We start from the raw sequence: 70,315 nt of genomic DNA, 5'->3' as shown, positions 1-70,315 counted from the left end.
GACCTGTTGCTCTTCAGATTCATTTGATCAAGCTATGTGCATTCCCATTTATGAAGGACAGGGCTACTTCATGTTCTGAGTAATACACTACACGACTGGTAGTCAATAGGAGGGGAGAACGGTAGCTAATGTCCATCAACCCCATAACATGGCATGTCGGCAAGTCAATTCACATTAGCTATGCTTACCAGGACAAGTCTCCCCTACCACTATGTTGTGTGGTTTAGTCATAAAACCTTATCCTGTAACTCTTACCGCTTATAGACCTAGCTTACAGAAAACTGAAAATCAGAAGGTGAACAAGGGATAATATTGTAAGGATGAAATGAAGGATGTAATGAAGGATGAAACATAAATAAAACACGACAGCCTTTTGTTAAAATGCAGTGTTGGATATATATGTTTTGGTCATACAAACTGATGAACTGGAGACAGTATTTGGTTCCAACATTGTGCTTAGCACATGGGCTTCTATCAAGATACATTCTTGAAAGGCACTTATAGGCAAATACTGTAACGGTATGTAAAACTTGATAAAGACTAGAGTTGTGTGAAAGCTAAATGCATACATAGCTGATAAAGAAACTTAAGGCTATCAACTCATTTAGCTGATCAAGAAACTTAAAGCTATGAACTAATTTATACACACAAAAATTAAAACCAAGAACATTTAGCAACTCCATTGCATGAAACAGAAGATATTGGGAGAGAACACTCACTTCTGTTGCAGAACAGCAACATTTACATATTTTATAATGCAAGTATATAAATGGCACATATTGATATATCATTAAATACAACTTAAGAATTACTGACAAATTACCCTTGGCTGTAGCCTAAGCAGCCACATATAGATGAGATGGTAATTATTATCTTCTTCATGTCAAGTACAAGTCTGAGGAATAAATAACACTTTAAGGGGCGATTTCCAAGCCCTAGATTAAGTCTACTACTGGACTAAATTGCATTTTCAATGGAGACTTTGAATTGAAGATGCTTTTTAGTCTAGGAATAGGCTTAATCTAGGTAAGGGATACCGGTCCATACTACCATTATACTGTACATACATCCATACTATTTTGCTAGAAATTCTGTCCAAGCACTAGACAGCCCTCAGGTAAGAACTTTCTGAAAGCTTAACTTGTTTAACTAGCTAATAGTCTCTCAGGCTGAACAGAAATATGGCATTCATTAAACGGAATTATTATTATGCTTACAGGTAGAAGCAGAAATGTATTTAGGTCATTATGAAGTACTTTTTTGACAGTAATTTCTCCACAAATATCTAGACCTTGTGTTGTGCCTGTAGTGATTAGACCTTTAGAATTGTCATGTTTGATTATGTAGGTTTTACCAGGTGCATTTTGGGCATCTCAAAATGCAGAGATCATCACAAAAAGCAGTGTAAACATTAAACATATTCTTGGAGATCCCGATGCAAAGAATGCCTGGATATCCTACATATAATTTCTCATATAGTAAAGTGCACTTCTTCATACGTGTCTATCAAATAACTTCCCATTCAAACAGTTGCAGAAACCAATCAATGAATCAACATCCTTAAAAAAGTCATTAAAATAAATATTGATATACATTTTAAAGCACTCTTTTCCCTCTTAGTTTTTGCTATGAAAAAAGCCTTGACTGCCACCTACTGGCACAAGGAGATGGATAGTTTCATCAGAGGCTTATGATAAGGACATGACCAAAAAGTCAACTTTCAAGTAATAAGATTTGCTCTGATGGTGTTTCCAATTTCAAGAGTCCCCAGGATAAAAATCCATCTTCTTTGATGGTCTCAGGAACTTTAGATAATAAAAACATCTTACATTAACCTTTACTTCTATCTTAAAATATGGCCTAATGTCTGGCCTGAGAAATAGAAATAACCCTTCCTGAAAGTTTCTAATCCTATGAGAGGGGGAGCAGCAACTGGAGGGAGTCATAGATCACTGGTCGCTTTTTAAAAAACCTTTAGTCATCACTCATGATCTGGATTTCTACCTTCACCTTGCCTGCAAGGTCTCTCTACCTCAGCAACCAGGGGCCAGCCTCCTGTCAATGAGGGTTAGCCAGCTAACAGGGCTTGTATGTTGATGACAAACCATGATCTCTTAGCCTACGGCCACACCTCAGAACATGTTCGCTCTTCTCTGTCAAGAGGACAGCTTGGGTTGGATTCGAGGTAGAGGTGGTCTTTTAGGGGAGCAGAATGCACAGAACAGACGGAGGCTCCGGAGAATCTCTCCTATTATTTCTGAACTGGGTCCTGTCCTAGGGCATAACCCGCAAGATGTGCACGGACAACATCAAATCGACATTGTTTAACCCCTGCGGGCCATAGCCCTCATAGCTCTGACCTTGAGTATTCGGACCGCTATAGTCTACAGTACATGTCCCCTTTGGGAGTGAGAGCAATCACACTTCTCTTTTCCCAATTCATTAGGCAGCTACATTGTTCAGTTCACTCGCTGATAAAAAAAAAATCCTTCCCAATCAGTCTTTCAGGTTCCATTCAATTTGTCCAGGCTGGTCCTCCTAGTCCCTTTCCCACTCATTGAGAGACTTAAAACAGCCTCTATGTAGATTCACAGAAAGAGGTTCACTTTGGCCGGAACTGACTTGCAGCCTTTGCTGGAGAAGTGTTGGCCTCCCTCAGGCATGTAGACCACAGCTCCCCCTACTGCCTCCACCACGTCGGTGCGTTGGCACTCGCCTCGTTGGCACAGCTCTCTGCGGGCACAGCGCTCCACATGACGCCTGCTCAGAGGCAGGAAGGGCACCAAGCTGGTCATGAGCTTCTCCTGGATGATACTGGAGTTGAAGAACCCACCTAGGAGAACAGGGTCAGTTAGGGTTGTTGTGGTGACCATTGTTGTGGTGACACGAGTGACACAAGTTTTGTAATAGCAAGAAAACAAAGCGGAGGCTAATATCACAATATCAGTAGGAGTAGGTTTATAAGGTTATTTTCCTCTGATTGATGAGGAAAAAGTCCACAAGCGCCTTCTAATACCACGATAGAGCCAAATAACTGTGCTATATACTGTATAATCATGAAAAAGATATTGTGCTGACTCTCAGGTAGATTCTTACTTCCAGTGTTGTTGAACACAGCCTGTGAGAGGGCGTCTTCCAGGTCCCTCAGCCGGATCTCCTCTCGCTCCCGACCAGCCTGACGGACCTCCAGGGCCATTTTGTTAATGACCTTCTCCCCAGTGGTGCTGGAACCAAAGACAAAGTGAAGAGTATCGTATTACAAACAAGCATGTTGAGATGGCTCACACGCTACGGCTATGGGTACGAGTACACACACACACACACACACACACACACACACACACACACACACACACACACACACACACACAGCTTTGAAGTCCATTTCAGAACCCCACGATGCTGATCGTAAGTCATTACCTCATAGCAGGGGCTATGTGATACAAATGATTTATACAACCTCCATGATATAGGCCTAACCCAAGCATTTGCAGAACAACATCCACAGCAATCACACAGAATGACCCTCTCACTGCACTAAATGAGCACTAGACCAAGCAACAGTCATTCTGAAGGACAACTACAATACAGACTCTATAGAGGATCGGTTGAATAGCACAATACCACTCAAGCTTTCATATAAGTACACCATTCTCAGGCCGGTCAGCCGCTACCTGATGAAGACATAGATGGCCTTGCGGTAGTTTGTGCGGAACACCACGTGGGAGGGGCCCAGGAAGGGCATCAGGATGTCGACGACCCCAGGGGGCATCTGCTCCATCTCGTCAAAGATGAATATGGAGCGGGCACAGGCCGTCAGATTCCCCTCCACCCAGCGCTTCAAGTCCATCTGAGAGAGAGAGAGAGAGAAAAAGAGAAGGGGGGGGGGGAATCAAACATTACTTACTTTTTACCATTTACCACTGAACATGTTATTCCACATGGGGGTGGGCTAGCTAAGATGTACACCAACGGTTTTGGTTAAGAGTAATGTGACCTGCTATGCTTAGTGCCAAGCTGATGTTGGGGATTAAAACAGATGTTATGTCTCATAGAAGGCACCGCTACGTGGGGGTGTGTGAATACATATGACCTGAGGTGGGAGAGATACAATACCCTGTACTGGTTCACACGGTCTGGCAAGGGGAAGTGTAGAGTGGGCACAAACTGGTGGACGTAGGGGCTGCCCATGGCCGTGCCATACAGGTGTCTCCCCAACATGGAGCTGACCAGAGTCTTGCCTGTTCCCGACGACCCATGGAAGGACAACACTAGGGGCCGGTCAGGACTTTCCTTCAGGAGGAAGTTTGCCACTTGCTCTGATACAATGTCCTGAGCCAGATGCTGTCCATAGAGATTCTTGTACAGATCCCATTCCAAACCTGGCAGAATAGTAATTTATGTGATATTGGATGTGATATATGCAGATCTCCTGTAACTGCAGTTTCAGTATAACAACGAGTATGGTAAGAGTTAAAAGAACAGTAAAATCAAAGACTTAACATGCATGAAACTGTTTTGCTAGCACGTTTAGCGTTCGCTAGCTAACCATGCATTGTTAAGATGTAGCCACTGTAGCAAACGAATCAGAGAGAATTACAAGGAAAGTGGTAATTTATAGTCATTAGTGTATCTGGTATAATTTCATTTATTCACTCAGATGCGAGATTGTTGAAATACAGTAGTCAGGCTTAGCCCAGCCCCTGCCTAGCACGGCTATCAATAGCACAAGCTGAAATAGCTGTACCTTGGTCCGTCCTGTTTTCTTACCTCGTATATTCGGTTTATAATCGCATTCGCAGCTGTCAGATATTGTGCAGTAAATACTTTGAAAAACACACTCGCCGGGGAGAGACCATAGTAAAATCAACGCAGACAGGACTGGCAGCATCTTGCTGGTTAGCTAATATATGGCTAATATGGAAGGAAGCTTAGGTACACGTCTAAGGGTATAACTGTGTAGTTTTTATATTTCAAACCTCGGTTCACCAAACAGGCGACATGCGTTAAAGGAACTGCAACTCCCAGAATGCATCTGAATATTAAAACTCGCAAGATGCGCTGAGAGCTCAGAGATCAGAGAACGGAGTTCAATATAGTTCATGACAGCATGACACGTTTGAAGAGAATAACAAAGTCCCAACAACACGAGAATAGAATGAAATAACAACTGAAATATCTTCTTAAATTATGCTTTTTATGTCGTTATAGCAGATCAATATGCAATGTAGTATGTATGCCATAGACCTTAAAGAGCCCAATCTGCACTGTATAGGACACATACAGTACATTCACTGAGCACTTTATTCGGAACACTATACTAATACAGGGTAGGGCCTCCGTTTGCTCTCAAAACAGCCTCAATTCTTTGTGGCATTGATTCCACAAGATGTCGGAAACATTCCTTTGAGATTCTGGTCCATGATGACATGATTACATCACATGATTCCTGCAGATTTTTCAGGTGCACTTTCAAGAATCTCCCGTTCTACCACATCCCAAAGGTGTTCTATTGGATTCAGATCCGGTGACTGGGAAGGCCACTGAAGAACACTGAAGTCATTGTCATGTTCATGAAACCAGTTTGAGACGACTTTTGCTTTGTGACATGGTGTGTCATCATGCTGGAAGTAGCCATTAGAAGATGGGTAAATTGTGGCCATGAAGGGATGCACATGGTCAGCAACAATATTCAAATAGGCTGTGGCATTCAAGTGATGATTGATTGGTATTAACGGGCCCAAAGTGTGCCAAGAAAACATTCCCCACACCATTACACCACCTCCACCATGAGAAGGTGTACAGGTGTTCCTAATAAAGTGTTCAGTGAGTGTATAATGGACTGTACAGAACTATTTTTCAAAGATTTCAATACATCTCTGGTACCACTCTATTCTGGAGCACTTCTAGAATATGGATCAGGTGAGTTTGAGTCTAAAGCGATGTCATTGCAAATGTTGCTGGCTATTTACTGGCACCATAGAGTTGTGCCCAATCTGCACTGTGTAGGACACAATGACATCGCTTTAGATTAAAACTCACCTGATATGCATTCTAGAATCCCAATAAGTGTTTTATTAGGCCTTGTGGGAGGGTCAGGAGCTCCATCCCAGAGCATACTCCCATCCTTCTTTGCATCTCTGGAGTCATCTCCAATATCCTGGCAACCTGAGGACCCAATGGTATACACGTGGGGGGGAACAACCTTTTTGTCTGTGTTTTTGTGCTTGTGTGTGTGTGTGTGTGTGTGTGTGTGTGTGTGTGTGTGTGTGTCTCCATACTGTGAAATTGGCTTCCTGGATGGAGATGAGGTTCTTGTGGTCCGTCCATAGCACAAAGGGATGAGGCACCCCCTCCAGCCAATGTCTCCATTCTTCAAGGGCCCACTTGATCATCAAGAGCTCCCACTTGGAGAGGAAAAGGCATGGGTGGAGTTTCTCGTCCCTCTCGGTCTGCTGGGAAAGGATCGCCCCCGACCTGACATAAGAAGCGTCCACCTCCACCACAAATTGACGAACAGGATCAGGCTGGATGAGGATAGGCCTTGACGTGAAGCGGCTCTTGAGTTCCTTGAATGCCCTTTCGGCCTCCGGAGTCCAGTGGAAGCAGGTCTGTGCGCACTGGGTCAGAGCTGTGAGAGGCGCCGCCACCGACCCAAAATTGCGTATAAAGCGCCTGTTGAAATTGGTGAACCCAATGATTTCCAGTTGGAACTGCTTGAGAGAGGAGGGACGGGGCCAGTTGGAGACTTCCTTGACCAGGTCCATTTGGATGCCTGTGGTGGAGATGATGTGGCCCAGGAACTCAGGACATGTGGAACTCACAGTCATCTCTGTTTTCCACTCACCCCCCTCCTGGATCCTCACCAGATTGTAGGCATTGCGGAGGTCCAGGTTGGTGAAGAACTGAGCCTCCTGACTTAACTCCAAGGCAGAGGACATCAGAGGCAGGGGGTAGCGGTTCTTGACGGTGATCTTGTCCAGCTCTGGGCAGGTAGAACGAAAATGGCAGAGGTTTCCGCAGTAGTGGCAGAAACCTTCGCACCTGCACCTGTCATGTGCTTGGGGGCTCAGATGGGCGCGGCACAGGTGCATGGGCTCCTTAGGACTAGGCGAAGAAGGCTTGAGATGATCGGGAAACTGGAAGACTATTGAGGTGACGTGGTCTCATTTGCTCATGCATGTGGTTGTCAACCCTGATAGCCATCATAATTAGCGATTCGAGGTCCCCTCCTAGATCCCGAGCAGCTAGCTCGTCCTTAATAGTGGCGGACAGTCCATGACGAAAAGCAGTGATCTCCGCCATGAGGGTCCAGAACTCAATGGCGAAGTCAGCCACAGACCTGAGCCCCTGGCGTAAGCTGAAGAGTCGACTCGCTGCCTCTCGTCTGCTGACTGAGTGATCAAAGACACTCCACAGCTTAGAGGTGAAAGCAGAGGGAGCTGCAGGATGGTGACTGTTGTTGCCACACCGCTGTTGCCCATGCCAAGGCTTTCCCTGAGAGCAGGGAGATGATGTAGGCGACCGTAGCTCAGTCGGTGTGAAATGAGGAGGGCTGCAGCTCAAATGCCAAGGAGCACTGGGTAAGGAACCCCTTGCACCTGCCTGGATAGCTGTCATACTGTTCGGGAACTGGGATCCTTGGTTCGCAGAGCTGATTCACTGGGGGGTCTCCACCGACGATTGACCTGTTAGGTGCTGAGGCTTGGGCAGCGGCCGCTCCGGGATTGGGGATGTGGGGTTGCTGGACAGAGTGGGTAAGTGCCCGGACTGCTTCTTCCATTTGGGTGAGTTGTTCCTACTAGAGAATCTAGTCAAACGAGACTTGGAGAACCACTAGAGAACTAACCCTTTGACAGTAGTCAAGCTATGACACTGGGTTACAGAAAACACACAACCGAAATAGAAATGTCCTAATTAAACAATAGGATGCACCTGTGTGCCAATCAGTCCATGAAGCGGTGGTCCTCTGTGGCTCAGTTGGTAAGGCATGGGACTAACAACGCTTAGGTTGTGGGTTTGATTCCTGCTGGGACCATATATACGGAAATGTATGCACTCATTGCAATGTCAGTCGCCTTGGATAAAAGCGTCAGCTAAGTCTCTGCTGCCCCCTAGTGTCCAGATGGAACCGTGACACATCTGTGATTATTCTCAATAAGCTTAATTCAAAAAATACAGAGATGTGGACAATTGTAGCATGACCTGTCACTGTATTCAATCCACAATATTTCCAGTACATAGTCGGCAGTCATTGGCTGAGTGCATTCTTCACTCTTCCAAAGATTTGACTGAGACCTTGGAATAGTCCAACACTGTCATAGGCAGCATGCTGTTTTCACCTTTCCCCTGTTTACCTACCAGGACCTTGTTTACAGGGTGTAATACACTGCGTATTGTAGGTTACACAATAGTTCACCCTTTAACCTAAGGTGCGTTGGATACAGGGCTTAACTACAAACAACATTATGGTGGGTTTAAGTAACATTTTGAGTCACAGATCAAGGGCATGTCATCCAAGTTGAACAAACAGTGAGAAAAAACATTTAGTTATTGACTTCCATCAGAACTAAGCTTCTAAGCTCACTAAGCCTAAATGTATCTCATGTGGTATCTGTGAAAATTACCAATCAATGCATTCCAAACTATTATTTCCAATGGATACACGATTGACATATATTCCTGAAAAGTCTAAGTCTTTGATTCATCAACTCCTAACCAAAGTGGTGTGCACGCCTGAACCTTACCTCATAAAGAGCAGGCACGTTAGTCGAACAGAGCCTGTCTAATTACAGTGTTCCACTACATGCCACCACAGGTGAACTTTGGACAAGTGTGCGCGTATTAACAAGTTCACAACCACACTGGACTGCTAACTGAGATGTGAGTTGAATCACTGCTCTTACGGAGGTTGGCGAAGCATTGGGTTGAATTTGAGACTACTTGTGGACTTAGCTGGTAAGTTTTATGTAACAAATAAGAAGTTGAAAGTAACAGTTATAAGACGTGGAAGCTTTAGCAGTGAATGTAAGGATGTTTTTGATTTCTTATCACAATAAGGTCCAATGAAATGAGAATGATTGAGGAGATTGTTATTAGATTTATAAGAGCTCTTCGTCTTATAATGGTAGAGTCACAACAGTATGATGAACAATAAGAGATTGTCTTCTCCACAATAATTTTCAGATGTTAAGAAAGGTATTAGAATTGATATGTGTTCTTGTGCAAAAAAATTGATAATGGAGGGTAAGGGGCAATTAAAGGTGTGGGAATCTCAGAGGAAATGAGACAGAGATGAAGTTGCTCTGTAACTGCAGTAACAGTATCTCCCTTGTATCTTTGACAGGGTTAATCTCAGGCCAAAGAGATGCATGCACCAACCATCTTCACGTTGGCTGTGCTGCTCTTTACTCTGCCTAATGTGTATGGGGGGAAAGTCCTGGTGTTCCCATTGGATGGGAGCCACTGGGTGAACATGAAAGTCCTTGTCGAAGAGCTGCATTCCAGAGGCCACACTATCACAGTGGTTCGGCCATCAGCCAACTGGTACATTAAGGAGAAGTCCCCTCACTATACGTGTGTCACCATCCCTTCCCCTGGTGGTGGACTTGATGAGAAGATATTTGGCTCATTTGTGACTAGACTACTGAATATCCAAAGGGAGGGTCAGCCTTTCTGGTCTCGTATGAGTTTGGAGATGGAGATATTGAAAGGGTTCTATGAGTTACACAGGGATATGATTATGATGATGACTCAGATTTTTGAAGATGCCGAGCTGATGAAATCTTTCAGAGACAGCAGGTATGACCTAGTTCTGACGGACCCTGGCATTGGTGCAGGGACATTTTTGGCTCACCGCCTCGGTCTCCCTCTGGTCTTCAACGTCAGGTGGACAATCCAAGGAGAGGGTCATAATGCCATCGCCCCCTCACCACTTTCATATGTCCCAATCCCTGGAGCAGAGCTGACAGACAAGATGACTTTTTTTCAAAGAGTAAAAAATGTCCTGTTTTATTGTTTTACATGTTTGCAAGTCGCTTACATCATAGACCCTCATTATATACCGTTCGTCCATCGTTATTTTGGCCCTGACATACACTACATGTCGCTGTTCCAGGATGCTGACATCTGGCTCATGAGGAATGATTTTACTTTTGAGTTTCCGCGTCCCACCATGCCAAACGTAGTCTATATGGGCGGCTTCCAGTGCAAACCTTCCAAGCCCCTCCCCCAGGACATGGAGGACTTTGTCCAGAGCTCTGGAGACCACGGGGTCATCATGATGTCTTTGGGGACATTAGTGGGACAGCTTCCAGAGGACATAGCGGAGGACATCGCCGCTGCTTTTGCACAACTGCCTCAGAAGGTCATCTGGAGGCACACTGGGAAGAGACCCTCGACTCTGGGAAACAACACCTTACTGGTGGACTGGCTTCCACAGAACGACCTCTTGGGACACCCCAAGACCAGAGCCTTTGTGGCCCACGGGGGCACCAACGGACTTCAGGAGGCCATTTACCACGGTGTTCCCATAGTTGGCCTTCCTCTGATGTTTGACCAACAGGATAACCTCTCCAGGATGAAGGTGAGGGGAGTTGCCACGGTAGTGGACATTGCCACGGTAGACAGAGACATCTTCTTAGAGGGGGTGAAGGCAGTGCTCAATGAGCCGTCTTATAGGGAGAACATGCAGAGGCTCTCCAAGCTGCACAGGGACCAGCCAATGAAGCCTCTGGACCGTGCTATGTTCTGGATCGAGTATGTGATGAGGCATAAAGGGGCTCCTCATTTACGGACACATGCCAATAAGATGTCCTGGATTCAATACCATTCTGTTGATGTCATCGCCACTTTGCTGGCAGTTGTGTTGGTTATACTGCTGCTATGCATTTTAGCTATTAAGCGTTTGTGGCAAAAAGTGTTTTGTCGCAGGAAAGTGAAAAATGAATGATTCAGATTTAAGATGTTAGGAATATCAGATAATATCATCAATTTGTAAATCATGAGATTATATCGCCTCAAAACCTTTTATGTTCCTATGTAAGGGCAGGGATTATAGAGTTTAAGTTTAGAAAGTCCATTTGAAACAATACAGTTGATTTTGTCAACATCTCAACAAGATTTTTGCACCGTCGGAATGTAACCCTTGCTGAAGATCTGTGCTGCTTTTTTTCTTTTCTTTTTTTTACAGCAGTGCTGATGCTGTTTAGCAAAACAATAAAACGGAATAAACTGTGGTTATCAAACTCACTGGTGTTGGGTGGTGGAGAGGGGGGATTCTCTAATAGACCACAAGGGTTGGATCTGATCCAAGCTGAGGCCACAGCTCCTGACTTACTCCCTGTGGTGAACAGTGGAAAGGCTGCACACACACTTGACTTGAATTCCAATACCCTATCAAAGACATTTGTGTGTGTGTGTGTATGTGTGTGTGTGTGTGTGTGTGGGCGGGTATGCCTGAGTGTGTGTTGGAAGAGCAGATCACCCATTCTTAATAAAATGAGGTAAATGGAAACATGAATTTTAATTGTTGTTAATTGCATAACATTCCTTGGTCTGCTGCATTTTGAATCTTGTCATACATTCCATACAGACTACTGCACATATTTTGATAATTTGCCACTTTAAAAGAAAAAACTGTGCTACAGTATAACTGTAAAAGTTGTTAACCCAGATATCAATAGCTTAATATGATTAAGGATAAAATGTATAATATACAATAATAATGACAAACACAGTTAAGTCATCACAGTAAATTCTCATTCAAAGATTTTACTGAGACCTTGCCATAGTAATACAAGGTACAGCACTGTCATGCTGTTTACCTACCAGGACCTAGTTTTGGGTGTAACACACTGTGTACTGTAGGTTATACAATAGTGCACCCTTGAACCTGAGGTGCATTGGACGCAGGGCTCATCTACAAACAACATTATGGGTGGATTTACATTTGAGCATTTTAATTGTAACTAATGATAAGAGGTAACAAATAAGACTGATGAACGGTCAGCTATCCTGATGATCACTGACTCTTTCTCACACACACACACACACACACACACACACACACACACACACACACACACACACACACACACACCAACATGCTCCAGTTGGAGACTTCCTTGACCGGGTCCATTTGGATGCCTGTGGTAGAGATGATGTGGCCCAAGAACTCAGGAACACATGTGGAACTCACAGTCTTCTGTTTTCCACTCACCCCCCTCCCGGATCCTCACCAGATTGTAGGCGTTGCGGAGGTCCAGGTTGGTGAAGAACTGAGCCTCCTGAGTTAACTCAAAGGCAGAGGACATCAGAGGCAGGGGTTAGCGGTTCTTGACCGTTATCTTGTCCAGCTCCGGGCAGGTAGAACGAAAATGGCAGAGGTTTCCGCAGTAGTGGCAGCAACCTTCGACCCTGCACCTATCATGTGCTCAGGGGCTCAGGCAGGCGCGGCCCAGCTGCATGGGCTCCTCAGGACTAGGTGAGGAAGGCTTGAGATGATCGGGAAACCGGAAGACTATTGAGGTGACGTTGTCTCATTTGCTCATGCATGTGGTTGTCAACCCTGATAGCCATCGTAATTAGCGATTCGAGGTCCCCTCCTAGATCCCGAGCAGCTAGCTCGTCCTTAATAGTGGCGGACAGTCCATGATGAAAAGCAGTGATCTCCGCCATGAGGGTCCAGAACTCAATGGCGAAGTCAGCCACAGACCTGAGCCCCTGGCGTAACTGAAGAGTCGACTCGCCGCCTCTCGTCTGCTGACTGGGTGATCAAAGACACTCCACAGCTTAGAGGTGAAAGCAGAGGGAGCTGCAGGATGGTGACTGTTGTTGCCACACCGCTGTTGCCCATGCCAAGGCTTTCCCTGAGAGCAGGTAGATGATGTAGGTGACCGTGGCTCAGTTGGTGTGGAATGAGGAGAGTTGCAGCTCGAATGCCAGGGAGCACTGGGTAATTAACCTCTTGCACCTGCCTGGGTATCCGTCATACTGTTCGGGAACTGGGATCATGGGTTCGCGGAGCTGATTCACTGGAGGGTCTCCACCGGCGATTGACCTGTTAGGTGCTGAGGCTTGGGCAGCGGCTGCTCCGGGATTGGGGATGTGGGGTTGCTGGACAGAGTGGGTAAGTGCCCGGACTGCTTCTGCCATTTGGGTGAGTTGTTCCTACTAGAAAATCTAGTAAAATTATACTTGGAGGACCACTAGAGAACTAACCCTCTTACAATCGTCAAGCTACGACACTGGGTTACAGAAAACACACAACCTATATACAAATGTCCTAATTAAACAATAGGATGCACCTGTGTGCCAATCAGTCCATGAAGCGGTGGTCCTCTGTGGCTCAGTTGGTAGAGCATGGCGCTAACAATGCTTAGGTTGTGGGTTTGATTCCTGCTGGGACCATATATATGGAAATGTATGCACTCACTGCAATATAAGTTGCTTTGGTTAAAAGCGTCAGCTAAATGGCATATAAGCGGTATCTGCCGCCCCCTAGTGAACCGTGACACATCTGTGATTATTCTCATTAAGCTTAATTTTTAATCGCAAAAATACAGAGATGTGGACTATTGTAGCATGACCTGTCACTGTATTCAATCCACAATATTTCCAGTACATAGTCGGCAGTCATTGGCTGAGTGCATTCTTCACTCTTCCAAAGATTTGACTGAGACCTTGGAATAGTCCAACACTGTCATAGGCAGCATGCTGTTTTCACCTTTCCCCTGTTTACCTACCAGGACCTTGTTTACAGGGTGTAATACACTGCGTATTGTAGGTTACACAATAGTGCACCCTTTAACCTGAGGTGCGTAGGATACAGGGCTTATCTACAAACAACATTATGGTGGGTTTAAGTAACATTTCAAGTCACAGATGAAGGGCATGTCATCCAAGTTCAACTGATTCTGTGAAAAAACATTTAGTTATTGACTTTCATCAGAACTAAGCTTCTAAGCCCACTAAGCCTAAATGTATCTCATGTGGGATCTGTGAAAATTACCAATCAATGCATTCCAAACTATTATTTCCAATGGATACACGATTGACATATATTCCTGAAAGTCTAAGTCTTTGATTCGTCAACTCCTAACCAAAGTGGTGCGCACGCCTGAACCTTCCCTCATAAACAGCAGGCACGTTAGTTGAACAGAGCCTGTCTAATTACAGTGTTCCACTACATGCCACCACAGGTGAACTTTGGACAAGTGTGCACGTATTAATTGTGGCTGCACAAGTTACTTAAGTTCACAACCCCACTGGACTGCTAACTGAGATGTAAGTTGAATCACTGCTCTTACGGAGGTTGGCGAAGCATTGGGTTGAATTTGAGACTACTTGTGGACTTAGCTTCAATTGGTAAGTTTTATGTAACAAATAAGAAGTTGAAAGTAACAGTTATAAGACGTGGAAGCTTTAGCAGTGAATGTAAGGATGTTTTTGATTTCTTATCACAATAAGGTCCAATGAAATGAGAATGAGTCACAACAACAATGAACAATAAGAGATTGTCTTCTCCACAACAATTTTCAGATGTTAAGAAAGGTATTAGAATTGACATGTGTTCTTGTGCAAAAAAATGGATAATGGAGGGTAAGGGGCAATTAAAGGTGTGGGAATCTCAGAGGAAATGAGAGAGAGATGAAGTTGCTCTGTAACTGCAGTAACTGTGTCTCCCTTGTATCTTTGACAGGGTTAATCTAAGGCCAAAGAGATGCATGCACCAACCATCTTCACGTTGGCTGTGCTGCTCTTTACTCTGCCTAATGTCTATGGGGGGAAAGTCCTGGTGTTCCCATTGGATGGGAGCCACTGGGTGAACATGAAAGTCCTCATCGAAGAGCTGCATTCCAGAGGCCACACTATCACAGTGGTTCGGCCATCAGCCAACTGGTACATCAAGGAGAAGTCCCCTCACTACACGTGTGTCACCATCCCTTCCCCTGGTGGTGGATTTGATGAGAAATTATTTGGCTCATTTGTGACTAGACTACTGAATATCCAAAGGGAGGGTCAGCCTTTCTGGTCTCGTATGAGTTTGGAGATGGAGATAATGAAACAATTCTATGAGTTAAACAGGGATATGATTATGATGATGACTCAGATTTTTGAAGATGCTGAGCTGATGAAATCTTTCAGAGACAGCAGGTATGACCTGCTTCTGACGGACCCTGCCATTGGTGCAGGGACATTGCTGGCTCACCGCCTCGGTCTCCCTCTAGTCTTCAACGTCAGGTGGACAATCCAAGGAGAGGGTCATAATGCCATCGCCCCCTCACCACTTTCATATGTCCCAGTCCCTGGAGCAGAGCTGACAGACAAGATGACTTTTCTTCAAAGAGTAAAAAATGTCCTGTTTTATTGTTTTACATGTTTGCAAGTCGTTTACGTCACAGACCCTCATTACATACCGTTCGTCCATCGTTATTTCGGCCCTGACATACACTACATGTCGCTGTTCCAGGACGCCGACATCTGGCTCATGAGGAATGATTTTACTTTTGAGTTTCCGCGTCCCACCATGCCAAACGTGGTCTATATGGGCGGCTTCCAGTGCAAACCTTCCAAGCCCCTCCCCCAGGACATGGAGGACTTTGTCCAGAGCTCTGGAGACCACGGGGTCATCATGATGTCTTTGGGGACATTAGTGGGACAGCTTCCAGAGGACATAGCGGAGGACATTGCCGCTGCTTTTGCACAACTGCCTCAGAAGGTCATCTGGAGGCACACTGGGAAGAGACCCTCGACTCTGGGAAACAACACCTTACTGGTGGACTGGCTTCCACAGAACGACCTCTTGGGACACCCCAAGACCAGAGCCTTTGTGGCCCACGGGGGCACCAACGGACTTCAGGAGGCCATTTACCACGGTGTTCCCATAGTTGGCCTTCCTCTGATGTTTGACCAACCGGATAACCTTTCCAGGATGAAGGTGAGGGGAGTTGCCAAGGTAGTGGACATTGCCACGGTAGACAGAGACATCTTTTTAGAGGGGGTGAAGGCAGTGCTCTATGAGCCGTCCTATATGGAGAACATGCAGAGGCTCTCCAAGCTGCACAGGGACCAGCCAATGAAGCCTCTGGACCGTGCTATGTTCTGGATCGAGTATGTGATGAGGCATAAAGGGGCTCCTCATTTACGGACACATGCCAATAAGATGTCCTGGATTCAATACCATTCTGTTGATGTCATCGCCACTTTGCTGGCAGTTGTGTTGCTTATACTGCTGCTATGCATTTTAGCTATCAAGCGTTTGTGGCGAAAAGTGTTTTGTTGGAGGAAAGTGAAAAATGAATGATTCAGATTTAAGATGTTAGGAATATCAGATAATATCATCAATTTGTAAATCAAGAGATTTACAAATTTACACCTCAAAACCTTTTATGTTCCTATGTAAGGGCAGGGATTATACAGTTTAAGTTTAGAAAGTCCATTTGAAACAATACAGTTGATTTTGGCAACATCTTAACAAGATTTTTGCACCGTCGGAATGTAAACCTTGATGAAGATCTGTGCTGCTTTTTTGTTTTTCTTTTTTTACAGCAGTGCTGATGCTGTTCAGCAAAACAATAAAACAGAATGAACTGTGGTTATCAAACTCTTGACTTGACTTCCAATACCCTATCAAAGAGATACAGACATACAGACTACTGCACATATTTTGATAATTTGCAGTATAACTGTAAAAGTTGTTAACCCAGATATCAACAGCTTGATAGGATTAAGGATAAAATGTATAATATACAATAATAATGCCAAACACAGTTAAGTCATCACAGTAATTTCTCTTTCAAAGATTTGACTGAGATCTTGCCATTGTAATACAAGATACAGCACTGTCATGCTGTTTTCACCTTTCCCCTGTTTACCTACCTGGACCTAGTTTTGGGTGTAATACACTGTGCACTGTAGGTTATACAATCGTGCAACCTTGAACCTGAGGTGCATTGGACACAGGGTTCATCTACAAACAACATTATGGGTGGATTTATATTTGAGCATTTTAATTGTGACTCATGATAAGAGGTAACAGATAAGACTGATGAACGGTCAGCTATCCCGATGACCATTTACATTTTACATTACATTTATGGCATTTAGCAGACGCCTTTATCCAAAACGACTTATAAGAAATACATTTGTTTAAGTAAGTGAATCATCTATCCAACAGTCATCATAAGACAAAGTAATCAATGCTCACACCAGTGGCTATTGGCAGTCGTAATGCCAGAAGGCATTTTTATTTTATTTATTATTTATTAACAGGAGAGAACTTGTACAGGGGGGAAGTGGGGGTGAAGAGGTCTCAAGGGTTGGGGTCAGGGTTAGTACAGGGGGGGTAGTGGGGGTGAAGAGGTCTTTAGGAAGGAATGTTAACATGTAGCCTGAAGAGATGGGTTTTCAATCTCCAGCGGAAGATCGGTAGTGACTCTGCAGTCCTGACAGTGGTGGGAAGCTCATTCCACCAGTGGGGCGCCAGGACAGTGAAAAGCCGTGACCGAGTGGCGCGGCCGCTGCATCCACGTAGAGACGGCGGTGCCAGGCGGGCAGCCGAGGTGGAAGAGCGGAGTGATCGTGCAGGGGTTTGGGGGCTAACCATTGCTTGCAAGTAGGGAGGGGCTGTTCCCTTTGCCGCCTGGTAGGCGAGCACCAGGGTCTTGAATCTGATGCGAGCTGCTACTGGGAGCCAGTGGAGGGTGCAGAGGAGGGGCGTGACATGGGAGAATTTGGGGAGTTTGAACACCAGACGAGCGGCAGTGTTCTGGATGAGCTGCAGAGGTCTGATGGTGGAGGCGGGGAGACCAACCAAGAGTGCATTGCGGTAGTCAAGGCGAGAGAAGTGTTTGGACCAAAAGTTGTGCTGCTTCTCTGGTGAGGAATGGGCATATCTTTCTGATGTTGTAGAGGAAGAATCTACAGGAGCGTGCTGTCGCTGTGATGTTCACCACACAGGATAAGTGGTTGTCAAGGATCACCCCAAGGTTCTTGGCTGTATGGGAGGAGGTCACAGTAGAGTTCTCTACTGTGATGGAGAAGTCTTGGAGAGGGCAGGCTTTCCCTGGGAGGAAAAGCAGCTCAGTCTTGTCAAGGTTGAGCTTGAGGTGGTGGGCTGACATCCAAGCAGAAATGTCAGAGACACGTGTTGCCACCTGTGAGTCAGATGGGGGGAAAGAGAGAAAAAGTTGAGTGTCATCTGCGTAGGTGGTCGTTTTGCTGCATTTTGCTGTGGCTATCCTGCCTTAAGCTCTGGGACCTAGTTTCTGTTGAAAGCTATCTGTTTGAAGCCAACTGCTGTCAATCTCCAGTGGGAGGGCCTGCAACTATTTGACAAGGTATTTAACTCCTACTCACCTTGGACCAGGACGAATACATTTGAGATTGAGTGGTGAAACCTGTCTGGTCGTTAACTGATCGTTAGGTGAGGGGCTGCTACCCTGTTGTCATCAGCAATTACAGAATCTGCATTTCTATCTTGACAGTCATAGAGTGACAGCCTCTGTGACAGCCTCCTGACACAAAGACGAAGGAGTCAATCTGTGGAGTCCATCAAGGAAGGCCTGAGAGAAAGGCCAAACTACTAAGTATTTTTATTCCATTAGTTTATTTTGCACTACAGTTTCTTCCCCATGGCAGTGGGGCTCACAAACAAGCCCCCTGCCTCTCACTGACTCTGGGACTTCCACTTCCCCCCCCCCTCCCACCCCACCCTGTCACATACACACACACACACACACACACACACACACACACACACACACACACACACACACACACACACACACACACACACAATGCACTGACAGTGTAATTTATATTTATTTACATTTATTCTAATTTATAGTGTACCTGCCCCATACCCATTTCACAGCCTCTAGCCTCATTGCCTCTTAGCCTCGCACAGCCGACATCATTTATTGTTCTATTTTGTATTTTTTTTTTTGCTATTTTGTTAATATTTTTCTATTTTGTAAATTTGTTGTTAATATTTTGCTTATATATTGTTGTTTTTTGTCCTATGCACCAACCTCACCAAGTCAATTTCCTGTATGTTCAAATATACTTGGCCAAATAAAAGAATTCTGATTCTGATTCTGATTCTGATACTCTGAGTGTATTGAGCACTACCTACATCTTGTATTGCCCACAAACCCTCTATCTCTATATGTGCTTTCTCCCCATTCCCGTTATTTCATCCCTCAGTAGAACACATCGCTGCTACACCTCCCCTCGCAACTATTCCAATCTAATCTACCCACCATGCTTAACTGACCATGACCTCACTGTTGCGGGAGGACTTTGGAACTGCCAGTCAGCGGTCCGGAAAACAGAGGCTATCTCAGCTTACGCCTGCTTCATGTTCCTCCACTTCCTTGCCCTCACAGAGACATGGAGTACACCGAAAAACACAGCTACTCCGGCAGTCATCTCTGATGCCTACTCCTTTTCTCATTCCCCTAGACTCTCTGGTCGAGGGGGAGGCACAGGAATCCTCATCTCACCGAAGTGGTCACATAATGTCCTTCCCCTGTCACACCTGTCCATATCTACCTTCGAATTCCATGCTGTTTCTGTCACCTCCCCTGTCAAACTTCACATTGTCGTTATCTATCGTCCACCAGGTCAGCTTGGCCACTTCTTAGATGAGATGTATGTCCTTCTCAGCTTCTTCCTTGAGGAGGGTACACCGCTCTCACTACTGGGTGACTTAAAAATCCAATCAGAAAAGCTTCACTCGTCTGGAGTACTTGACCTTCTCTCCTCCTTCGGCCTTACCCCTCCGACTCATAAGGTAGGCAATCAGCTCGACCTTGTCTTCACCAGATCCTCCCATACCTCCAACCTTACTGTTACCCCTCTTCCAGTTTCTGATCATCATTTTGTATCCTTCACCCTTCCCCTCAAATCGACACCTTCCCAGTCAGTCTCTACACTGTATCATCTCGTCACAACTTGCGTACCCTCTCCCTTACCGCTCTCTCTTCCTCTGTCTTATCCTCCCTACACTCTGTTGAATCCTTCTCTCTTCTATCCACTGATGCAGCCTCCTCCACCCTCCTGTCCACTCTTTCCTCATCCTTCGACTCTCTCTGTCCACTGACCTCAAGGCCAGCACGATCCTCTCAACGTGCTCCTTGGCTGTCTGAAACCCTGCAAGCTTGTAGAATAGAGCTCCGGGCAGCTGAGAGGAAATGGAGAAAAACCGGCCTCCCTGATGACCTAAAACCTTATCTCTAAAACTGGTCACATCCAAGCGGGCAACCACCTGCCCCCTCGATCCTATCCCCTCCCCTTTTCTCCAATCCATCTCCAAAGACCTCCTTCCGTTCCTTACCACCTTAATCAATTCCTCTCTGTCCACAGGATCTGTCCCAGCTGCCTTCAAGACAGCCAGAGTCAAGCCTCTTCTCAAGAAACCAACTCTTGACCCGTCTGCAACTACAGACCGGTATCCCTTCTCTCCTTCTTATCTAAAACCCTCTAACCAACTGTCTCACTACCTCCTTTGGAACAACCTCCTTGACCCTCACCAATCCCGCTTTAAGGCTGGGCACTCTACTGAGACTGCTCTCCTTGCTGTCATGGAGGCCCTCCACTCTGCTCGAGCTTCCTCCCTCTCCTCTGTTCTCATTCTTCTGGACCTGTCCGCTGCATTTGACACAGTAAAACACCCGATTCTTCTCTCCAGGTGACGTGGAGAGGATCGCTGTCCTCTCCACGAGCCCTCACCACTGCCATTCCTCACCAGAGAAGCAGCACAACTCTTGGTCCAGACAATTGTGATCTCTCACCTTGACTACTGCAACACACTTTTGGCCAGTCTCCCCACCTCCGCCATCAGGCCTCTGCAGCTCATCCAGAATGTTGCCGCCCATCTGGTGTTCAATCTTCCCAAATACTCCCATGTCACCCTCCTCCTTCGCACCCTCCCAGTAGCAGCTTGCATCAGATTCAAGACCCTGGTGTTCGCCTACTGGGCGGCAAAGGGAACAGCCCCTCCCTACTGGCAAACAATGGTCAGACAATGAAGCCTCTGGACCAGGGATATTCTGGATCGAGTATTTGATGAGACATAAAGGATCTCCTCATTTATGGACACATGCCAATAAGATTATATCCATAAAATAATCAAAAGATAACTTGGTACGTCCTGTATTTACTTCAAAACCTTTTTTTTTGTTGCTATGTGAAGGCAGTGATGATACAATTTAATGTTTAGAAAGACCATTTGAAAACAATGCAGTTGATTTTGGCAACATCTCAACATTTTTGCACCTTGGGAACGTAACCCTTGCCGAAGAACTGTGCTGCAGATTTTTTTCTTTTGTTTAAAACAGTACTGATGCTGTTTGGAGAAACAATACATCAGAACCATAGCTTGTTATCAAACTCACTGGTGTTGGGTGGTGGAGAGAGGGGATTCTCTAATAGACCACAATGGTAGGATCTGATCCAAGCTGAGGCCACAGCTCCTGACTGACTCCCTGTGGTGAACAGTGGAAGGGCTGCACACACAGTTAACTTCACTTCCAAAGAGATGTGTGTGTGTGTGTGTGTGTGTGTGTGTGTGTGTGTGTGTGTGTGTGTGTGTGTGTGTGTGTGTGTGTGGGTGGGCGTGCCTGAGTGTGTGCTTGAAGAGCAGATCATCCATTCTTAATAAAATGAGGTAAATGGAAATATGAATTTTAATTGTTGTCAACTAGTTAATTACATAACATTACTTGGCCTACTGCATCTTGAATCTTGTTATACATTCCAAATAGACTACTGTACATCATTTGATAATTTGCCACTTTAAAATCAATACCAGTGCGACAGTATGACGTGCTACAGTAAGTTGTTAACCCAGATATCAAAACAATTCCCTATGTTACAAAAGCTTGATATGATTAAGGACAAAATGAAATCAATAATAAAACACAGTTACGTACATTTATTGTCAAGTCATCAAAGTAAGTTCACTATCACTGTACAGTATCAGTAATGACATATGACATAGCAGTCTCCCATCAGAACTATAAAAAAAAAAAAAGGAAATCAACACAGTCATTTAAGTGATTTCCCCAGTTAGAATATTAAAATCATATCTGCCTACATTAACCAACAAATAAGTTATTTTTGTTTCATTAAATGAAATGTTTTACTTAACGTAAGTGATGATACAGCATGAGTTACTATCCAGACGATCAATCATGATGTGACAATATGTTTTTCATTAGGTAATGATGACTATAACAGCCTGTGATTGAGGTACATTCTGATTTAAACTTTGTCATATATGTGTACCGTAATTAATGTGACAAATTCACATTTACATTTAGTGATACTGAATAATAGACTCATAGACTAAATTCACTTATTGTAACAGTCTAAAAAGTAAGGCACAGCCTTTAAAGCAGGCATACAATATATAACATGTAAGACCAAGCATTTATTAACACTGAGCAAAACATGACAAAATCGCTGCTTCTTACAGTCTCTTATAAATAAGGCACAGCCTCATTGAGTAGGTATTATCAGAAGTGGGGAGAGACTTTGGTCTTCATAAGAATGCTAGCTTTACAAAACAGTGGTATTTGATATTGAAAGGGGCAGCAACATCCTTGGACTGGCCATCTGAAACTGTCTATGTAAGTCAGTGGAGAGACAAAGCAGCATCAGTAACTTGACTTAGGAAACAGGACACAGCTTAGTACTATTCACCATAGTGTACATTCCTTTTCCTTGTGCCAACTGAAAATACTGAACATGGAATTTTGATTTGTATCTATTATTTTCACATCCAACCTTTCCCATTTCACTTGTCCCTGTATCTAAAAGGTATCTCTCAAGAGAACTGTTCAGACCATCTTCTCCCTTCATATCAGTGGACTGGAGTTGCTTGTCATTTCAGGTGAGAAAGAGAAGATTGGAGCCCATTCCACAGAGTCCAATAATGATAAAGGTTAAAGGCCAGGGTGCTAGATGGGGGGCTCCAGTTTGTTGGACAGAGCAGTCAACACCTGGTCAAACTTGGCGTAGCGTTCAGCTTGGTTTCCCTCTGCCCCCCGACTCCCCCAAAGTAACCTCATCTGGAATTCTGTCAGGAAGACCTCCAGAACCTCAGTGTGCTCCAGGAACCCTGCAAGTGCACGACACACAGCTCAACATCAGAAGCCTCACTCAGAATGAAGATACGTATCCATGCAATCTCATTTAGATTTTCATACAAGGACATGAATACAACATCATTTCAGTACAATGCCTAATATCTGAACATGGTTTGGATTTGTTGACATAGACCCCCTGTCCCTTACCCTGTAATTTGGTCTCTGCATTGGTACAGTAGATCCCCCCCAGCTGTGCGATGGTACGTGCCGCCCCCAGATGACTCATCACCACATCCACCCCTGCTTCCACTGTCTCCCACGGCTCCACCCCCTCCCCGACCGCCACACTTTTCTCCAGGAGGGACAGAAGTGGGACCACATGGGGGAACGATGTGTTTGATAATGGACAGCTCTCTTAAAAAGGGGAAAGAGGGGTTCATTAAGCACTGCATTGACACTGACAGATACTCCGACCGAAGCCAAAGTGTGCATTCACCACTCTTTAAGGGACACAATAGGATACCTTTCCCATCGTTCATGCTCTTCATGAAAGGCTTTAGCGTTTTCTCATAGAGGATGGCGCCCTCTGTGTGTCGCTGGCGTAACATCATCCACGTCTGCTCCAGCCGCGAGATCTGAGGGGGAAAAGGAAACAAATTGTCAAATCATGCTACACACAGTACAACATAGCTTAGGCCTATGCATTTGCCACCATTAGACCTTACAGTACATAATACTGTCAATGAGTTCTCCTAATGACCTCTTCACCCCCACTACCCCCCTGTACAAGTTTCTCTCCTGTTAATCTATATTTTTTTCTAGCATTGTGACTGCCTATGGCCCCTGGTCCGAGCATTGATTACTTTATCTTATGATGACTGATGGATAAATGATTCACTTACTTAAACAAATGTATTTGTTGTAAGTCGCTTTGGATAAAGGCGTCTGCTAAACGCCATAAATGTAAATGTAAATGAGTTACTTTCAAATACCCGTGACTGGCTGTACCTGGCTCGCTACCAAACTCTTTCCATTTCATATGTAATAGTTAGTATGTGTAGTACCTGTGGTAACTCTAATGCTCTCATGATGGCAGCGAAGCCAAACATGTTGCCCAGGTTGCTCTTGAGTTCAGCGGCCATCTGGATGGTTTTGTGTAGCAGGGCAGCTCTCTCCTCAGTACTGCCTGTGCAGCCCAGCACATGCACGGCTAACATGATGGACATGGTCTGGAACCTATGGGATGGAGAAGGCGCAGACAAAAACATTAGAACTTTAAAACTATTTGGTGACTAAAATGATCGAAATGTCAGAACAGAACATAATCTGAAAGTGGAGAGGAAAGCGCTTTTCTTTCACTTTATGACGTTCACTCGCACATCATAGATCCTGTCCTCACCTTTCCAGCAGGTCCAGACGGAGTTGGTGGCCTTGTGGGAGGGTCAGGAGCTCCATCCCTGAGCATACCCCCATCCTTCTTTGCATCTCTGGAGTCACCTCCAATATCCTGGCAATCTGAGGACCCAATGGTATACAGGTAATGTTGTTGGGGATGTGTGTTTGTACATGTGAGTGTGTGTGTGTGTGTGTGTGTGTGTGTGTGTGTGTGTGTGTGTGTGTGTGTGTGTGTGTGCGCGTGTGTGTGTGTGTGTGTGTGTGCGTGTGTGTGTGTGTGTGTGTGTGTGTGTGTGTGTGTGTGTGTGTGTGCATGCATGCATGTGTGAGCGTGCGCCCGTACCACGCAGTCAGCCTTGGTGATGTGTTTAGCTGCTGTCTTAGCATCCACTTCAGCTAGCAGCTCCTTCACCCTCCTCAGAAAGCCCATCTCCAGGGGTTTGTTCTCCTTGGGCATCAGGGTAGACTGGTACCTACTGGGTCTGAAGGCAGACACTGTCTCTAACACAGGAACAAAATACACATTCCCATTCACTGGGCCTACACCCAACCCCTCCTCCGCACAGAGTCTCTCCACATAGCTCTGAGCTGGTGGGGCAGGGTAGAGCTCGCTGTAGCTGTTCCCTGTGTCTGTAGTGAGATAGCTGTGGGTTGGCGAGGCCTGGGTCTTGATGGTCCGTTGTGTGTCGGGGGTGTTGTTGTTGGGGGAGGGGCAGGGTTGGGCTCCACAGGAACGTCTGGAGACAGATGGGGAGGGAGCCACACTCGGAACTCTGCTGCCACACAGGCTCCTGTTCTGGGTGACTGTAGAGGACACACAACATGATTAACATCAGACTACATCAGTCTATACCTCATTTCTCATGGTGTTTTTTACAAGTACTGTCGCAGAAAAGAATGCAATTCAACATTATCAGTGGATTATTCTCATTAAGCTTAGTTACACATTGAAAAAATACAGAGATCTGGACCATTGTAGCATGACCTGTCACTGTATTCAGTCTACAGGATTTCCAGTATATAGTTGCCTGTAATTGGCTGAGTGCATTCTTTACTCTTATTCGAAGATTTGAATCCTAACAACCTGCCCGGACACATTGTACATATTGTTTGAGGTACAGTAGAGCCACATACAGCACTACTAGCAGGTATTTTGCTGAAAAGCCTTGTTTATGCACAGGTAAGTTATGGGTGGTGGTGCTCATTTAGAAATTCCTGTCTTTTGCGGCTTTTGACAAGCCATAACTTCTCACTTAAGACACAGTTTTTGGTCATTAATACAAGGTAAAGCACAGTCATAGGCAGCATGCTATCTTCACCTTTCCCCTGTTTACCTACCAGGACCTTGTTTACAGGGTGTAATACAATGCGTCTTGTAGGTTACACAATAGTGTGCCCTTGAACTTGAGGTGCATTGGACGCAGGGCTTATCTACAAACAACATGATGGGTGTGAGCAAAATAGCATTTTAATCATGACTAATGATAATTTGGAAGTTTACATACACCTTAGCCAAATACATTAAAACTCAGTTTTTCACAATTCTTGACATTTAATCCTAGTAAACATTCCCTGTCTTAGGTCAGTTAGGATCACTACTTTATTTTAAGAATGTTAAATGTCTAGTATCTACTACTCTAGAGAGAATTATTTCTTTCAGCTATTATTTCTTTCATCACATTCCCAGTGGGTCAGAAGTTGACATACACTTAGTTAGTATTTGGTAGCATTGCCTTTAAATTGTTTAACTTGGGTCAAATGTTTTGGGTAGCCTTCCACAAGCTTCCCACAATAAGTTGGTGGAATTTTGGCCCATTCCTACTGACAGAACTTGTGTAACTGAGTCAGGTTTGTAGGCCTCCTTTGGAAGTATGCTTGGGGTCATTTTCCATTTGGAAGACCCATTTGCGACCAAGCTTTAACTTCCTGGCTGATATCTTGAGATGTTGCTTCAATATATCCACATCATTTTCCTTCCTCATGATGCCATCTATTTTGTGAAGTGCACCAGTCCCTCCTGCAGCAAAGCACCCTGACAACTTGATGACAGGCTTCATGGTTAGGATGGTGTTCTTCAGCTTGCAAGCCTCCCCCTTTTTCCACCAAACATAACAATGGGCATTATGGTCAAACAGTTCCATTTTTGTTTCATCAGACCAGAGGACATTTCTCCAAAAAGTAAGATCTATATCGATATAGGACTCGTTTTACTGTGGATATGGATACTTTTGTTCCTGTTTCCTCCAGCACCTTCACAAGGTCCTTTGCTGTTGTTCTGGGAATGATTTGCACTTTTCGCACCAAAGTACGTTCATCTCTAAGAGGCGTGGTCCCATGGTGTTTATACTTGCGTACTATTGTTTGAACAGATGAACGTGGTACCTTCAGGCGTTTGGAAATTGCTCCCAAGGATGAACCAGACCTGTGGAGGTCCACAATTTTTTGACTGATTTGACTGATTTCTTTTGATTTCCCCATAATGTCAAGCAAAGAGACATTGGGTTTGAAGGTAGGCCTTAAAATACATCCACAGGTACACACCTAATTGACTCAAATGATGTCAATTCGCCTATAAGAAGCTTCTAAAGCCATGACATAATTTTCTGGAATTTTCCAAGCTGTTTAAAGGCACAGTCAACTTAGTGTATGTAAACTTCTGAACCACTGGAATTGTGATATAGTGAATTATAAGTGAAATAATCTGTCTGGAAACAATTGTTGGAAAAATTACTTGTGTCATGCACAAAGTAGATGTCCAAACCGACTTGCCAAAACTATAGTTTGTTAACATGAAATCTGTGGAGTGGTTAAAAAATAAGTTTTAATGACTTCAACCTAAGTGTATGTAAACTTCCGACTTCAACTGTATATACATATGTCTATGAAGCCAAATTATAATGAGTCATGATTAAAATGCTATTTAGTTGAAATATTGTTCCTGGACCATGGTTAATAATCATCATTCTAAAACACAGTCTGCATTTAAAATCAACATTTTGAGTCACAGATCAAATTTATGTTTTTTTATTTATTTAATTTAACCTTTATTTGTACAGGGGAAACACACTGAGACCAAGGCCTCTTTTGCAGGTGAGAAAAACAAAATACAATACAGTTCAATACAAAAATCAACCAAAGTTAACCAACTCTGAGAACGGGTTAGGTCATTTATGTTCTTGAATTTTAATAATGAGGTTAGGTAAGTTGGAGGTTTATGCAGTCGGGCTTAAGTACAAGTAATGAAGAGATCTAAGAGATTTTAATGAGGTCCAACCAACCTTTTGATAAAGTATGTAATGATGAATATTAAAACTATCACCTGTGATAAAGCTATGGTAGATTTTAAGAGTAGTGGCTGCTGCATTTTGGTAGATGATATCACCATAATCAAGCACTGGATAAAAGTTGATTGTTCAGGAAGCAGATTGTGCAACTATCAACTTTCATGCCAGTTTTTGATTATGGTGATATTATCTACCAGAATGCAGCAGCTACTATTGTACTAATGTAATCCGAGGTGAGCTGGTGTTCATGAAAAAACAGAACTAAGCCCCTAAGCCGACTAAGCTTAATTATATCTCATCTGGGTCTGTGAAAACAACCAATCAATGCATTCCACACAGTTATTTCCAATGGAGACATTAACATTCACAATGAACAATTGAAATATATTCCTGAAAAGTCTATTTTCGATTCATCAACCCCTAACCAAAGTGTTGCGCATGTCTGAACCTTCCCTCATAAACAGCAGGCACGTTAGTCTAACAGAGCCTGTGCAATTACAGTGTTCCGCTACGTGCCACAACCTGTGAACTTTGCACCACAGGAGTGGCTAAACAAGTTACTCCAGCTCACAGCCCCACAGTACTGCTAACTGAGATGTTGTGAGTTGAATCGCTGCTCTTAAGGATGTTGGCAAAGCATTGGGTTGGATTTAAGACTACTTGTGCATCTCGCTAAATTTGGTAAGTTTAATGTTACAAATAAAAAGTTCAAAGTAACAAGTCATGGAAGTTTAAAACTTAATGTAATGTATTGTACTGTATTGTAATGTACATTAATGTAATGTAGGGTTAGGTTAGGTTTTTGAAACAATTTCTTATCACAATAACTTCAATTGGAAAGAGAATGATTGAGGAGATCATTTTTTGTGAGGTTTATGAGAGCTATTTCGTAGGTTGAAAGCAAAGCAGGTTGCTTATGAGATGTTGAACCTCCCATACGCTCTAAATGGAATTTGCCAGTTGAAATTCATGGAGGGATCTTAGTTCAGGCAGGACACTGTACGGTGACAGATCAGCTGTATGCACCCGACACAATCATGTTACCTCTCTGTAGCCTACAATATTGCTGCTGGTACTGTTGGTTGTTACAATTGTGTTTTTCCCACCACCGCCCCCAGCCTCCACCAGCTTTGGTTCTGCTCAGTCTGTATTTATAGATGATAGATGTATGGGCTCCCTGCCATGATACAGTATAAACATACTGTACATGTATGTGTTGTGATCAATAAATGGTTAAACTAAGACAAGAGTGTTCTTGACTGAGACACAAAAATGGCACAAATGGTACAAAACAAAAACACTTCTCCACAACAATTTTAAGATGTTAAGAAATATTATAATTGATATGTGTTATACAAAAAAATTGATTAAAAAATAGATAATGATTGCGGAGTCATTGACACAATTTTAATCTGACCTGGGCATTTGGTTTGACAATTTGGTTTTGTGTATAGAGCCCTCCTGCATGAACTCCCACCTTACCTAACCTCATTACTGAAATACAAGAACATCAATGAACTCATTCTAAGAGTCGGTTAACTGTTGAGGTTCCTCGGATCTCCACTGAATTGGGTAAATCCGCTTTTAGTTGTGGTGCACCTCACTGCTGGAACAATCTGAAGAGTGTTCAGTTGGTTGCTCTGGTGCCACTTGGGCAGTTTAAAGTTTTAATTAGGGCCTCTTTGTTGAAAAATGTGTTTGTTTTTCTTGATTGTGTTTTATAATGTTGTCATTTTGTATTTTATTATGTACATTTGTAAACTGTGTGTATGCAGGGCTCATTTGTAAAAGATACCTTGGTCTCAATGGGAGACCAAGATAAAATAAAAGTTAAATAAAATAAATAAAGGGGTTAATAAAGGTGTGGGAATCTCAGAGGAAATGAGAGATGAAGTTGCTCTGTAACTGCAGTAACTGTGTCTCCCTTGTATCTTCTGACCAAAGAGGCCAAAGAGATGCATGCACCAACCCTCCTCACAGTTGCTGTGCTGCTCTTTACTCTGCCTAATGTCTATGGGGGGAAAGTCCTGGTGTTCCCATTGGATGGGAGCCACTGGGTGAACATGAAAGTCCTTGTCGAAGAGCTGCATTCCAGAGGCCACACTATCACAGTGGTTCGGCCATCAACCAACTGGTACATCAAGGAGAAGTCCCCTCACTATACGTGTGTCACCATCCCTTCCCCTGGTGGTGGACTTGATGAGAAATTATTCGGCTCATTTGTGACTAGACTACTGAATATCCAAAGGGAGGGTCAGCCTTTCTGGTCTCGTATGAGTTTGGAGATGGAAATAGTAAAAGGGTTCTATAAGTTACACAGGGATATGATTACGATGATGACTCAGATTTTTGAAGATGCTGAGCTGATGAAATCTTTCAAAGACAGCAAGTATGACCTGGTTCTGACGGACCCTGCCATTGGTGCAGGGACATTGCTGGCTCACCGCCTCGGTCTCCCTCTAGTCTTCAACGTCAGGTGGTCAATCCAAGGAGAGGGTCATAATGCCATCGCCCCCTCACCACTTTCATATGTCCCAGTCCCTGGAGCAGAGCTGACAGACAAGATGACTTTTCTTCAAAGAGTAAAAAATGTCCTGTTTTATTGTTTTACATGTTGGCAAGTCATTTACGTCATAGACCCTCATTACATACCGTTCGTCCATCGTTATTTTGGCCCTGACATACACTACATGTCGCTGTTCCAGGACGCCGACATCTGGCTCATGAGGAATGATTTTACTTTTGAGTTTCCGCGTCCCACCATGCCAAACGTGGTCTATATGGGCGGCTTCCAGTGCAAACCTTCCAAGCCCCTCCCCCAGGACATGGAGGACTTTGTCCAGAGCTCTGGAGACCACGGGGTCATCATGATGTCTTTGGGGACATTAGTGGGACAGCTCCCAGAGGACATTGCGGAAGACATCGCCGCTGCTTTTGCACAACTGCCTCAGAAGGTCATCTGGAGGCACACTGGGAAGAGACCCTCGACTCTGGGAAACAACACCTTACTGGTGGACTGGCTTCCGCAGAACGACCTCTTGGGAAACCCCAAGACCAGAGCCTTGGTGGCCCACGGGGGCACCAATGGACTTCAGGAGGCCATTTACCACGGTGTTCCCATAGTTGGCCTTCCTCTGATGTTTGACCAACCGGATAACCTTTCCAGGATGAAGGTGAGGGGAGTTGCCAAGGTAGTGGACATTGCCACGGTTGACAGAGACATCTTTTTAGAGGGGGTGAAGGCAGTGCTCAATGAGCCGTCTTATAGGGAGAACATGCAGAGGCTCTCCAAGCTGCACAGGGACCAGCCAATGAAGCCTCTGGACCGTGCTATGTTCTGGATCGAGTATGTGATGAGGCATAAAGGGGCTCCTCATTTACGGACACATGCCAATAAGATGTCCTGGATTCAATACCATTCTGTTGATGTCATCGCCACTTTGCTGGCAGTTGTGTTGCTTATACTGCTGCTATGCATTTTAGCTATTAAGTTTTTGTGGCGAAAAGTGTTTTGTGGAAGGAAAGTGAAAAATGAATGATGTGATGACGTTCTGAATATCAGATAATATCATCAATTTGTAAATCAAGAGATTATATCAACAAACGAATAGAAATATAATTTGATACATCGAGTAATTTTTTTGCTATGTAATAGCAGTGATGATAAAGTTGAATGTTTAGAAAGACCATTTGAAATAATCCAGTTGATTTTGGCAACATCTCAACATTTTTGCACTGTCAGAGAGTAACCATGCTGAAGAAATGTGCTTCAGTATGATACTGTGCGTGTTTTTTGTTTTTTTTAAAGGATTGCTGATGATGTTTGGCAAAACAATAAAACTGAACCATAGCTTATCAAACTCACTGGTGTTGGGTGGTGGAGAGAGAGGGGATTCTCCAATTGACGACAAGGGTTGGATCTGATCCAAGCTGAGGCCACAGCTCCTGACTGGCTCCATGTGGTGAACAGTGGAAGGACTGCACACACACACACACACACACACACACACACACACACACACACACTGTTTCACCTTTTGTTGACAATATACATATTCAAACCATATCTATCATTTGTATCCTTAAAAGTACAGGATGACAATAAACAGGGCTAAAGTGACATTATGGCCAAAAGAGAGGAGGACAGTGAACAATCCAATCTCACCTCAATGGGAAGATCTTCTCCGTTACATTTCCGCTCCGGCTCTTGACCAGTACTCCTCTCTGACAGGAGGGAGAGCTCACCAGTCCTCTTTTAGAGCTAGCCAGACAGAACGCAGCCTGCAGGTAGCGCAGTGGCAGTGTACGGTTGATGGGACTATGGATCTGGGCTCCACTCTGCTGAGTCAAAGCTGTCCTGTTCCCCACATAGAAATGTACCAGTGCTTGGACAGAGTCAAAGGCTTCCCCCTCCAGGGTGAACTGGACCCGGGTGTAAGCCTCACTGGACTTGACCAGGACTTTGCTGATTAAGAAGTGTAGGGTGCTGTGGTTCCAGTGGCATGTGAGCACATAGTCTCGCTGGCTGGAGAGAGAGTCTCTGATGAGGAAATCCCCTTGATGCACCACAAGAGTCTCTGACACCTGCCAATCATAGACACAGTAGAGAAGGAGAGATAGGAATAATATATTGTTTATATCATATTCGGATATTCATAAATCATACCATTTTTGAACGACAAAAGGTAATGGCTGAAATAATACTTAAAATGAGCTGCAAGAAAAAAAAAATGCTGAAAGAATGAATGAATCTTCATATGAATCTTCAAAGGTGCAGACATAGATCAATGGAATATGTGAGAGACTGAAAACCCCCCGCAAGCTTGTCAGAGTGCTCCCTCCTATCCTCCTCTATCCCATTGTATAGAATCAGGAAATAAATCAAAGCAAATGTGATCACTAAAATGTGATAACTAAAATAGCATTTACTGTATTTGTTTAAAGAGGTGTGTGTGTGTGTGTGTGTGTGTGTGTGTGTGTGTGTGTGTGTGTGTGTGTGAGAGAGAGTGAGTGTGGTTGTGAGAGTGTGTCAGTGTGTGTGTGTGTGTGTGTGTGTGTGTGTGTGTGTGTGTGTGTGTGTGTGTGTGTGTGTGTCTGTGTGTGTGTGTGTGTGTGTGTGTGTGTCTGACCTCCCAGGGTATTTGACCATGGTACCAGCCATGGCTCTGCAGGTTGCTGCTGCACAGTTTCAGCTCTTCCTCCAGCTCCTTATGCAGTTTCTCAGACGGGGCATCCAACCAGAACTTCTCCTTGGAGAACTTTAAAAAAGGCATAAGATGCGACTATAAAAATTAGAGTCCAAACAAGAATAGAAGATGTGTCTAAATCAATTTCATAAGCTCCTTGAGAAAACTGTTATCTTGAGTCAGCACCCGAGAGTCGATGCTGGTCCCTTTTGTAGCCTAGTCTGTTGTGAGATAGACTGTCTGACGCAGGGAGTGTTGAGGAAAAGTCTGGCATTCCCACACTGGCATCGCACTGACACCCGAGTGCAGTCTTGGGCAGGTTGTCAGGGTAACATCATTGTGCAACTCAGCCATCAATCAGTGAAGCTCACCTCTTTACACAGATTCCACCAGATACAATATATCAAGCAACCTCCAGTCACCAGTTAAATAACTGTTCTGGGAATTCTCTAAGTGGGCTGATCCACTGCTCCTAACTACTGTTCCCAGCGCTTCATCTAGGTGACATGTTGTTTTTATCAGCCCCCCCCCCCTTCTCTATTTAGTGGTCTGTCCCATGGGACCATGAATCAGTACTGGCAGTGGTCCAATAACACTTCAAAACAAAGAAACCTACTGTATAGACCTCGGGAGAAACGTAATAGCTTTCATGCTATTACCATACCATGTGCTGAGATTGAGATACTGTAACTGTGTGTTTGTCAAGTTTGAGGGGTTTCAATTATATGTCCATGCAGCGGAATTTCTTCCCACTCTCCATCCACCTTTCTCAGGTCACATCCAGTCGTATCCAGATCTTGCTCTGTTGCCCAGGGTAACCCTGCTGACTTGAAACTATTCCGCAGGAATGGGCTGAATTCCCAAACTCTTTTATGTCACCAATCCTAATTCAATTAGAGCTTGACCACTGTGCACACAGGACACTCCCCAGGGTTCTCCTGGTTTCAAATAAACACCGCTATAGAGGGGATTCCACAAAAAAAAGAAAAACACAGTTTTCTGTTTTTCAGCAACAACTAGGCAGCTCTTTAGCTCTACACTCACACGTTTCTGAGAGAATTTCCCCCAGAACCCTTGCTGTCCACTCTTGCTGTCTCCATCATATTCCATCTCATGTTAGTCAATGAGAAAGAGGTAGACAGTCTTACCTTCACGTATTCACCACTGCTATCCATGGGATCCAACTGGCTAAAGAGAGGGAAAAGCATCAGAAATAATCTTTAATTTTAGAATGAATATTTCATTTTCTTCATCATGATGACACAACATTCAGTGCCTTATTCCTCTGTGTGTGTGTGTGTGTGTGTGTGTGTGTGTGCGTGTGCGTGCGTGCGTGCGTGTGTGTATGTATACGTTAATAGGTCCTAGTGTTTTTTACATGTTTGTTTTCGATGCCAGTGTGTGTATGTATAATCATAACCACACTACCAGATGACAGGAAAACATAGCAACAAGGACAAAATGTGCTGATCTTTCCCATGACTTCTAGCTGCATCCTCTTTACTTCGAATGGGGGAAGTGTTACATAACATTTTAATAGGAGTTAAAAGCTGCAATACCTCCAAGTTCTGTGTTAATATGACAACACCCAGCAACTGCCTACCACACTACACAATAACAAACGTTCACAGGAGACTTAAGGAATGTACAGTATGGAGCTTGTGAAAGTGTTGAACATTTTTGGTAACACTGCTATTCCTTAGCATGGTGCGTACTTCCACGAGTACTGTCAAGAGACTTGACCTCTTGTTCCCAAAAACTCGTACATCTCGTACACGCACAACATTCAAGTTCAGCTGCTCCTGATCCTCCCCCACATACCATTCCTCACAGGCAACCAATTCCCACAGATTCTCTCCAGCTAAAGATACATTCACAAACAATCAGAAACACACACACACACACACACACACACACACACACACACACACACACACACACACACACACACACACACACACACACACACACAGGGGTCCCCCTCTACAACAATGGAAAATACACCAGCAGAAAGCAGAGGTATACTATGTCATTAACTGGCTAGAATAACCTGATATCATATACTTAATTGTTCCTACATATAAAACAAAACTCTTCTGCCAATTCACTGTGATCCATAATCCAGGGACCCTCCCTGTGCTTGGCTGGGTGGGTTTCCCCAGATGAAGATTATCATTTTTAAAGGCTCTATTAATGTCCTGTCTGTTAGCCACCAGCTTTGAAGCAGCTCACTCACCCTAACTGTCGACATCAGGACAGAAAGCACCGGTCCGCCTCAATAATAAAATAGGTGAAATAAATGTCACAATTCCTTTAGCAATGTGTTACATAACACCCAGCTCCCAGACTCCCCAAATGACAAACAGCTACTAGAATGCATTCAACTGAGAGCTCAGGGTATGTTTAATGTTCGACATTTCATACCAACTCAATAGTGTTTATTTATGGTCCATGAAAATCTAAATATACTTCTGAGGGTGATAACATGAAGCCATTTCAAGACAAAATGTAGCCTACTGTTGTAATAAATATCATGTTGACAGCAACTTTTGCAGAGTGCCTAAGCAAGACCGTTACAATGTTGTTACAGTATGCCGCTACGACTGATACAATGAATGTATTCTGTATGTAGACAGCAATAAACAAACCTATGCCCTTGGCGAGTCAACTTCTGATCATAAACATAAACTTTCACAACATCCATCATGAGATAGCTACCATTTTACTAGTTATCATTTCGAAAGCAATAATGTAGAACCTTACCTTAATCCCATTTATTTTAACGACTCGAGAAGGAATTGACCAGTATATTTCCCAAGTTTCGTTCAAGTCATTGCGCTGGACTGGACTGGACTAGACTGGACTGCTAACTGAGTGACTGGACCATCCGGAGCAATAACCCGAATAGATGGGAGGGACCTTTCGCATGACTGTCTTTGCTCGGAATTTACTTTTGCCATTGCAATGCTTTTAAAATATTTTCTTAAAATCAAATAACCCACCATTTAGGTACGAGACAATATAGTAGTAGTTTTCCAAATGGACCTTCAAAAACGGTAATGTCAGACTGTAACAGGCGTTTAAATCAGTGGTATGTCTCTTGAATTAAAATGTTTAAATAGGCTGCTCCCATGATGAAGCATCTAACAGTACATGATACAGATCTGTACAGCTTCTCGACCATTTTATTGCATGAAAGGTGTGACAAATCAGTTTCTCACCTGTCAAGTGCCTCTACCCCCTCTGAATCCTTTGGGGGCCTGGTTTCCTGTGTCCCCATGAAGTATTGACTCTCTGTCTTCTCGCCTGCATGGCTGTGATGTACCTCAGCTATAGGGTCCATCACCACATACAAGTCGGCTGTGAGTGTGGTTGATACTGGGGGGAGCCGAGCGGTGTTGGATGGCCTGACCATGGCTGCATTGGCATCTGAATGGTTCTCACATTTCAAGGGTGGAGTTCTGCCTTTTATACAACCAGGTAAAGGCCTGCTGTCCACACTGGAGAGACTAGCATTTGACAAGGCACTTAGCAGAGGAGAATCTCTGACATAGTCCCCAGTTTTACAGAGACTTTGTTCTCTGCTCAGCTCAGATTTGCTACTCCCCTTCTTATTTGACCCCTTCTGCTTCTCCTTACGGCGCACGGTCCCTACGTGGGTGTACATGTCGCAGGAGCGAGCATAGCCTGGACTGGGTAGGCAGGCATCCTCCATGTCATCAACCGTTTTGTGCTCTAAAGTTGAATCACTCTGGCTCTCATCATGCTTTAAAGTCGTCTTGGGGTCTGTCTTGTCAGACGAATGGTGGATTGAAAGATTGGAGAGACTCCAAAACCACTTAAAATCTGGGAAGAGGGAGGGAAAGTTACTGATTAATGTATATACACTTTTACTATTACTTTTACATTTGTTTTTTGATATTGCTGGTCTGTGGGATAAGTATTTTTTAGTTTTTGAGTCATGATTTCCATGTGAAAAAGGAATGCTTTGTGTTTTGTTCAAGCATGCATGGAATGTTATTATATTCATGCCTGGTGAAATCCTCACCGGATTCTATTTTGAACTGTTAGCTGAACTCTCTGGTTGTTTGATTATGTTTCTTCCCCAGGGACCCATTAGACTAGAGTATGAAAACCTGAAGCAGATTATTATTATGTATGCACTCTTCTAAATATAAGGATCCCTAGGGGGGCGTTTAGAGTGAGGGGAGAATGATAGATAGACATAATAGTGGGATATTGTATTTTCCTATAGTCATTTATTTACTTTTTGGAGAAGTGTAAAGCCACAGCGGGTACTATGGTACTGTACTTGCCACAGATAGAGAGAGTTTGACTGAAAGGAATTAAGAAACTGCACATATTACTATTATGTAACATTAGTACCATGTTATGTGGATTTCTCTATCTTCTACAAAGTATCAGAGGGATTTCTGTCATTTAAATTATTTTGAATGTACGTGGTTTCACTCCATGGTCCCTAATGATGCTCATTTAAAGGACTTAAATCAACTGTCCGTCAGGTTACACACTAACATAATACCAGTAATTACAACAAACATACTGTACTTCTGTTGTCTGTAGCAAGCATCCATTGTCTCAGTAAGAGTTAGTCTTACATTGTATACCAGTCTCCATTTTGAGTTAAGTACACATGCTGTTGGTATTGAAACAAAACAATGATCCATCTATGTATTGTGTAGTGTGTACAATTCAATATAAAGCTGCTTGTATATTTGTAAATGGAACAGTTGACAATGAGTGAACTGACAGAGAAACAAGAGTTAATACAGCACATTATTTTCAACAGAATCACAATGACAGACTATAGTAGCATAGTCCCTTGCCCTGACTCATCATATTAGCAAAGCACCAGGACTCTTGCATCACTCTAAATATAGTAGCCTATTGGTGTGATATTGGTGTGAAATGTGATATTCATGAAGAAGAAGTACAACTTACTCCGTTTTCGTTTGCTCATGGTTCAGGGTATGGATTCAGAGGTCTAGTGATACAAATCCAATGATCGTTGTTCTTCTGACATCTAGGTGGGGGGCAAGTGTAGCCTTCTCCTCCAACAGTAGTTCCCGCAGTGCAGTAGTGTGATGAACAGCATGCTTTTACCCAACAGAAATGTGCTTCCTGTTTTCTTGAGAGAGAGGAAGTATGACGTATGATTTCATAGCAATTCTATAGTAAATTTTGCAATCTATTATAGTCCCTAAACCCACAAAACGTCCAATGACCTTAACCATACTCTTTACCCTGAGGTATTTCACTTAATCAGTAGTTACTGACATAGGCCTCCTGTCGAATGACAGCAGTCACCCATTAGTTACTTAGTGTCACAAACTTTTATGTTGTAGTTTTCAGTGATCATTTTCTTTATTTTTTCTTTGTCGTCAAGGCTACCAAACCAGTGAATTGGTTTATACATATGGTCATGAATGTAACCAATATTACCAATGGTTTACAAATGACAAAATAAGAAAACAAAATATATGATCAGGAGGGTAACATATGCATTTCAGGTTTTTTTGAGGGGGGAGTGGTGGAAGGTGGGATTGACTCAGAGAGACTGAGCAGCGTAGGACTTTTTCGTCATTTTCTCTAAATTGCAACATACATTTCCCGTTGAGACTTTCTGATGAATATGATAGTTAACCCCAAAAATCTGATTGTCATACAGTTAACCAAGACCATAGAGCGTCATTTCCACATAAATGTACCGCTATCACTCACTGAGATGATGGAATGATAGCCAGTGTGTCTGCCACAACCAGAATGATTATTATGTAGGACCACACAAGGATGGCACTGTTAATGATAGCCAATGGTTCATGACTTCTTGGCCAAGCTGTGTGGAAACACCATGTACCATTCACGTCTTTACACTGTCAATACAGAAGTGATCTGTGTTATGGGGAAGGGAGAGATAGGGGGAGGGTGACACAGAGGTTAGCTTGTCCTAGAGAGAAGCAGTGCCTTTTAGGAAAGAGATTCATCATTGTAAATGTACTTTATTTAGCTGTTTTGCCTTTATTGCCTCTTTGGTAGGTATTTAGTTAATACAATTACAAAGGTCATGTTCTGGGTTATGGCACGAAAAAAACCCTACAGTTTACTCTCATCAATATAATGTGAATATGCATGAAGGAGTGTAGGCCTACCTTCCCATGATACTAGGCTTGTGAACAGATCAATATAATCGTAGCTGTTTTACAGGTTGTTTTTGAATGTGTTTTACGTTAAAGATAGTTGATGATATGTTGTGAAACCAGTGGCATGTAAAAGTTGTTCATCCTATATGTAGACTATGAGTTGCTGTTTGACTGGATTGAGATTTCGCAGGAATACACATGACGTCATTCCCTGGTAACAACGTTGTTGTTGCTAAGTTGTTACATAGCGCAATCGAGTTTCACTGGCAAAGAGTTTCACGGAAAAATGCCCAAAAAGAATGGGAAGAAAAGCGGAGATAAATTCACCAAAAAAGAGGGCATGGGATTTGGAGACAAAACCTGTTTTGACGAGTCGTTGTCTGAAAGTGGAAAAGAGTTTTACCGGGCGCAGATACGAGACCTGGAGGAACAATTAGAAAAGTGAGACTAGAATTGCGCATAATGACAACTGTTCTTCAAATTTATCAAATTCGCTTTAACGTGCTTGGCTACCAGAATAGTTTTTAACAGTCTGAACTTATGAAATTTAAATGTTTTTTTTATATCAAATTATTGTAAGCTATAGACATGCTGCCCTCGATGTCCCTACACATCAAATATACCAATCAATCAAGCTATGGATATAAACATAATTTTCATTAGAAGCTCATCTCCAAGAAGAGGACATGACCCCTTACCATTTTGAATGTGAACCTATTGTCTTTCTTCTCTCCTGCAGGTATCAACATAAATGTGATGACTTGGAAGTGCAACAGAAGGACTTCTCCTCTCAGTACTGCACTCTTGAGAAAGAGAAGAAGGACATTGTGCTGTACCTGAAGCGCTCGCTGGCCCAGAAAGAGGATGAGCTGACAGGCCTCTCAGAGAGACTGGTGGGACTACAGCAAGCCAAAGATGCCGAGAGGGATTCCTTTGAGCTGCAGCTGAGTCAACTCCGCCAAGACTTACAGGAGAACAAAGAAAACCTCACCTCAGAAAATATGGTGCTTGGTAAAAAAAAAAAAAAGACACCATCTCAATAATTACAATTTCATATACATCGACACAAATACATGCTTTCACACTCAGGTTGATTGTGGAAGTGATGAACCAATTCAAAATGGATTGAAACTCAGACAGATTGAACCTGTTCCTTTCTGCCCCTGTCCTACTGTTTTTAAATCCTGTATATCTCCATACATAGAGGGACTATCACAAGTCTAGTGGTCATCAATCTTGTTCCTGTGCCTGTCTCCACGGTGTTCAGGCTTTTGCTCTATATACTGTACATCCAGTGGCTCTCTAGGACCAGGACTGGTGACACCACGATTAGACTACACACTGGCCCTTTCTCAATTGTTAGAAACTCGATTCCTCATGTCCTCGCCTCCGTCCTCGCTTCCTTCTCCTAAAGCATCGTTGGACAATATCTAAGGGGAGGAACCTAGATCTTCTCATCCGATGCGTTTTGAGTAAGTAGCGAGAGGATGACAGAGGAGAGGACACGAGGAATCGAGTTCCTTACAATTGAGAAACGGCCACTATCCTATATGGCCAGTCCCTTTACGAGTGTCCTCTTTCTCCTTCCCAGCGGGTAAGCTGGCCGCCCTAGAGGAGTTCCGTGTGCAGAAGGAAGAGCTGATGGCTCACCTGGAGGCTTTGGAGGAGCAGCTGGGGCAGCAGAGGCAGGAGCACCACACCGTCATCTACAATCTGGAGAGGAAGGCCGTGCTGGACAACGACAGGTCTGGGCGACGCAGAGTGCCTCTTTTCAGTGAAACATACATTTTCAGTCAACGTATTCGAATCATAGTTGACATCACCGTGCATTCTACTTTTACATAATGCATCAATATGGTACATTTCAAAGGCATTTGCCTTATTTTTCGACGAGCGTTAGGTCATTCATCCACCATGACACTGAGCCTCTGCTCTTGTTCTGTTGCCTCCCTCTCCCTGTCCCTGCAGACTAAAGAAGGAGATGCAGCAGCATGTGGCGGCGGTGGCGGCAGAGTTCCGCCGCGTGTCGGACAGGAAGATGCCAGAGACAACCATGAGGGCCATCCACGAGAACGTGTCGGTGACGGCCCAGCTCAGTCAGCTGTCGGACAAGAGCCGTCAGCTGCTGGAGGAGAACGAGGCCCTCAGGGTGGTGGAGAAGCAGCTCCGCCGAGAGATGGAGGTCCTGGAGCCCCTGCTTAACCAGATGACCCGCAAGAATCTCAGCAACCAGAAGGTACAGTACTGTGAGACACAGAGGACAGGGAGCGAAAGTGAGATGACGAGACAGGAAAATGGGAACTACAATGGAGCAGACTTCCTCTACAGTGTTATTTCATTGTTATAAGAATGAGCTTTTAAAAAAACGATGTCTACCCTTCTCATTTCCTAAGGTGGTCCACCAGCTGACAGAGAAGTGTAAGCAGATGCACTCTGAGCTGGAGGAGTACGCCACGTCTCAAAAGGAGCATACACAACTGCAGGAGAATCACACTGCACTGCTGACAGGGTCGCAGGTGCTAAGGTCTGATGGTTCCATTCAGAATCCTGAAAGTTATTTTTAAGTTATTGTTTATGTTCCTATACACGTTGCTGTACATACCTAAATCATGTCTGAGCTGATTTATTGAGATGATTTATTCCTACTATCACAATTCAAAATCTGTATCCCATCCTTTGTTTTTTTTTAACCCATACTCCATATTGGAGAATTGTATTGGAATTTACCCTCAAATTCCAATTGTGAATGGCATTGAGCCCATCCCTGGTGTGTGCAGGGAGGAGCATGCCTTAGTGCTGGAGTGGTCAGGTAGAGACCGTGCAGAGGCAGACAGGCTGAGGAGAGAGCTGGAGGAAGAGAGGGATGTAAGAGGACAGCTGGAGACCATCCTACAGGATGCTGCCTTTGCCCTAAAACAGGCCCTGAAGGTATAAAGGCAGATACAAAAATATGTGGGATAAGAACTGTATTGGTGTAAGAGTTTGATACATTTTCATTGATTTCCTCATCATGCTCCAGCACAGTGAATAGTCTTCACTTTAATCAAAAAATGTCTTGAAGTTAGTTACTCAACATGGAGTTGTGTTATTAACATTGTGGTTAGAATGAGCTGTTTAGCGGTTAAAAATGCAACTTAACAGTAGCGCTTGGGGCCTAATTCCCTGGCCAACCCTAACAGGAGGTGCCTAAAGAGGAGGACTCGGAGGTGAAGACTATTGTCCGGAGGAACCAGATGATGCAGAAGCTGATGGCTGTCCTTGACACTGCTGCTCTGCTGGGGAAAGGGCCTGCTATGAAGGATTTCATCCCTGAGGGAGATTCTCTTCATGAGCTCAAGACAGGGCCTGACCCAGAGAGGTACTCTACTCACTACAGCATTCCTACCTACTGTAATGGCATTTCTACCTCCTGTAATGGCAGCTCAGGGACCAATAGTGAAGATGTTTCCTATCTACCTGTCTGTCACTGTATTAAACTTGCTATATTTATATGACAACATACACTTTTCTTGTCCCACACCTCTCTGTAGATCTGGACTTCTTTGTCCACTCCTCAAGTCCACCCACCTTTCCCACTTCAAGACCGGAGACCTGGGTCTTGTTCCACGGCAAACACACAACTACAGCAGCATACTGTCCAAGATGGGACCCCTCTCCAAGAACACCTGCCTTCGACTGCACAGGTGATTTAGCTGCATATTACTGTGTGTTGCTATTTTAATTTGTGTTAAAATCCCCCTTGAATAGATGCACTTCCCTTAGTGTACGTGTTTGTTAAATGTTGTAGTTCACAGCAGATATCAAGACAGTTTTATAGCTATTCAAAGAAACTCTAATGGTAATTTAACCAGATTTTGATTGGGCCATACATTCACAAAATCAAAGGGCCATTGGTTTCATGTATCAGACTTGGTCAAGCCTCTGATTTTGTGACCATAGTTCCTTTGTTCCTCAGGAAACCACCACCCCAGAAGAAGACCAGCCCCTCCAAGCCGCCTGGCCTAGAGAGCCTAGCCCCTTTGCTGGGTGACACTGTCAGAGGGACCTTGCCGTCTCCCCGCAAGACCTCTCCTACCAGAGGCAGCTCCACTGAGCCCATCCTCAGATAGGCAGTGCTGGCACTGGGCTTTAGACCCCTCTGCTGCTGTCACAGAGTTTATTTGGACATTTCCACCAGAAAATACATATTTACACTACTGCTTGATACTTCTTTGGCTTGGAGTGTTATTATCAGCACCGTTTTGTTTTCAGCCATTAGGTGGCAGCAACAACTTACTTTCAAACGTCAGAGGAACGCTGCTCCTCCCAGCGCCACTTGCATTAGAGTACACCGTCAGACTTCATTTAAAGACTAGAATACATGGCAAAGGCACAGTGAGGACTATGAATCATATGGTATTGGTAGGTTTTAGGTAAAATATATGAGGAGAAATTAGCACAGAATTACACAGGCATTTTATTTTACTTTTACTCCTTATAAAGACCATTATGTTGATCAAGAAATGATAAACAGTGCACACTTAATCACTGTTCAATCAGATATTAGTGAACTAGATGACTCTCTAATGCTTCAATGGAGCTCTTTTATTGTGTGTGCAGGGCAGGATGACTATTGAACATTACTGCTGCCCCATCTGTTAGGATGTCTGATGTCTGACATTGTCAAGGTCTCTTTGATACAAATAAATAGAGTCTATGAAGACATCTGGTTTATCAAATGTATATGTGTCCTCCGCTGCAGCACCATCTGCCCAATGAGCGGTAAACTTGCTAATTTATTTCTTCTTAATTTTCGCCTGTTCAACTTAATCAATGATGTCATTGCACATCAAGAACACAATGTCACCTAACTCCCTTGGAGACTTTTGATTACAATACCGTACTAATAATACTAGTAAAAGTACTAGTAATAATAATAATAATAATAATAATAATAATTGATCATGTGTATAAACTGGGTTATATATTCTCCATGGCATTTAAAGAATAGAGACTGCATCTCAATCTGAATAATGGCATAGAAATGCCATGATCGAGCAGGCGTCCAGATTTCAGTTATGTTTATTCATCAACATATAGAGGAGTTCCTGATGTTCTCCCCCTCACAACTCTTTGTCATATCCCTTTCTAATGGATGCGATGACATTTTGGAAGTGACACTGTGAGAGCCTGGGTGATGTGAGACAATTGCACTTATTTTCAGACAACATCATCCACAGTTTTGTAATATTAGTGTTCAGTGCCCTATTGTTTGCCAATTTGGCAGAGTTCCCTCAATGTGACTATTTGATGCTATTTAGATGCTATATTAACATTCCAAATATTTTGTCATTATACTACCCAGTAGGCATACGTCAACATTTAGTTCTGTATATCTGTTAGTATGCTTTTTCGCATCAAAGCTTGAAATGAGTTCTCTCAATAATTTATGTTTTCCTCAGTGCCTCGTTTGTGGGACTTATCTTTTGATGATCCATGAAAAGACATCAAGGCAGAATCTCCTCTTACTAGCAAGATGTATTACATGTCTCTGTGCAGTAATTCCCAAGGGATGTTACCTGTCTTCACAGCTCCTCAAAATAAAAGAAGTATCTCTTTAAGTGGGCCACTGAGGTTCTGAGGATCCACAGTATGGTTTCCCCTGGTAGAGCCACCATTCTGTCCATGGGTCTGGGCTATTCAAATGGATCACGTCATGCATGAACCTGGCAGTGAAATGTTAAACACATATATATATTAGAGGTGCAACTGGAGCAAAAAGAAAGCAGATGGCTGTGCCTGCACTGGCTCAGGTCCTCTTTTAGACCGCTCCAACAGCAGACGGACCCTCTATCCCCCTGAAAGGCAATCAAAACCATCAGAAGCTGTTATCTAACATTTCAGTGTTTTGAAGTGCTGCCTCGTTGGGGGAAGAGTGACGGATACTGGTGGCATGGACATCTATAGATGGATGAAAGCCAACTGCAGCCAGGAGACTGAAGCGCTGGCATTGACATCAAGTAAATGGTGATTCATAGGTTATGTATATCTTTTTTTGGTAAAGTATGCTTCAAATATACATGAGTTCAATATTGACGATACTTCAATGATACATTGTTTCTGAATAGGTACAGGTTGAATTGATCTCTCATAAAAGCACCGAAGTCCTTACTCTGTACTTGATTTCTGATGAACACCAGGGAAGCTGTAGTGTGGGTGTCCTTATCATAGCTGCAGTTTCTCATGACCTTGAATGCCCATGAAGCGGTAGAGCTGTTCTGAACATGCAGCAGTTCATCAAATATTTACACCCAGATCTAATTCAGGACTTCATGTGGTGTTTTTCTTTCCTTGGCCTCAGGGTCTGTTCCTGATGGGGTTGAGTGAAATAAAACAAACCAAATCTGTATGAGTGCCTCCTGCTTGTTTTAGAGGAAACATGGATAAAAAGAAATGTCTGGAGGAGTGTTATTTCATTGGCATTTTGTTAGCAGTTGAGTCATCACACAAGGTCAAGTTCTGAGGTTAAAACGATAGACAGTCAATGCAGGAATATTCCTTTCAATTCACTCTATTCCTCCAGTCAACACAGAATGTGCTGTTGTATCTCATGTGGAGTGCAAGATTGAGATGACCTCAGCTGACAGGGAACTGTGACATTATTCAAAGTGTCTAGCCCCAACAACATACTTCCCCCAATATAACTTAAAGTAGCAATATAACAGCTGTTAATGTTGCTTGTAATCCTAGCCTGTAATGTGAGCCTGTGTGCTAGCGAACAGCATCCCCCGCACAGTTGATGGCGATGCACTACAGGTCTTGATATCCACCGCAGCTCCCTGTTGATTTACCAGATTGCTTTGCTTCGTTGCTTTTCTGTCCTGTTCCCTTGATTGGAATTCACTAAGGGTGAAGGGCAAGCTGTGGTACAACAGATATGTGGTGACTGAGGAGGTGGTGAGAGTGGGAGAAGTTATTTACAGTCAGTTCAAAGGGCCGATTAACAAGAGAGGTGAAGGATACATTGACAAAGAGGGAATGAGAGAAAAATGTGTTTGTGCGTCAGAGTAGGAAGGAGGGAGAGAAAGAAAGAGAGAGAGAGACTAGGGAGTGGGTGGGTGGGTGGTGGGTTGCTGCTGCTGCTGTCCTGATGCAGGTGTGCCACTGAATTGGTACGGGTTGTGTGTGTGTGTGTGTGGGGGGGTCCTTCATGTCCCTCTGGTAGGCCGGCCCAAGACGGAGTGGACACGGTGTGAGCAGGCGCTGGCGTTTAGATGTCCTTTAGATGTCCCTGATTCTCTCCCACTGTTTAATGCATCAGATTTTTTGTTTTCCACAACCTCTACTCTTGTGTTTTCCACTTTTGGCTTTCTGGCTCTGAGCCCCTCAAAACTAGATTCCAGTTCCTGAAATCTTCCTGGCTGAGTCTACTCTGTCCTATATCCTGGTCCTTGGTCACTCCCCCCACTCAAAAGGCTGCAATTCACTATGGACTCCTTGGTTCCTCTCAAGGTTTTGTCCTCCCAGGGAGTTGGCTTGGTTTAGGGGGTCTATGGTTCGGTGTTCGTTCATATTGTTTGATTTGTATTTATTGTATACATTGTTTGTATTGTTCTTGTTGTCACTTTGAGACAATTGTCTTTTTAAAACACGTTATACAAATCAATGTGATTGTTTGACTGAGAGTGGATGAAGCTTGTCAGAGAGAGAGGGAGAGAAAGTGAGACAGAGAGAGAGAGAAAGAAAGAGGGAGAGACACAGGGGGAGGGTGAAGCTTAATCTGTGACATCTGGATAAGCTGCTCAGTGTTGTTATTATCACTTCTGGTTTATGTGAACAGGACGTAATGACATCACGTGGTCAGGACTAGCGGTGTTTGATCTGGCTGGAGGATCAGGCTTTTTCAGAGTTTTAATTCAGCTTCCTCCTCAGTTACATGCTTTTTGAAGGGGGGATCTGTTGTGCTTATGAATTACATGACAGAAAACTATATCATTATCACTCATATACAGTGTCAACAAGATCTTGGAAATACTGACGCAACCGAGTTTAACAGACAGCTGCAATGACACTAATGTTACGGTGCCAGACGGGGGTCAAACACTCTGCCCTGGTCTGATATCACACCACAAGATAAAGCTAAAACACATCCTGCACCTCTATCTAAGTTATTTTCCAGTTCTTTCTGTAAGTGCTAAAAATAGCTGTTCCTACTGGCCTCACACACAGTGCCCACAGATCCAAGCTATAATTACAGCGTTTAGTGCTGTAAGATTCAATCATAGATATTAGCACTGTTTGGAGGTGATTGTCTAATAGGTGTGTGGACTCTCCATACTGTAGCTACAGGCAAATACAAAGGTGAGGTGTGACTGTGACTATTGATTGACACAAGATAATCCCTCAGTACCTATTTGTAAGGTGTCTTTCTTTGCATTTTCAAAACCTACTGTGTATCAGTTGGAGCTTGTGCTGCAGGCACAGTGGATGGCTCCCATCCTGCCAACAATACCCCCCCTCCAATCCAGCGTTATGCTGGTGATGTACTGTAGCTCAACCCCAAACACTGCCTCTTAATCATCACATGTAAAAATGGGGTGCAACTTTCCGGTAGGCTCCAACTATAATGACTATAAAACTGTATAACCACAGACATGTCATGTACTCCATTTTTGTGTATAAAGCCTTACTGCATAAACTCCCAGCTTACCTAACCCCAATTCAAGAACATCAATGACCTAACTCGTTCTCAGAGTTGGTTAACTCTTGAGGTTCCTCGGGTCTTACCTTGGGTAAATCTGCTTTTAGTTGTGGTGCACCTCACTCCTGGAACAATCTGCAGAGAGCATTTCAATTGGTTGCTCTGGTGCCGCTAGGGCAGTTTAAAGTTATGATTGAGATGTTTGTTGAAACATTTTTGTTTCTCTTGATTGTGTTTTATTATATTGTAATTTTGTATGTTTATTATGTATTATTGTAAACTATGTGTATGCATTGTTCCCTTGTAAAAAGAGACCTTGGTCTCAATGGGACTCCCTGCTAAAATAAAGGTTAAATAAATAAAACACTGTAGGCTACTCCAGTAAGCCTATCATAGAAATGGCCCTATCACAATACCCTGGCTTTTACACTGCTCATTGCGTGGTGTCTCTTTGTTTTCGCACTGGCCCATTGTTTTGTTGGGGGATTTGATACTCTCACTATGATAAATAATGAGACAGTGTGAAGCACATCATCATTAAACAGCAATTTAGACTCTCGGTTATATATTCATACCCACAGTAATATGTGCATTATTATTCATTTACAAACTGCTGCTCTCAGCCACTGTGGAAGGCATGCGTCTGCATTGGACCTGGATCTGATCGTCTCGTACCCTGCAATTGAAATGCGCTTGCGCACATTTGGCTACCTTCCCCACACAGCGTTGACAGTTGTGTGTATGTGTATGTGTGTGTGAGTGTGAGACCAAAAGCGAGTGTTGTTGGCCCCGTGCAATCCATGCTACTGGATAGTGTAAAAAGCGGAGTTGCTAGTGTGAATACGAAGTCCGCGGGTGAAGCTCTTCCTCTTCATTTAGATTTACCTCCTCAAGAACTGAAACTCTGTAAGTATTCGCTATATGACAGTTGCAAAGAAGGATGAATTGATGATAGCCTGTCCCGCACGGCTGGTCAGCGGTTTAGTGTTGCTGTTTAGCAACTTGTCATGCAACTGAGCTGAGTAGCATGGTGAGCCTTCAGCCGCATGTTCTCCGCTCCATGCTACTGGATGTACGAATTGATGCATACTTTATCCTTTTGTTAGATGTTTTATCTCTACTTCTGTGTCTGTATGTGGGATTGCAGTCATTGACGGATACTTCAAAAGTGAGAGTATCGTGCCAAGCCGTACAGTTTTGTGACCTTCGATGTTGTGTCGAGGTTTTACATTGCACGGTCTCGGTTTACAGTGTTCTCAAGATGATAACCCCCCGTTATTATACAATCAATGACTGCGCTGCCTCCATATAGGGGGACACTCTGATGTGTCCTCGAAAAATTTGTGTTTAGAAAAATGAAATGATGATCATTTGCAACTGTTTCTGGCCTCATATTTCCAAAACTCGTTTTGTTTATACATGTGTGTCGGGGAATCTTCTGGGAGTTTATTTGGTTTGCACAATCTCAATACTTGAACCTGAAAACCATCCTCTGGTGTTGCTGTCTCAGGTCGGCTGGTGTGCAAGACTGCAGAGTAAGCAGAGTGCACCCACCCGCTGTAGCAGGTGTCCGTGCCGTGCGGATGGAATGTAAATAGAAACTGTAACCCGATCCTAATTTCCCAAGGCACCCCAGGACTGGCTAAAGTGTTGACTGGCTTGTAAATGGGGATCAAGTGTGTGTCACATTTTATTTTCAATTAGTGTTATGAGTCTTGTGTATACGGAATATATAAATGTTTTCTTAACCATGCTTTAAACGTTGCATGGAGGCACTAAACAGTGACAATCTAATGAAGAGCCAGTTCTTACTTTGCCTGACCTTACTCCTCAGCTCTCATGGTAATTGTTAGTCCTGAATGCACCCCAAATTCCACATTGTTCCAGTTTTCCATGCCCAAGGCTGTACTGCTCAGAAGGGGTTGTTTTGGAATTCAGTCCCTTAATAACTGTTTAACTGAAAACATATCCGCCTTAGCTCAGTGTTGGCAGTAGAAGTAAAATCCTATCTCTCAGTTGTAAGATCTCGGAATAATTCTGAATTAATTGTATTGCTGCAACCATCCACATACGCACACAAACGTGCACACACACCAAGGAAGTTTCTGAAATTCCAGTATAAAACACACAATTCCAGCTTAATGATGCAGTTAGTTGATCATACTGGTCTTCTAGATGTGTTAACTTCTAAATGTGTGATTTGGAGCCTACAGATTAATCTGCGTGGATCAGTGATTAGAAAACCTGTGTCTATTGGTGTTGTGCATTAACTGAGAGCAGATGTTGAAGTATCGCTATGAAACTGGAGCAGGTTATTACCCTGCTCGCTCCCATCAGCCGACCCATACCTCTTGTCTCATTTCAACTCAATTTCATCGCCCCCCTTCTCCACCACGCTCAGACAGGACAGCCTGAATCAAGTGCATATTGCATATTGCACTACAGGACAGAGGAGCCTCATTTAGAAGCACTGACATTGACAGAAATGAATCTCATCTTTTAGCCTTGACTGTGCCGCTCTGTAATGATGCGCAGCTTTATCCAAAGACCGCAATTTTGAATGGCCTCAAGCTTTTTCCACCTCAACCATTTGATGTGTTTTGAAAACAGTGGAGCGTGGGTAGAGGGATGCCTGCGCCTGTGTTGCTTTGTCATGCAGCGTATAGTAGCTAGCTACAGCCGCCACAGCGTTTACCAATCCCCAGCTGGAGTTCCATTGGAAGGCATGTCCCTGGTCTGTCTTTAGTGTCAGTGCTGTCTCAGAGGCAGGTTTGGAGGCACTGCAGAGATGAATTGCCATACCTGAAAGGTGTTGTCAAACCTGAGGTGAATCCCCAGCTCTAGGTCTAACTTTGCTCACTTTTTAGATCTTGCCACATGTTTCCAGTGCAGTGTTGCTCATAGAAACTGTTGAGATGCAGCATTTCAGCCAGAGTAGAAGAGACCTGTGGAGATTGGGAGCTTTTCTTACAGACTGTTTTATCGTCACTGAAATATCCATGCCGGTGTTTTTGAACGGGCGCTGCACATACACTCCTTTTTCCCTTTGTTATCCTGGCGCATTCAAGTTGTACCTCTCCCAGGAGGCTGGGTCTCCTGGCTGGGGTGTGAGCCTGTTATCCTGGTAGAGGTAGGCTACACACAGTAGCTCTCTCTCTCTCTCTCTCCCTATGGATGTCCTTCACAGCACTGTCATCACAACCCTGTGATTCAGTCGGATGTGTTTGTGGAAGAGACTGTGATTGCAGCTGCTCACTCATGCACGGGCACATGATGTCTCCATTACCTGAGACACAATGATACTGTGGCTCTCAGGACAGAACCACTCTGTTGCAGCTTATACTCACAGAGCCAAAACCCCACCTGATTTCATGGTACATGTGCACTTTTTGTTTCTACTGCTGTCCTCACTCTAAGAAATATAACCAGCAGGCAGTCTACGCGCCCAGGTGAATCAGTGTGCACATCTTGGTCATCTGGGACTGGAGGCAAACGCAAGCACACAGACACTCTTTCTACATGAATAAAGTCCTACAGTGGCTTAGCCCTCCTCTGAAAAAATATTTCTTGCTCTAAGCTGAGTTTCGTAACAAAGCAGGCAGCTGTGTTTTAAGCCCCATCAGGGCAATAGTGTTGCTTGCTTCATGCTGCAGAACTAAACAAACACACTTTGGGGGCAAATGAAATATTTAAATAAGGGAAGCACCCATACCACTTTTTCATTAAGAACTGAGTATCGGCCGATACGGCGTACCAATCCGATAAAATATCATCTCCGCTGTTCAGCCGTCAGTCGGTGATACACTCGGTTGTCAAGTTTACGTTTGCGTTATGGCATCGGATCGGTAAATAACATTATCTCTGATTCCCAATCCAGCATTTCAGGCCAATATCGGCCCGATACAAATGTTCAGTATCGGATCGGTGCATCTCTAATTTAAATTAACCACACTCTGGGCAAGTTGATTTTACACAGGAACATAGTTGTCATTGTAAAAATGAATAGACTACAGCTCCCTTAAAGCAGTTTCTATTGAGTAGACTGCTATTGAGTAGACTGCTATTGAGTAGACTGGGACCTCTGACACTCTACCAGGGCTCTTTCAGCACTCTGCTCCTTCATAACGATTATTTAATGTCTAATGAAATAAAATCGGATTAATCTTGACTCGAGATCTATGTGTAAGATGTTATTTTTGTACTGAATCTCTGTTGGACATCAGTGCATGATTAGTGAGAGGTTCTGAGTCATTTCTGTGCACGTCTTAAATTAGGAGTATTCTGTCCTGAATGCATAGTCAGATGTTTTATCTCCTTATGGGTCCAGGGCAGATTTTGGCTGGGCATGTTCTGTTACTTTAGCATAGGCCTATCTTCGCTCAGCAGGGTTCTAGGTTTTCTCCTAGAGGAGACTTGCTCAAATATAAACATATCGGGGAATGGCTTTGCATGATCATGTAGTCCCTGCAGGCACTCTGGGAGATTAAAAGGATTTGATTTCATGGTACCTGTAAAAGTGCATTTAGGCCTATAATCACTCGCTCAGTCACTGTCCCTCCAAAAAGCTAACCAAAACAGAGAATTCTGTGCCCTGCTGTCTACCACTTAGTCTGCAGTAATCTCTTTTCTTTTTTTTCAAAGAAGCCCCCCCCCCTGCCAGCTGTGACTTGGTTGCATAACAATTAGAGCCAGTTTCACTTACACAGATTAGGTTAAACCTTCTGATGGAATAAATTGCACTTAAATCCAGACTACTCATGAATTTTTGTCGATGTGCTCCAGTCCTAGAGTTTGAGAAGCCTAGTCCTAATTTGAAAGCTCATTGAATTTCACTGTATTGATTTGAATGTTAGATTAACCTAGATTTTTTATATTTTAATCTAGGGGTCATTTCATGTGAAATCAACAAGCCATGATACCCACCACCTCAGATTGTTCTGAAATGGTTTCTGTAGTTAGAAACAGATAAGATAAGTTTTCCTGCATCATTATTTTATAGAAATATAGTTTCATCGCTGGTAAATAAGATAATTGATTGTACCTAAATTGGCCATTTTCATATAATCGAAGTCCTACCTGATACTGATTAAGACATGAGGAATCCAAAACAATGGTCTAAAGTCACCCATGAATCCTCCAAAGCCCTCCTTTAGAAGATTGTATCGGCCAGTATGGAATATCAGTTATCAATGTCTCACAAGTAATACAAAGCTGCGGCTTGGGAGTTTTGTTTCTTTATACTATGTAATGTATTTCTGATTAATCTGGTGATCTGGAGGTTGCCCTTTCCGAAGATATTCGTCAGTTGTGTCGAAATCCTCTTTTGTCCATTGATTTGACATGTAATGACCCCTTCGACTCCATGATCCAGCTCTAATTGGTATATTATTCTGAACTAGTCCTAGTGAGAGTTAGGCCTAGTCAGACTTCATTTCAGCCACTGTATGTCTGTGAAACTTGGTGTATCTGGATCACTGTTTTAGTTTTTTTATAGCAAAATTCTCACTACAGTAATAAGGGCTACCTCAAATTTGTACAGCTACTAGTCTATGCCTCCATCATTCATGTTGAGCAACAAATCATTTCAAATAGATAGATGGGCCTAATGCTGTAGGTGTCTGACCAGTCCTGGCCAGAGTATGGTGCAGGGTATCATTTGGAGTCCTCTTCCATCATAAAACCCAGCTCATAAAGTACCCTGCAGTGAAAATGACCTAAATAAACAGCCCCAAAATAAACCTCCTAGGGTTCATATAACCTTCCTCAAATAGAGGGCAGGAATTGGGGATTGCCAAGGAGACTGCTGTAAAACAAGGAAGAAAATAACTTAGATTTCAAGATTTTACCCGTATTTGTCATTGCCATAAGCAGTCTTGTCCACATGATCTAATGCTGTGTGCATGGCGTTTATTGGCTTATCTGGAAGTGATAGACATATATTTAATGTGTGAAGACATCATTAACTGATTGCCTCAATAACCACTATATATAAAGGGAGGATGTTTATCAATTATGCAGTTGCCTATTCATAGAGGACTCTGGACGTGTCTTTTTTCACACACTTAACTTGAGTCAGTGTACTGTACAGTAAACTGTTTAACCTTCAACTTTGGGAAAGACTCTGGTTGAGAAGTCTACACTGTCTTTATGGCACAATGCTGTACTCACCATCTGCTGCTGCAGTAGTTTCAATGTCAAAGTCATCAGCGTAATTATCCCTGTAGAATCAACTAGGGTCTATTCAGGGAGGTAATGGCAGTCATAATGTTAGCAGGGATCCCTAAAAAATAAAGCTGCTAATGAGTAGAGTCAATAAGTTGCAAGTTTATTCACCTCAAGACACCTCAACAAGAGAGTTATATGTTTTATTCCCGCCCAAGCCGTTATAAAGCTCACACTTTGTGGTAGCCTCATTTATTTTCTGTTGATGCATAATTTTTATCAATGTATTATATCTGGAGAAACAGATAAAGATGTGTTAAGTGTTTTGTCCTCTACTTGCGTGTAGAAGCAGGAGGGGCCGGCATGACTCGACTGGCGGGAAAATAACCCAGGAATTTATACCTTTCTTGTTGCTTTTTTGTTGACCTGTGATACCGTCTTGGCATCTCTGTGCTCATACAGTATGAATGAGATGCCAGAAGCTGTGACTTAACAAACAGGAATACTTCCTGTTTGCAGTTCCTGTCATTTGACCAAAGCTTTGAGAACGTTCTGCTCTTTGGGCTCTGCAATGCCTCATCATAGTCACCTTCTCTCTTCTAGTGACCACAGCTGGGCTAAGATTGACCTAGCTACAGTATTACGTTGAGAACCAGGGCTAGCTGAGGGGTCAGAGGTGACTGCATGAAGAGGCAGAGTTGGGGGACCCTGGTCCTGACCTAGACCACACCCAGAGACACTCCTGTAGACATGGTGAGTTATACTGTATACTGTATGTGTTATTATTATGAGAGAGAGAGAGAGAGAGAGAGAGAGTGTGTGTGGCTATTATATTTATGTCACAATGTGCCAGTTATGTCTCCTACTATATCTCTTCAGATAATGGTAGGTTGTGTGTGTATGTGTGTTGGTTGTTGCTCACCTTACCTCAGATATGAAGGTGTGAATGCCCTGGTGGCACAGAGAGAGATTAACCAGGTCATGATTAATGACCTCCAGCTCCAGGAGCTGAAGCCTCCTGAGACTCTGGCTTATGAATTATTAATCTTCATCATAAATAAGCCGCTGTAATGAGAGGTGTTTACACACTGCAGAGGGAGGAATAGACACAGTACTGTAGCAAGAGGATGGAGCGCTTTTTGACCTTGGACTTATAGAGCACTTACATACAGTTAGGCTTGCAGAAAATTAGCTCCCATTTTCACACATCAGCTTATTTGTAGATGTTGCATCTGTAAGAGCATGCCATTAAGGTGTTATATTGAATCACACTGCCTTCGAAAGTAATGCACAAGGAATGGCAGCAGTACAGGCAGCATGAGGTGTTACTGTCAAATATATGCAGTGTAAGATGGCTTGTCTGACACTCAGCAACAACACCTTACCTAGCCAACTCATTTGCAGAAGTTCTTCCGAAAGAGGAAGTGTCAACGTACCACCTGTGCTGAAAGACCTCTCTCAAAGTTACCAACTTCTAGTCTCCTGTAGTGACTTTAGATTGAACACTCACTAAGACTATCTAACAAAATAGCCATGATAAACCACAAGTACATACATGGTTGTGGTGATCTGTGGGAAAGTTGCACCACAGACCCACAATTGATAAGTTGTGGGGTTCTTGAAATAAATAAGATGATGGGTGTGTGTATGAGAACACTACACAGGACCAAGACCAGTGAGATGATGATGATCATGATGATGATGATGGTGAGGAAGATGATGATGATGCTCTTGTTTTTCCTTTTTTCCCTCCTCTCTCCCAGAGGTCCATCCGATTGTTTGCCAACGATGACAGTCACGTCATGGCCAAGCACGCCGCGGTCTATCCATCACCAGAGGAGCTGGAGGCGGTCCAGACACTGGTGTCCACCGTGGAGTGTGCCCTCAAAAAGGTGTCTGACTGGATGGACAACCTCAACACACCCTCAGGACAGACCCTTACTCCCACTAACGACACCAACGCTGGAGGCTCTGCTGACACAAAGTGAGCGCTCTTCTATCTCCTGTAGGCCTCAAAAGAAACAACTCACTCACATTGCCTGATTCATTTAGTTCTACTGGCTTTGTTTGTTGTCAAATTGACCTTCATATAAGCAAAAAACTGTTGAGTTCTAACTTCTAGTTCCAGTGAAGGTACATGATTGTAATGATAGTTGGTGTGTCTGTCCAGGCCGCAGAGTCAGTCGGCCCTGTGTGGTGTGATGCGGATGGGGCTGGTGGCCAAGGGCCTCCTGGTCAAAGGAGACATGGACCTGGAGCTGGTCCTGATGTGCAGAGAGAAGCCCACTAAATTGCTGCTCTACACCGTCAGTGCCAACCTGCCCCTGCAGATACAGGTGAGTGTAGTAGAGAGGGGTCACAGTGGAGCTGATGATGGAGAGGGCTTAGAAGGGAAGAGGAATACTGAAGGGAAAAGAGAAGGAGAATGGTGGGAAACTATTAGAAGATGTTGTGGTATCACTTTTAGTTTTTTTTTTAAGGAAAACTAGGCAAAACCTATAAGGATAAAACTGCCAGAAAGAGGATCAATCGCACATTATGCCTCTGAGACTCTGGGTCCAGCATTACCATAATCTCTTGGATTGACCGTTCACGACAGGTCTTTGGGGCCAGCGTGCTCTACTGTACACGTATGTGCTTCCTTGGCTTCCCACCCAACTGTTAATCACCTGCCATGCCCACTGTGCACTTTTCATCAAGGGAGGATTCCATTTGAATCTCTATTTCCTCAGCCACATGGGGGAGAGGTTGCCAGGGAAAGGGTGATGGATAGGGTAATTCTTCACAGGAGCTAAGCTAGTGAATACACCTGAATCTCTTGCCTTCAACATCATCACCAAGTGGCCTGACAAAATAAATGCCAGTATCGGAAATCTTAGCTACATCATCTCCTAATATTGTGTACGTAGCGTGGATGTGATGAATGCATTGCTCGCCCTACAGTATGGTCTTCCTGTGCCCTTGTAGACACTGACGGGGGACAAGTATGAGGTGCGGTCGTGCGTGTCGGAGGCAGCCATCCGGGTGTTCGTCACCGAGGACCCCGACCTCTCCCTGAAGATCACCCTCTCCTCACTGGCCATGAGGGAGGAACTCAACAGCACAGACAAAGGTATGCAGACAGCCAACCTCCTCTGTCCTGTTTTAGTTAACCTTTATTTAACAAGGGAGGGTCGAGAGAATGGAAGAGGATGAAGAAAGGGGAGCAGAGAGCAGAAGTGGAGGGGGGGGGACTTGAGGGGGAGGGTGAGATGAGAGAAAGATTGAAAGCTGAGAGGAGGTAGTCGGAGGTGGTCAGGAAGGAGAGAAGGGAGGGATATAGATCTGTGTCCCATGCGGTGGAAAGATCAGCTGTGACTTGGTAGCAGGGGTTCCATTGGGATGCAGGCAGGGGGTTTTCATGTGTAAAAGGAGCTGCCTGAATTAGGTTTCTCCTACAGCCTCCTCATCCCTCTTGACTAATAGGGAGTCAGAAGGCCGTTTACAGGATGCTATGCTATCCTATGGTGTTCTCGTCAGCATTCAGTCAGAAGGTAACTGCCAAAGTACAGCTCTGTGGAGAAAGGCACTTATGTTGTCATGTTTTTCAAAGAGAATCAAATTAAAAATGAATGAAAGGTGAGTCAGAACAGTGGCCTTTATGTAACACCTCATCTTATTGTACTGTAGCGTTAGCCCCACTGGGGGAGGCTGAGGCAGGCCTCAACAAAAGGAGAGAAAACAAATAGTTCAATTCAGTATTGAGGCTGCTTCACAATTGAAGAAAATGACTGTACTTAGCCTTCAGATACCCCTCAGAAAAAGAACAGGAATTCAATGGTACTGTAATTGCAAACACACACAATATGCTGAGTCATTGCAAAGCTATACGACCTCTGGTGATATGAACAACAACAACACGAAAGCAGAACACTGACTGACTACTGTTTAGCTTTCTCTATCTCACCTCTGCTCACTCACCACTGGTTATGTTGCCACAGCTCCTCAACCCAGCATCTGTGGATTGTCAAACCTGTGAACCTGAAGCCGACGAGGCCCAACGCAGGAAGCCTGGGTACAAGGGGCTCCCCCGAAAAAAAACACACACTCTCTGCCTCAGAAATGCCCCTCCCCACCCCCCTCTGTTTACTGTACCTCTCTTCTCTGGGTCACTGTACGTCATGAAATTGTGGTCCATGTCCATTTCAGAGCTGACAAAGATAAACTAAAGAACTACATTACCCAACTGCCCTCTGAAAATCTGAGACAGAGGCTGACACCTCTCCAACTATGCATTTTGATGCTCAGAATGACATCCCATAATTTCATGTTGTAAAGTCAGTGGTATTAATATGTGGTATTAATTTAATTTATGTTTTTTGGTCACTAATCAAAGTCCGAGCTGATGATGTCGGGGAGCATTGCGAGGAGGTTGTCTTTATCTGTATGTGGTCCTTACATATGAGTGACGGCCCCTCCATGACCTGCCTCTGGTGGAGAGAGTTCTGCTCACAAGGGAGGCTGAGGTAGAGGTGAAAAGGCTTTATTCAACTATTAGAATCTTCTTGCTAAAAATTCAAAACATTTTATGGGGGAAAAAAAACTACTTTGCAGGGACTGAAAATTTTACACAAACTTGAAGTTATATTGATGCTAGCAGTATTTTCCCACCAATCTGAAAATAATTATGTTTACAACCTGATATTTTTAGCTTAGTAAATCATTTCTGAATGGCTTTGTCTGATCTCAATATAAGCCCTACTTTTTTTTAAGTTGCACCTGAAAGGCAGAACTGGGAGTGTGCTGAAAGATCATTCCATAGACATATTGTGCATGGTATATTCAGTGCTTCCAAGGTCTTTATTTGAGTCCTACATGTCCCTGGGCCAAGATCATTCTGTACTGTCTGCCCACATATTTCCCAGCTCTCCCCTGGGGCAGAACATGAAGGCCTGCAGTCTCTGGTCTTAGGAGTTGTGACACGGGACGACCCAGTGTCTCTCATCGGCTCCTCTGTCTGTCCTCCACCTCTTCCATCGTGTCCAGCTTTCACTACGGTCTCTACGGCAACGGCCTGCAAAACCACACATAGATACTGTAGACTCTTACAACCCAGCCAAATTTTATTTAATTATACATTAACAAACATTAATTATAACCCAGAATTTATTGAAAATGAAATACTTTTCTCACCTGCATTTCTTAACTTTTATAACCTAATCAAGATTTCCATATAAAGAGGATCTTACCGTCCAATTTTATTTATCAATGTTGATGCAAACGTATTCAGCAAAACTCCTGTCCCAGCTGTTGATGGCATTCGATCACACTGACGAGTACAGTATGACCTCATGGAAAAAAGCCCTCTGTAACATAAAATGTTTTTTGATTTTTATTAGAATAACAATTAGTGATATTCCCCAAAAGACATCTGATTATGTGGAGTGGGGTTATCTTTTTGTAACAACAGCCAGTGTTGTACCTGTAAGTTGTTGAATGAAGTACATTACACTGGCCCAGTCATTATCTGGGCAGATGGATAGGCTGTCTCTCTTATTGAGCGTTGAGCTCTATCGTGTGGTCTGCACTCCGTTGCCCAATTCGTCTGCTTGTCCCACAGCAATCACCCCCCTAGCCGCTCCAGAGGAAGAGCCTTCACTTTCTTTCCAGGGTGGCCTTCTCACTCTCAGATGTTTATGGTGTCATTTTTGCTGTTGTTGTTGCCTTTTTTTCTTCCATGGCTCAATCTCAGTCATGGCAGGGGTGGTCCCACAGGAAACACAGTGTGGAGACTGTCTAGCCACATAAACATCTGATCGACCTGCAAGACAGAAAATACCAGCATGGCGGCAAATTCATGGCAGAGTTGTCTCTATATGTGATTCTGTGCGAGTTATATGCCTACCTCAATTCCAAAGTTGCAGCACTTTCAAGCTCCCTGCCTCTCTTTATCCTAGACAGTGGTGAGACAATAATTATGAAACGAATCTCAAGACACTTCTATTATCTCCCGTCTTCAATCTGGCCTGTGTCCTGGGGTGCTGCCATGCTCTCATTTTTTCGTCCTCCACCGTACTGATAACAAACTAATCTGGTGTGACCATCGCCTGTAGCCACTGATCTGCATCTAGAGTGAGAGTCCGGCCGGGGCCGCAGACGCATGCACTCACATTTACTCTTGTAACGGTTGTGTGTCGACGCAGTAAACCCCCCCCCCCCCCCCCTTCCCCTGTGCATGAGACAAAAATCACAGAAACTCTCAAATTTCCCCTCAGCTCATTCTATCAGATCAGTGGGATGCTAATTTTAGCCGTCCACCCTGCCTCCTGTGCGTCTGTGTGAATCTGAAGGCCCCCTGGGTCACGCTCTATCTGTGTGTTCTCATCCTGTTCCTCTCTCTAGAGGATGGCGGGGCCGTGGTGGGGGAGGAGGAGGATGTCCTGGACAGCCAGAGGTGCAGGGCAGCCCTCTCATCACTCAGGCATGCCAAATGGTTCCAGGTGGGGAACATCTGGCCTGATGTCTACGGTTTTAACTCATTTAGTGCCGAGGGTGAATAAAGATGCCCAAATTGTCAATATTCTAGAGTGCCAAGGGCGACTTCATTCACCAAAAATGCATAAATGATGATGCTTCATTTTACAGCCAAAAGTATTATAAAAAGTGTTATGGCTACAATAGGTAAATACCACATAAAACATTTAGCACAGTGTTCTGGAATTCTTTGGCAGTTACTGAGCTAACATTTACTGTGTCTGATTTCATATATACTGTTTTACCAAGGGGAATAGCGTAGTTGGGGAAATTAAATGTTTCTCTAAAGGTGGGAGGATTTTGCGATGTTGACTCTATAGCATCACCTGTTCACACGATGTGTCTGTCTGCCCCCTCCCAGGCCAGAGTCACTGATTTGAAGTCCTGTGTGATCGTCATGCGTATCCTCAGAGACATGTGCAACAGAGTGCCCGTGTGGCAGCCCCTCAAAGGATGGGTACGTGCACAGGGAGAGGTCTGTGTGTGTGTGTGTGTCTGTGTGTGTGTATGTGTGTGTGTGTGTATTTGTGATTATGGGACAGGGTAGGGATGGAGGGAGGGAGGGAGGCAAAGTGCTGGTGTGATTTAGCCACATGGAGCTGATGTTGTTGGTTAAGTCTGGTGTTTCTCCCTTCCAGCCTCTGGAGCTGATCTGTGAGAAGGCCATTGCGACTTGTAACAGGCCCCTAGGGCTAGGAGAGGCTCTCCGCAGGGTAATGGAGTGCATCGCCTCTGGGATCCTCCTCCCAGGTCTGTCCCAGCAGCTCCGACTCTTTTTATGACCCAGTCTTTATACTACAGTATGTGGGTGAAATCCATCATGTAAAACACGGCTCTCAGACAAAAATGCATTACTTTCAGTCAGTTCCAGTATCGATTTCTGAATGCGAACAGCAATGAATGAAAGATGAATTAAGAAGGTGTAGGAATGTTGAGTTATTGAATGTTGCCTGCTGTCCCAGGTGGGCCAGGAGTTCAAGACCCCTGTGAGCGAGAGCCCACCGACACCCTGTCAGCACTCACAGGCCAGCAGGCAGAGGCCATCACCTTCAGCGCCCAGGTCAGTCATCTCAACGACACAGTCAGACACACTGTCATAACTGTACTGTAGGGATGTAGAGCTGTTTCACCCCTATGTATGGTTGCTTAATCCAACACTTTTAAGGTACCACAGGTTTTTGAAGACCCTATCAGGTTCCATTCATTTTCCCATAGCTTCAGGAAGGGAACAGCACTTCCCCTTGTAATGTTTTTTTTGGCTGGGAGAATAGATCAGCTTTGAAAACATTTAATTTTAGTTCTGTTCGATAGCTTTGCTTGCATAATTTCTACTCTCTTTTTTTCTCTTTTTTTCTGTCCCTCCCCTAAAAGCAAAATTGTAATTATACATTATTGTTATTATTTATAAAAACATTTTCCCTTGTAATGTTTCCCCAAATTGACTGGATACAGTTTATTGAAAGCAGGCCCGGGGCCTCCACATGCCCAGATCAGGTCTATATTTGGAGCTGTTGTGCAGCGCCACCTCAGACGTGACCTCTCCAGCCCCTCTGGAGCTGAGGAGACTGACAAGTCGAGGAGGGCCCAATTAGCTCCGCTAATAAGCGTGGGAAAGCTATCCCTCTGCACCCGCGCAGCTTACTACATGAAACACACACACAGTGTTCCTCCTGAGCTGAATGCACTCAGCTGGTACGGCACAGAGGAGGATGAGGTTCTCTCAGTCTCACACTCTCAGCAGTCACTAGAGATGTTATCAATGTTACAACTGTATATCCAGCCCATAAGGTCACCATACACTAGATCGGCTGTTTCCTTGTTAATTCACCCGTTGGTTACATTCTAGAGGGTGTTTCTATTCTCTATTCTCTCTTTCCCCCAGAAGGCTTGGAGGGTTTTGTAGTTTGGAGATATGTGCCCTTATTCTGTCTGTGGTTTTATGCCTGGTGTGTGTTGTGTGTTTTAGCATGCGTTACGCCTGCTGGCCTTTGGACATCTGTACAAGGTCCTGAATATGGATCCTCTTCCTGCCAGCAAGCTGTCCAAGAGACTCTCGGGGTCTGACCAAGAAGGTAGAGGTGTGTGTGTCTGTGCACACTCGTGCGTGTGTGTGTGTGTGTGTGTGTGTGTGTGTGTGTGTGTGTGTTCACGCTCATGTGTGTGTTTGCATGCACCCAAAGGAGGTTCAGAGGTCCAGTTCGTCTTTACTCTCCGGAAGATGAAACCGTGCTCTGTGCTCCACAGGAACCTGTCTGAAAAGGCGGCGTGAAGACGGCCCAGATGACAGAGAGCTTGTCAAGAAGATGAAAAACAACCTGATGAAAGGTGACATTCACTGCTGGAATGAATCAAATCGCTCTTTTTGATGAATCCTAAGATAATGAATTGATCTAAATACCAAATCCCTCTCCATCCCGTCTTGATTAGTAAATGCTCAGTATATTGCAGATAGGCCTACTTCCTCCAAACAATGTGCATCAATCATGTTTATAAGACTACTTCCACAGTCTTTATAAAATAAGAATTGTGAATTCAATTTTTGAAATTGATATCATATTCCCTATAAAGGAGAATGAAGCTGCAAGATTTGAAAACTCATGACTGAACAGCTCAAAACTCCATTTAGCATTTTGATGCCTTATACTCTTCTCCCACACCCTCATGGCCACTAGTAAGGTTGTCTGTGCCATAGTAATTAACTTCCCTCTCACTGTGACACCAATCCTACAGGGCTTTCATCTGCCAGAGTTCAAAGCAGGTGATGGGGGCTGAAACGGACTGGGATTAATACCCCTCTCCCCAGGCAGTCTCAAACACAATTATCTCTCCCTCTCACTGGAGAACGCTCTTCATACACCATCCATATTAGCACCTACCTCCACCATTCCATGAATCAGCACTGCCACCTTCAATGTACAGTATTAGCACTGCCACTGACTCCATCTGAACACCTGTCCTCCCCTCCCCTCTGTTATAGCAGTCCACATTGGAATTGGGGCAGTTATATCGCAACACCTTTACTCCTGAATCAGAAACTGCAGTACTTTTCTGAATCTAGTGGAAGCAAATTCTACTATTCAGAACCAGAACCACCTGCCCAGAATCAAAATCACTCCTGCGTTTTCACTGACATAATTGAAAGCCTCTCTTTGTCCATGATTGCTCCCCATAGTTCTGGACAGTAAAATGATGGACCCCAACCACCCCACGAACGCCCTGATGCGTCTGAACCAGGTCCACCCACACCTGCAGTACAAGCTGCTGTCCCAGTCCGGTCCGGTCCACGCTCCAGTCTTCACTATGTCTGTGGAGCTCCACGGAACCGTCTACAAAGCCTCCGGTGCCTCCAAAAAGACGGCAAAGTTACAAGTAGCTCTCAAGGTACAAATACCAAGCAAATCTACTCTATGAGATGTGAAGTGTCAGAAGTACAGTAAAGCACGGTCGTTGGGTTGACAGAGATGAGGGAGTTTTAACAAAGAGAACAGAATGGATCTCTACCTTCAGCAGTATTGCATTGACAGATGGCTTCTGGCAGAGAGCTTTTTCATCCTCTTCTGCTGGCCTTGTCCAGGTGTTAAAGACGCTACATGGTTACCCAGCGGTGCTCCACGCTGACCTGGACCTCCTGAGCGCTGACGAGAAGTCTGACAGCAAGAACGACAGGATGTCCACCAGCTCCAGCCGGAGCTCCGTCACTTCCTCCACAGACACAAAGGAGGTAAACACTCGTCTGTCACTTTCTGTAGAGAGTCAGAAGCTCGATTTTGAAGACCATATTGTGTTTGTGACTTATGGCTCATGTTTAAACAACAATGTGATATGTCTTTAGCATGGTGACTTGCTTTAACAAAAATACAAATAGTGATTTGTTTTCATTGTCATTGTTGTGCCCAGTCCCGGACACCGGGTCCTATTCTCACTGCAGGAGGCAAGAACCCTGTGATGGAGCTCAATGAGAAGCGCAGAGGGCTCAAGTATGAACTGATATCGGAGAGCGGTGGCAGCTACGATAAACGCTTCATCATAGAGGCGAGTCCTTAGACAGTCCACACACACTTGCTCGCTCACGCGCGCACGCACACACATACACACATGCACACACACACACACACACACACACACACACATGCACACACTCGCACAGACATACAGTCTGCCTGGCTCTTGCATGACGTATCTCACTGTCTTATAAACTCCTGATGATGAATAACTGAGTGTCTGTGGTACGCTTTGTGCTGTAGGTAGAGGTGGATAAGCAGAAGTTCCGTGGCACTGGGCCCAATAAGAAAGTAGCGAAGGCGAGTGCCGCCTTGGCAGCTCTGAAGAGCCTCTTCTCTGGCGCCAAGGCCTCCGGCAACAAGAAGAAAAGAGCCAACCCCCCGGTGAGTGGAGCCTGTCTCTGACACTCTGCTGTTGGAGTCCAGAAAAAGGAGAAGAGACGTTCAAGAATTTTGGGCAGTCAAATATTGAGGCTTTTATTAAACTGAATCAATTCCGGAGTCAAAACTTTCTCGGACGCAGCCGGAAGGCATAACTAACTTTTTCAGAGCAGAACACACAGTTTTATCGACTTTGTCCTTGGTGCGGACCATCTGCTGTTTTGGATGATAGGCAATTCATTTACCACAGGATAGGAGTATGTTTAGACGAAAAGAAGACCAATTTGGGGACTGACTCATGACCCAGAGAAATGTTTATAGGCACAAGCAGAGGGGTTGAAATTAATTCTTAACACTGCTGAAACTAAATTAACATTCTTCTGATTTGTTCTGCAGTGAATAAGTAAGTAAGCAAGTAAGCCTTGTGGGAGCCGGGTTTCTCAAGCCAGAATGGCCCATAGTGTAGGAACCTACGTATCTCTTCTTTCTGTAGTGAAAGACAGTTTGATGTACAAGGTCACCTCCCGGACAGGATCCTAGTCTGTCACAGGGCCTTTGTCCTTGACGTGTAAATATACAATGCCATAGCCATAATGGATGGGTGTGTGTGTTTGTAGGCAAAGAGATCTGTGGCATCAGTGGTGACCATCCCAGTCCATGCAGCCAGACCCGGAGGTGGGGCCATGATGCCCAGAGCTACCTTCATCAACGCTCCCCCCGCCCCAGGGTACATCCCTACAGGTATGTTGTGTGTGTGTGTCTGTGTGCGTCTGTGTGTGTCTGTGTGCGTACGTGTGTGTACGTGTGTGCTTGTGTGAATGGTTCTAATGAGGGTGAGTCTGTGTTCATACTGCTCCCGTAATGTCTCCTGACATCTCATTTCAGGCTATGGAGCTCCATATTGTTATGGTCCTGCCGGGCCTGCCGGGCCTTTCCCTTCCTACGGTAAGTAAACCGGTTGTACCTGTATGTATAGCTTCAGTTGTTACACGTTTGGGACTACTATAGACATTTGTTCATTTGGTGTTCCATCACATTTTGTGGTTTCTCTTGCTGGCTAAGACACTGGGCTATACCATGTTCAAGGTTTCATTGGAGTGGGTAGACATTGAGCTTTTTTTGTTTTTATTTTTGTATAGGTTTTCCCTCAAGAATGTCCCCAGTAATTCTCCCAATCATGACAGCCTCCCCTGCCTTCCCCATCCCCCACTTCTTCCCCTATTAGGACCACCCCCAGCCCACCCCATTCAGCTCAGAAACAGAACTCAGAAACAGACTGAGAAACAGAAACAGACTTTTAGATATAAAAATTATTATTATTAAAAAAATAAATAATAATAATAAAAAAAATTCATAAGAGGGAGTAATGATTAGACATATATTTGTATGTTGTTTTGTGCTGTATAACATTGTTTTTAGACAACTTGTTGGTTGTCAAAAAACTTGAATGGTTGAATGCACTGTGAAATTGATCTTTTTCCTTGGATATTGATTGTCCATGTTTTTTTGTTAGATCAAGAAAAGTTTCATTAGTTACATGATTTGTTTGAGAGAAACATATTTTTCAGTTCTGTGTAGAAATTATGCAGTTGACAAAAATAAAAGAGTGCTTTGGACATCAGCTGTGTATTTCTTGATTGAGCATTCTGACATTCACTACTAGACCCATGTGATGAGTTGTACCACCACATCTTCATATCCACACCATCACTTCCCTATTCATCACCCAATCAAAACCAAACAATATCACATCATGAAAATACATCCTCCTATCAATTAATAAACATCAGGTTCTCCTATCTACAGTGTGTAACACAGTAACTACTGTCTTTCTCTGCTCCTCTGTCTGTAGGCGGTCTGTACATTGACAGTGCCTTTTACCAGCCCCAGACCATTGCTACACCTATAATCATTCACCTGGGTCCTCAGGATCTCTTCTGACCTCCAGGGCTGTCGGGGGATGTGGCCTATCATGACCCTGCTTCCTGCCTAACCAGGCTCTCTTTACCTTAACACAGTGGATTAAAAGTCACAATCTTAAAAGTCTTTCTTCGATTCCTTGCCTCCTCTCTCATTGTCTCCTCTTCAAAAGTCATTGGAGGGGAAGGTCAGAGAGGAGGAAGTGTCCAATGTCAAGGGTTCTGGAGACGGGAGGGATACAAGTCCACAGGATCTTACTCTAGATGAGGCCAAGGAGGAAATTCCAATTGTTGCAATACTTGACTCGAGCCTCAAACTGCACTTGAAACAGTGAAAGTGCTGATTCTGGCTCGGCACAGCACTGCAAAATCCATCTTGTGATGTGTGTACATAATGGATATGTGTGCTTTTTGAGTACGTTTACCCCAATAATGGGTAGAATATTTTACTTATGATACATTTGACTAAATGTACTGAACCTCTGAATGTAAATAGAGTCATAGATCAAATACCTTTATTTACTATACACTATCGCTGCAGTATCTATAGCAAAGTTACGTGTTATTTCTATGTACAGTAACAATTGTGTTTGTTGTATTTAATGCAAATTCAGGCAATCAGAGCAGTCCTCTTCCAATTTAAAGGTTTTGAAAAATCATACTCATTTACTTTTTTCTTTTTTTGGTATGAACAAAAACACAGTAACATCAGTTCTTTTATGGTCCACAAATGACCTGATTTTTAACATCAACATCAACAACTGATGCATTCTCACAGTAAGTGTATGTTTCTGTAGTCTTAAGAAACACCCCATTTCTCTCTGTAGTCTGACTGGAAAGCACAAATCTCATTAGCAATACTCTACTCAGGGCAGGGCACTGACTTATTCAATGTTATCTGCAATCCATATAACCAGGGAATAAACAACTCCATATCTCCCTTCGTGCAATACACACACACACACACACACACACACACACACACACATACACACACACACACACAATCCTGTTACAGAGTGGGCAAGGCTCATGCCTTTGATTGTTTTTATGTAAACGTTATGTATGTGCAGTGTTTTTGGTCCTGTGTAATGCGATTTATACAGTCATGTCATTAGCTGCAGCTCATCAAATGTTGCTAGTATTGAATGTACTTAGGTAAAATGTATAACCAATGTTATTTTTTTCATACACATGCACATTGAGACATACAATAGACGTATACACACACACACACACACACAAACACACACATCCAAGTTGTATGTTGGTGTAATACAGTATTAATTTTATCCACAATAAGTCTATCCATTGTTTTATGTTGTCATTCATTTAGGAGATCGATATCCATTTCCTTTTCAAATCAAGTCTCCATTTCTCTGCTCTAAAACAGGGGAGCAACTGGCAGCTTATGTGTCTGATACTTGAGATCACTTCATGATCACAGTAAATGCTACTTGTTTTACACCGGTGCTGAAAAGGAACAATGAAACGACACAATACCACGTTATCTTATCTTATATGAACTTGGCAAACAAGGGGCACTGAAATAACTAGACATGATTGTCCACTCTCTGGAAATTGTCTGTTTTTTTTTTTTCAATTTGTCTTCCATATTCCATATTTTCCATTGCCCTAAAATGTGTGTGTTAAGTCTCAGAGGAGTGTCTCTCTATGATTATAATAATAAAACTATGAAGAAAACTACCAGTCATTGTGATTTGTTCTGTGACCACCTATAGTGCATGCCTGAGGGAGTAACAACCTTGGAAGGTGAGGTTTGGGCATGTTTGTTGTCTCTAGTCAGCTAGTCTGTTTATAGTCCCAGGTCATCTGGAAAAGCATTGGAGCCATTACTTCATGTTGAAGCTGTCCTGACGATGACCCGGAATGGGACCCTAAGAAGCTTTAGTTGCATCAGAACTGACTTGGCCACAAGCAACTGTCTGACACACACAAACCACACACACACACACACACACACACACAGTGGAATCATATCAGATGGACACAGATCCTCTGGTATTTTTAGCGTTGGGAGCCAAGCAGAAGGTGTACGATTACGCAATGCTGGCACATGCCACTTTCTAATGCTGTCGTTTGTCATCCTATCTTTTCCCTGTGACTCAGTCCCTATAAAATAGATCTATTTTACTCAGACCCTTTCATTTGTGACCACACTGATGATATTAAACACTAGAGAAGGGTGATTCTGGCACACCAATTGGTTAAGACGTCTTTGGATTTCAGCCACAGTACAGAACATATCCAGTCCTTCACTATCAGTGGTCACAAAAGGGAGGACAGGGGCACTGTGAGGAGGTAATTATGCAATATGAAGACATTAAGTAGGACACAGTTCACCAGTTTATAAGCTCTCTTCTGCAGCCAAGTGGCACACATCCTGTATGGAGTCGGAGGTCAAAGAGGAGGAAGTAGCTTGGCTGTCAGTTTTCCTGGGCTTCATCTTAATCCTCCTCCTAGCCACTCTTAGAGGCCCTGTGTGTAATGGAAGCCTAACATAACTAAAGGGGTCTGCCTAAGGTCACAGAGAACTGATTATGGCGATCAATAAGGGAGCAGTTGTGTTGTACCGGTAGGACTCCCAACACATTGACAACAGACAATGAAAGGGCCCAGCGGATCAGTCAGTTCTTTTAGTTGATCAGTCAGTTCTCTTCTCATAGTTGTTCTTAACTTGAGGAGATCATGGTTTCCTATTGCATTTCCTTTAGTTCCAGCTGACAATCGTTTTTAAATGCAGTCACATATGCAGGCACAAGTCATTCACATTCTTGAGAACCCAAGGCAGAGCAAGAGACCAGTCATGTCCCATAGTCCAGATTGTAGAGTGTGGCAATACTGCCCTCTACTGGCCACCAGCCCTATTTCATGCCCTGTGATGCAAGTAGGGCAGGTGTTCTATGTGGAACACAGTTGACTTACTTCATAAGCTGACTCTAGTGTTAAAATAAGCTTCAGGTTATGTTATTGTCAATCCAGTGATAGAGCACAGAGAGTTTGCTGGGTATCCGTCAGAGAGAAGTGAACTGATATGGAACTGCATGATGGTCTCCATACATACCACCATAGAATTATTTTTTTATAACATGTATAACATTAATCCTCTGAATTCTGTAACACCTTTTCCCTTCACACTATTACTAATGGGAAAGAATAAAATATCTTATTGGAGTATTTGCTGCCTCTTATTTGCATTGGTTGTGAGCAGAAGCAGTGTCACACATTATGGCCACTAGATGACAGCACAAGGTTTCTTCATTTCGGTCAGTTCCAATCTATATGTAACTCCCATATCACTTGGTCATTTATGTAGCTCTAAAATGGATATGGATGGGTGTTACAGTAGCGATGTGGCACAAATTCCGACTCAGCCTATCAAGAGGGCAAGATCCTATCAATCCAGATGAGGTGAGATCTACAGTACAAGCAGTGTGCAGGTGTAGAGTCTGAGCTACAGTGTGTGCAGGCTTTTGTTCCCAACCGACACACTTTATTTCACTAAGCAGCTGCTCC

At 43.8% G+C, this 70,315-nt stretch overlaps 7 protein-coding genes across 8 annotated transcripts; 5 read left to right on the top strand and 2 right to left on the bottom strand.

The window, feature by feature from the left end:
- Nucleotides 1-389: 389 nt before the first annotated feature.
- tor2a (torsin family 2, member A) lies at nt 390-4,898 on the bottom strand. The gene is made up of 5 exons (XM_083672651.1): nt 4,771-4,898; nt 4,117-4,382; nt 3,675-3,850; nt 3,097-3,224; nt 390-2,833 (listed from the first exon to the last, which is right to left on the bottom strand). The coding sequence occupies exons 1-5, from the start codon at nt 4,889-4,891 to the stop codon at nt 2,589-2,591; spliced, it is 936 nt and encodes a 311-aa protein (XP_083528777.1). The 5' UTR covers nt 4,892-4,898; the 3' UTR covers nt 390-2,588.
- Nucleotides 4,899-9,367: 4,469 nt separating this feature from the next.
- LOC310806947 (UDP-glucuronosyltransferase 2A3-like) lies at nt 9,368-10,951 on the top strand (the record flags this gene model as incomplete). Its single annotated transcript, XM_083673227.1, has 1 exon — nt 9,368-10,951. One exon carries the CDS (start codon nt 9,368-9,370, stop codon nt 10,949-10,951), a length of 1,584 nt encoding a protein of 527 aa, XP_083529353.1.
- A 3,771-nt stretch (nt 10,952-14,722) lies between these two features.
- On the top strand, nt 14,723-16,306 carry LOC310806946 (UDP-glucuronosyltransferase 2A3-like; the record flags this gene model as incomplete). Its single annotated transcript, XM_083673226.1, has 1 exon — nt 14,723-16,306. The coding sequence occupies one exon, from the start codon at nt 14,723-14,725 to the stop codon at nt 16,304-16,306; it is 1,584 nt and encodes a 527-aa protein (XP_083529352.1).
- A 5,432-nt stretch (nt 16,307-21,738) lies between these two features.
- On the bottom strand, nt 21,739-34,239 carry sh2d3cb (SH2 domain containing 3Cb). Its single transcript, XM_083673718.1, has 10 exons — nt 34,110-34,239; nt 32,905-33,033; nt 31,941-32,359; nt 31,641-31,753; nt 24,835-25,295; nt 24,496-24,611; nt 24,161-24,332; nt 23,620-23,731; nt 23,304-23,510; nt 21,739-23,128 (listed from the first exon to the last, which is right to left on the bottom strand). Exons 1-10 carry the CDS (start codon nt 34,167-34,169, stop codon nt 22,968-22,970), a joined length of 1,950 nt encoding a protein of 649 aa, XP_083529844.1. The 5' UTR covers nt 34,170-34,239; the 3' UTR covers nt 21,739-22,967.
- LOC310807301 (UDP-glucuronosyltransferase 2A3-like) lies at nt 29,731-31,483 on the top strand (the record flags this gene model as incomplete). Its single annotated transcript, XM_083673719.1, has 1 exon — nt 29,731-31,483. One exon carries the CDS (start codon nt 29,731-29,733, stop codon nt 31,312-31,314), a length of 1,584 nt encoding a protein of 527 aa, XP_083529845.1. The 3' UTR covers nt 31,315-31,483.
- A 5,144-nt stretch (nt 34,240-39,383) lies between the features above and the next one.
- On the top strand, nt 39,384-43,747 carry cfap157 (cilia and flagella associated protein 157). 2 transcript variants are annotated; one of them, XM_083673149.1, is made up of 9 exons: nt 39,384-39,563; nt 39,862-40,133; nt 40,714-40,867; nt 41,091-41,358; nt 41,516-41,646; nt 41,900-42,050; nt 42,302-42,480; nt 42,653-42,805; nt 43,078-43,747. In XM_083673149.1, exons 1-9 carry the CDS (start codon nt 39,409-39,411, stop codon nt 43,229-43,231), a joined length of 1,617 nt encoding a protein of 538 aa, XP_083529275.1. In that variant the 5' UTR covers nt 39,384-39,408; the 3' UTR covers nt 43,232-43,747. The 2 variants fall into 2 exon arrangements, with proteins under 2 accessions (XP_083529275.1, XP_083529276.1); XM_083673150.1 differs by having other exon boundaries at nt 43,062-43,747.
- Nucleotides 43,748-54,673: 10,926 nt separating this feature from the next.
- On the top strand, nt 54,674-66,109 carry LOC310807323 (spermatid perinuclear RNA-binding protein-like). Its single transcript, XM_083673752.1, has 17 exons — nt 54,674-54,717; nt 55,728-55,948; nt 56,135-56,300; nt 56,932-57,076; nt 60,346-60,443; nt 60,839-60,934; nt 61,116-61,227; nt 61,440-61,537; nt 62,444-62,555; nt 62,722-62,802; nt 63,650-63,858; nt 64,052-64,198; nt 64,375-64,509; nt 64,722-64,862; nt 65,477-65,600; nt 65,745-65,804; nt 65,999-66,109. Exons 1-17 carry the CDS (start codon nt 54,715-54,717, stop codon nt 66,082-66,084), a joined length of 2,034 nt encoding a protein of 677 aa, XP_083529878.1. The 5' UTR covers nt 54,674-54,714; the 3' UTR covers nt 66,085-66,109.
- Nucleotides 66,110-70,315: the final 4,206 nt, after the last annotated feature.

The sequence above is a fragment of the Argentina silus genome (genome assembly GCF_951799395.1).
Source record: "Argentina silus genome assembly, chromosome: 7".
Taxonomy (NCBI): domain Eukaryota; kingdom Metazoa; phylum Chordata; class Actinopteri; order Argentiniformes; family Argentinidae; genus Argentina; species Argentina silus.
The sequence above is the reverse complement of the archived record's forward strand: the minus strand, read 5'-3'. Positions and strand labels throughout refer to the sequence as shown.

What these genes read in the sequence shown, in the direction of transcription:
- tor2a (XM_083672651.1), bottom strand. Translation starts at nt 4,891, where the DNA reads ATGCTGCCAGTCCTGTCTGCGTTGATTTTACTATGGTCTCTCCCCGGC. An exon ending in TTATAAACCGAATATACGAG is followed by an intron (nt 4,383 to 4,770) that starts GTAAGAAAACAG and finishes CTATTCTGCCAG; the next exon opens with GTTTGGAATGGGATCTGTAC. An exon ending in TGTGTTCAACAACACTGGAA is followed by an intron (nt 2,834 to 3,096) that starts GTAAGAATCTAC and finishes CTGTTCTCCTAG; the next exon opens with GTGGGTTCTTCAACTCCAGT.
- sh2d3cb (XM_083673718.1), bottom strand. Translation starts at nt 34,169, where the DNA reads ATGCTTTTCCCTCTCTTTAGCCAGTTGGATCCCATGGATAGCAGTGGT. An exon ending in GAGAAGATCTTCCCATTGAG is followed by an intron (nt 31,754 to 31,940) that starts GTGAGATTGGAT and finishes GTGTGTGTGCAG; the next exon opens with TCCTTCCACTGTTCACCACA. An exon ending in TGCAGAGACCAAATTACAGG is followed by an intron (nt 23,129 to 23,303) that starts GTAAGGGACAGG and finishes GTGCACTTGCAG; the next exon opens with GGTTCCTGGAGCACACTGAG.
- cfap157 (XM_083673149.1), top strand. Translation starts at nt 39,409, where the DNA reads ATGCCCAAAAAGAATGGGAAGAAAAGCGGAGATAAATTCACCAAAAAA. An exon ending in CCCTAAAACAGGCCCTGAAG is followed by an intron (nt 42,051 to 42,301) that starts GTATAAAGGCAG and finishes CAACCCTAACAG; the next exon opens with GAGGTGCCTAAAGAGGAGGA. An exon ending in ACCTGCCTTCGACTGCACAG is followed by an intron (nt 42,806 to 43,077) that starts GTGATTTAGCTG and finishes TTTGTTCCTCAG; the next exon opens with GAAACCACCACCCCAGAAGA.
- LOC310807323 (XM_083673752.1), top strand. An exon ending in ACTCAACAGCACAGACAAAG is followed by an intron (nt 57,077 to 60,345) that starts GTATGCAGACAG and finishes TCCTCTCTCTAG; the next exon opens with AGGATGGCGGGGCCGTGGTG. An exon ending in CGGGCCTTTCCCTTCCTACG is followed by an intron (nt 65,805 to 65,998) that starts GTAAGTAAACCG and finishes ATTTTTGTATAG; the next exon opens with GTTTTCCCTCAAGAATGTCC.